The sequence below is a fragment of the Barbus barbus genome (assembly GCF_936440315.1).
Source record: "Barbus barbus genome assembly, chromosome: 20".
Classification (NCBI taxonomy): domain Eukaryota; kingdom Metazoa; phylum Chordata; class Actinopteri; order Cypriniformes; family Cyprinidae; genus Barbus; species Barbus barbus.
Window position 1 is genome coordinate 3,519,748 of NC_136748.1, and position 72,089 is coordinate 3,591,836.

Sequence of the window (72,089 nt, forward strand, 5' to 3'; positions counted from 1 at the left end):
AGGAGACCACCCTTTAAACAAAAATGCATGCCTGGTTGTCATTGGTTTGCTCAGTTTGTGTCTTTTGTTAATGCACCATTAATGATGACAATCAGCTTGTTAGTGAGATGACAGACCCCTGAAATAGTGTTTATATGATTTTTTTGTCACCAAATTCCTTATTTCGCATGAGCAAAGAAAAATCTATTGACATTTGATGTTAACGTTGAGATATAGAAATCATTTAAATAGATTTTGCATTACGCTAACCAGCATGGCACAGTAACTCTTTGTTTGGATAGTCAATTATAGACATTCGACTACAATAAGTACTTCCATGTCAACAAGCAGTCATTAGAGTATTAGAAGACTGTCTGCTGAATATCTGCTAACAATTATTTTGATGTTCCCCAACAGACATGACTATAAGTAACTTTGCAGCTACATGTCAACATATTCTACTAACCCTAACCACAATACTCTAATTACTGCTAGTTGACATGGAGTTGCAAAGTTACTCAAAGTTAGTAGAATGTCTAAAGTGGACTATTCAAATAAAGTCTAACCCACTTCCCCAACAAATACGAGCTATGACAGGCTGTCAGGATGTTATATGTCAAATGCTAAATGCATAAATGGAACCAAAAGGGAAAAAGAAATAAAGACATTACATTATATATTAGAGTGGAGGGTACGTTTTTATTTCTCCAGAGAGATTGTAAGAGACAGTTGATAGGTCATTATGCGGCAGCCGAGCTTGTAACAGGAGGTGGGTTGTAACAGCTCACACAGTGGTCTCTCGGGAGCCCGAAGTCTGTTGCTCTACCCAATTAGACTCTAAAATATTGCTGTTTCTGAAAGGCCTCTGGTCCAGGAGTGCACAGGGAGATGCTTTTACACCTCCTTATTGTAAACCTTGCAGTTTGATCAGGTGCTGACTGGCCCGGCTCTCCCCAGCATACCGTCCAGGATCTGGCCCCGGCTGCACGCTGAAGGGGACTCTGCGGATCAGCGCCTTTTACTGTGGACATCTGTTCTGGGTTAGAAGGCCACTGGAAGTCCAAGTGCATATGGAAATCCCTTTTCACAGCAGAGGGAATCGTTCCTCCAAGGCTGTTCTTGGGTAAGAGAGGGCATCTCTGCCACCGCTATGTCAAACACATGCTCGCACACGTCGAGAGGACAATGGTTTATCAGTGCGGCATTAACGCACTCCCGGCTGGCTGTTTCCCATCCCATTGCGGTGCTCCTCACCACATGCTCTGTTTTTCTTACTGCACATTCCTGTTAGTTTAGTTTACTGCAGCAGCATGACTGGTGAGGTCATTTATGGCACAACATGGTGGGAATGCATTTATAATGGTAAAACCTCAGCGCTTCAGATGAGATCACCAGCGTCTACATTTTCTCATCTCCTTCTGTGGACTCTGCCACTTCTTCTCGCGGGTGTTCGGCAGATAATGAAACAACTTGTTTGCGTGTATATTTGTGTGAGGATACGAGGGAGCAGGGAGTTGTGCAGTGGCTCTTTAGGGAGTGTGAGGTCAAAGGTCATTGCACAGACTCCCCTGGCACAGACATATATATCCACAAAGACAGGTTAAACGAATTAGCTGCAGAGAAATTTTGTGTGAAAGATCAGTAAGCGCGACTCCAGGCCAATTGAGACATCTGTCTAACAATAATAATAAGTCTGTATTTACAATGGATTATATAGGTTTTCTTATACTGTAAATATTTTTCAAAGTTGTTATTAAAAATTATTGGAGTATGCCTTAAAATACTATTTCAGAATTTCTAATAAAAAAATCACATTTATTCAACAGTTACTTGCAATTTCTTTATAACTATTTTTGAAATGTACTTGTAATTTATGAGTGGAAATGTTTTCAAATCATACAACCAATTTATTTCAGTGTATGGCATTATATTGCATGCATAATGCCTTATAAAAACTGATCAGAACAGTTGTAATAAATTATAATGCTTACCTATTTTTACAGTAGTTATGATTTTTAAGGATAATTTATAAAACGTTTAACAAATTGTTTAACTTCCACTTAAATTATAATGGATTAAAGTTACCATAGTACTGTGTTATAAGGCTCATATCTTGACTTTGTCTAAGATCTGCACCGTATCTTACTACATCTTATGAGTGGTTGTTTATATCTGAGCATTTCCCGTTTACCGCAATATCAAGATATGAGACATATAATGACTATGGAAATTATTGTAAGTTAAGTAAATATAATGTTTTCAATAGGACAATAGGTTTGTTTGTATAAACATATGTTTGTATAAAACATAGTACTTTTAAAAGATATAACCACAAGTAGGTATAAGTAACTATTTTTGTGATAATTCATGAGACAGTACAACAATCATTCATTCATTAATTTGGCATTATGTATGTATTATAATGCACTATAAATACAGGCTGTGTTGAAACCTAGCATCTTACTGTTTGCCCTGATAACAGTATGCTTTGTTAATCTATTTTACTGCTGCTTTCAAAGATAACAGAGGCATAGACTGTCTTTCTGTCTTTGGCGGTGGGTATTTTGCAGGTTGCCCGGGCTTCTGTCTTGTCCATCCCCCTGCTGCTGTTGAACTTGTGACCTCATTTCCATGGAGACATGTCAAGACAAAGATGGAGGGCAGCAGAGAGAGTTGGACGTCAGACTGGAAACCTGTGTGGTCTTCAGAAATGTGTAGCCTAGTCCAACACACACATTCACTTCTGGCCCGAAACCTAGCTCTGATTCATAAGGAGGATTCATCTGCTTGGAAAACCAGCAGTGCCGTACGCATCCGCAGCCGTTGAAGGAGCGCAGAATCCCTGGATAACAAATTCCTTTTCAGTAATGTCAAATGGGAAAGCTGTCTAGATGTGGGGGGAAAGCGAGGAGGAGGAGGTTCATAACTCACATATATATTTTGAAAAGTCGTGTCTAGTTTATAAAGGTGTGTATATTTAAGCTTTTCAAGATGAGTAATGGTAGCGTAGGTCATGGTGCATGCAGGGTTGGACACCTCTCAAATAAAACAAAAACAAACACCAGCGCTCTCAATTTTTTTCCCTCAAAAAAAATAAAAAACCCCAAAAACACGCACAATAATAATAATAAAAAAAAAGATTATGAGATGTTTTTAATGGCCTAACCTTAGCTAACTAGATGATGCCACTATGCCTAATCAATCTTGCTCACAACTAATAAATTTTAACACGTCACACTGTAAAATATCACATCATGTGTGTGTGGGCTGATATACTAAAACATAATTTCCTTTAAAAATGCTCTGATTCATTGGCGTTCCCCTGCGTGTGTGGCACGCCGGGTAAGGAAATGTTACTAATCACAATAGAAGAGCCATCACACTTTGACTCACAGCAGATCTTCATGCGTTATGAAAAACAGTTCCAGTGCTATGGCAGTTGATTTTGAGTCTTTGGTATATGTTACAATGGGAGTTGAAGCAGCTGAGATGCATTAGAGGAAATGGCCTTGGAGAGAAAGACCAACCACAAGAGGAAAAAAATCACTACAGATCTCCTGCCACTCAGTGTATGACAGAGGAAATGCATGCCCCACTCTTCCATACTCAATCACAGATAACTGCATTTTTCTTGCAGGCTAATGTTCACGTATTACATTATTCACAATAAAAGCTAGTGCGCAATTTGGGGTAAAAGAAAATCCCAGGATGTGTTTTCTATTGAAACACGATGTAGAGTTGAAATCCATGAAATCTTCCGTCACTTTCCATTTCCCATTCGATGGCGTCCTCCCTGCATGCATCGTGTCTTTTCTACATCATCAGCCTCATGAGCACAAGAGCTGAGGTCAGGTAAAACGGCCCGTCCAAACTCCCGCGAGGCATCTGCTGGAAGCGGACACTTTCCATTATGGCAGGACGTGCTGCAGGGGTCATTTGTTGCGAATAGGCTGCCTATTGTGCCGTCTCCAACAGAGAGAAGTTCAGGTCAACAAACAGGTACAACTCAACGAGGAAGTCAAACGCTGACTAACCATATTTCATCATATGTATAAATATACTGCACACTACATCAATATACTCAAAAGTACATTTGCCAAATCAAGTAAATCACAGAGCTGAATGAATCAGAATCCAGCAGGGAGTTGTTGCGCTCAAGGGGGGTTAGTCATCCAATGGTCTACAACTTTTCAGAGATGGAGAGATCAGAACAGAAGTCCCCCAAAAAAGCCTTGCTTAGAACATTCACACTTCATCAGACTACTGACCATACTGTTTATGGTCAAATTAATTCAGTAAAATATATAATATTTGTGTAGACATAATTATTATCAGTAATTCATACTAAGAACACTACTTGAGTTTTAATATATCATTTTATTTTCCTTTATTTTAAGGTCCATCTAACTATTAACTTTGACTTTTGCCACAATAAACTCATAATTTGCTGCTTATTGATAGTTAGTAAAACAGTTGTTAAATTTAGGTATTGAGTAGGATTAAGTGAACTAAAATAAAGCCTTAATATGTTCTTTATACGTACTAATAAATAGCCAATGTGCTAGTAATATGTATGCCTGCTAATAGTGAGAATTGATAAAGTGTTACCATTACTTTATATCCTGACAAAAAGGAAGTCATTTATTCTCTTCCATTTTAACTGCAATTAATCTCTTCTTTTTCTATAAGGTTGTCCAGTTTCAGTTAAACAGGTGAAACGTGTGAAAGCTTATCCTCACTCTCTCCGAAGGAATGACTAGTGATGTGTTAATCCCTGGAATCTCAGGGTAAATAGCAGTGAGCTAGAATATCAAGAGGGTCTCTCTCAATATTTGGATAAAGGATTCAGGTAGGAAGCTTTTAGGGTTGTCTCAGCTTTGAGAAAAAAACAAGCTTTGTGCCAGCAGGTCGCATTTTTCACTCAGAGGATTAGAAAAATGGACCTGCTCAGTCCTCAGTAGGAATTTTCAACATCCATTATACACTGAAAAAAAAAATATATATAATTTTTTTTAAGGTACTGTGAATGGTTGCAAAAACATTATTTTACCTACATTTAATTATATATATATATACATAGTCAACTAAATTTGTTTATTTAAATGTAGCTAAAATAAATTGATTGCAACCACTTACCTTAAAAAATTTAGTAAATTCAATGACTTTTTTTCAGTGTATTAGGTACAACATTACAGCAATACTTATTCATTGTCGAAAATGTGTTTCAATTGATGATAATAAAAGAAGAAAAAACAAATTAAATATATTTACGACCTTCTTGTCTATTTTCTTCATTTACAGTGGAAAAATTATTATTATTATTATTTAGTCATTTAGCAGATGCTTTTATCCACAGCGACTTACAAATGAGGACATTAGAAGCAATCAAAACCAACAAAAGAGCAACAACATGCAAGCGCTATTACAAGTCTTGGTTAGCCTAACCCAGTACACATAAAAAGTTGTTTTTTTAAGAAAACGAATAGATAAAATATAGAAAAATTAAACCTAGTGTTTTTGTTTTGTTTTGTTTTGTTTGTTTTTTAATAAGAAACAAGTAGATAGAATAGAAAAAAATAACGCAAATGTTAGTTTTACAAGAAAAGCTAGCAGTTAGAGAATAAATATGCAATTGATAGAAGGTCAAATCTGTGTTTTTTTTGTTTTTATAAAAAGAAGACAGATAGATAAAATAAAATTAGAATAGAGAGTGCTAGAGTTAGAGGGTCAAATAAAGATTAGATGCATTTTTGCATGAAACTTTTCAATATTGACAAAAACAGGTCAGAAATGAACCAAGGCTCATTTTTAAAATAAGAAGGGGGAAAACATGTGAATATTTAAATTCCTTAAATGTGGTTAATAAAACTACATTTAACAAATTTGAAATAGTATATTCTAAGCCAAGTAAAATATTGTGCATTGTGTATAATTATGTTTGTATTTATTTGTTTAGTTAGTAGTTATAGTTAGTTAGATAGTTAGTGTGTGGTTTTTGTAATTCCCTTTCAGTTCCAGGAGGGAAATATTGGCCATTTGTGACACTTGTTCAACTACAGCTACAAGGCTGAATGTAACGGTAAAAGATATTCCACTGATGTATATGACACTGTACGTATTATTTTGACATTATAATTTCACTATAAGTGACACCTATTGCAGTATCAATCAACCAATCATATTGTGACAGCAAAAGACTGTGACTGGTTGTGGCAGCCTCTGTCAAAGTAATAGAGACGATCACAGGGATTTGTCAAAATGTGACAGGAGTAATTATGCATTTGTGTACCCTTGAGGGCAAATCAAGCCATAAGTAGAAATTCCCTTTTAAAGTTCTGTTTGGGTGAATCACAAGTTAAGTTGACATAATAATTAGATCCATGACACACCCTGATATAACAGCAGCCATCATGTTATGGATTGCGGTTCGGCATTTTGACATTTTACATCAATTACTGACTTAGTCACCACAAAAACTCTTAACAGTCTCAAGAGCTATTAAACATCATTTGCCATATCAGCACAGAACACTGCTAATTACCCCTCGTCTCTGGCCATGTTCACGATAAGCTTTCCTCTTAAACACAGACTTTTGGGCAAAGGCCAGTTTTGACCTTATAGATACAAAAATAGATTTTTCTAGCACCAGTAGCTCTCATGCACACAAGCATGAGCACGTCAACACTTACCCTATATACATACAGTACACCATACATTCACAAACAACAAATATCACAATCCAAACACACACTCTGTGTTCTATCTCCACATCGCATCAGAACACAACACACACAATGAGCAGCACATACGCTCCTGATATGGACCACCTCACACGCAGAGCAACAGGGACACGGCCAAGAATGCTTGGGTGGTGCCAAGTTTGATTTTGGTGTAGGTCCATTACAAGCACAATCAGTGAGTGTGTGGCATTATGGAAGACATCCAGATAGTTAAGATGGAATGCTGTGATTTGTTTCTGAGACCTGAACTCTACCCTCCTTGACATGATCGCTATCATTCAGCCACACACAGCTATTCATTAGAGATGATTATCAGAGCGAGGGAGGAGAGAGGCGTTTCGAGGGTGACAGACTGAAAGATCAGCCGCCTCCACCTGTGGTGTACTAGTCTAGTGTTCTTGTCCAGTCATGTGGCTTGAAATGAGCACAGAGGTGAAGTCACATCGCTGACGCGAGCTGGAGAAACTGAGGAACATATACGGATCAAAATAAGCTTTTGATTTTTAATCATGGCATTTAATATTACATTATGATAAAAGCAATCAGAAAAGCAAATCTCTTTCAGTTCTAGATATTATTATAGTTTTTGTTAATATTCATATGAAAAAAAAAAGTGATTTCATTAAACATTTGCTTTATTATAGTTTTTGTTACTAATTTGAGTCCAAATGAAAAACTATATATATATTTTATGTGAGTTCATTTAACATTTATTTAATTTAAAGAAATTATACAGTTTAATAGTTAAATATAATAACCCTGCCAGGTAAATATTGCCCTTAATAAACTTTTTACATCAATCAATCAACCAATCAACCAATGGATCTTACTTAAACCTCGGTCGTGGTATTGAGGGTGGAGAGAGCGCTGGACATTCACTCCCCCCACATACAATTCCTGCCGGCCGGAGACTCGAACCCGCAACCTTCGGATTACAAGTCCGACTCTCTAACCATTAGGCCACGACTTCCCCACTTAATAAACTTTACATAACAAGAAATGCAGTCATTTTATTTTTCATGCTTCAGGACGTATTCTGCTATTCTCTTTGATTGTCTCCATAGGGCTGCAAAGCCCTGAATATCCAGTCACTGGTTCATCACTGTCACTATCTGTCAGCTGTTATCAGAGAACGAACACACACACACACACACACAGACATCATTAGTGGCCATTCAACCTGGGAATTTCTGAACACAGACCAGAGCAGGTGTAATCCTCATGATTTTGACTAGTAGCGTACTATGTTTCCTGCCTCTATAGAAAAATAATAGTATAGTATTTCAATTTATTTTCAATTTATCACATTTATTATTATTACTATTATTAAATGGAGAGCAAATTAAGACTAATCTCACATCTCTTTCTGTAACAGATCTCAACAATGTCTTAAGCCAAAACTGAACTTTGTAAATATTTGTTGCAAACAATATTTTCAATATAAACATTTTCTGTGCCATTTTAACACTTACACATGTATATGTGAGCTTTTTAAAATGTAAACTGATTTTATTAGACCTTTATTTATATTATAGCATAATGCACTGCTAGTGCATTCATGTGCTGTGCTTTTAAAAATATATAATGTGCAGGTAAAAAAAATAAAAAATGTAACAATGTACTACAAGAAGAATTGTTTACTGTAAAGTAAAGTAAAGTCGTGACGTATTGTCAAGTATGGTGACCCATACTCGAAATTGGTGCTCTGCGTTTAACCCATCCAAGTGCGCGCACACACACACACACACGCACACACACGCGCGCACACACACGCACACACACGCACACACACACACACCCGGAGCAGTGGGCAGCCATTTATGCTGCGGCGCCCGGGGAGCAGTTGGGGGTTCGGTGCTTGCTCAAGGGCACCTCAGTCGTGGTATTGAGGGTGGAGAGAGCGCTGGACATTCACTCCCCCCACCTACAATCCCTGCCGGCCGGGGACTCGAACCCGCAACCTTTGGATTACGAGTCCGACTCTCTAACCATTAGGCCACGACTTCCCACGTAGGCGAGTGATCTTTGTTTTTATTTAGCTTGTAAATATTTGTTTTGGTGTGCATAGACCTTTTCGTTTGCCAGTATTTTTATTTATTTTTTGATCTGAATAGTGTAGCCAAGATATCAAAGTATACCTAACTGTAACTACCGAATTCACTTACTACTGTTGATATATATATATAGACATTTTTATTATAATTTCAATTTATATTGAATTCACCTCATCTTTTCCCCCCACACAATATGGCTTTAGTAACATCACATCTTCAAAGTTTGGGTCAATAGCTTTTATCTCCTTGAAGTACTTACTTCTTGTGTTATAATTTCCAAACAGGGAGTTACTGAAGTGAGCTCTTTTAGTGAAGTGGAAAGATTTGCAGAACACAAAAAAGGCTTGGTCTGAAGTCTGACCACAGTGGTGAATCTCCATTTGACATAGATATATGACACAACAGAACTTGCATGTACTATTATATTATGTATTATGTTAATTATTTAAACCTTTAATTAATGGTCAGCAGCAGTTGACTGACCACCGCACTGGGATGATGCAGAACATCAAAGTGAAAGACTGAACATCCTTGTTAGTCCATCCTTATTTTTTCTTGACCTCAGAGCCAAGGTTTTCCATTTTAATTTTAATAGTAAGGCCGTAATTCTTTACAGATGTTTTGAAAGGAACAGTGTATCAACCCAGACTGAGAACCTGGAGAGAAAACCCTTGCCCTTTGAGGCTGTTCAGAAGTTAAATGTGCTGTCTTTATTAGGCTGGCTGATGTAAGATGAACCACTGTGTAATAACCAATTCCACAAGCAGACCAGAAGACAATTCTGTAACAACTCATGACATTCCATGCTATTCACTGTTTCACCTATGTATGTATGTTTAGCTAAAGGTTTAAGGTTTAAAAGATTAAGTTGATGCTTTGAAGAACAAAATGCTGTTGTCTCTAATGGCTACGTCTTCTTTGACCGATTGAAATGTTCTGTAGAATTCACCTCATCAGATATAGCAGTACAAGATTATAAGATACATTATGTGAATGCTTGGCTAAAGAGATGTGTCTTTAATCTAGATTTAAACAGAGAAAGTGTATCTGAACCCCGAACGTTATCAGGAAGGCTATTCCAGAGTTTGGGAGCCAAATGTGAAAAAGCTCTACCTCCTTTAGTGGACTTTGCTATCCTAGGTACTACCAAAAGTCCAGAGTTTTGCGACCTTAGAGAGCGGGTTGGATTGTAGCGTGGTAGAAGACGAGTTAGGTACGCAGGAGCTAAACCATTTAGGGCCTTATAGGCAAGTAATAATATTTAGTAAATGATACAGAACTGAATAGGTAGCCAGTGCAGAGACTGTAAAATTGGGGTAATATGATCCTATTTTCTTGACCTGGTAAGAACTCTAGCCGCTGCATTTTGGACTATCTGTAGCTTGTTTATTGAAGATGCAGGACAACCAGCTAGCAGTGCATTACAATAGTCCAGTCTAGAGGTCATGAATGTAAGAACTAGCTTTTCTGCATCAGAGACAGGTAGCATGTTTCGAAGTTTGGCAATGTTTCTAAGATGGAAGAATGCTGTTTTTGTAACATGGGAAATATGATTTTCAAAGGACAAGTTGCTGTCTAATATAACACTCAGATTTTTTACTTTAGAGGACGTCTAGTTGCAAATTGTAATCCAAGAGATTCTGTGTACTGTTTTTTGGTCCAATAAGTAATATCTCTGTCTTATCTGAATTTAATAGGAGGAAATTATTGGTCATTCAATCTTTTATATTTTTTACACAATCTATTATCTTAGATAGTTTAGAAGTTTCATCTGGTCTTGTTGAGATATATAGTTGAGTATCATCAGCATAACAATGAAAATGTATTTTATCTCTTTGAAGTACTTACTTCTTGTGTTATAATTTCCAAACAGGGAGTTACTGAAGTGAGCTCTTTTAGTGAAGTGGAAAGATTTGCAGAACACAAAAAAAGACAGAGTACTAGGTTCGGTCTGAAGTCTGACCACAGTGGTGCATCTCCATTTGACATAGATCTGCTTTGAATAAAATCAGATTTGCTTCCCCCTAAAATTAGTCTCTTAAATTACACAGTCCAAAGAACTGTATGAACGGAGGAGTCTTGAAGGCTGTGCTGCTCTCCAGATTTGTAATGAGAAACTGCTTGCAGACTATGCTTGGTCATAAAAGCAAACACCTGCGATGTTGACACCAGGGACATCCATCTTCCTTTATCCCCACCATCAACACCCACGAGGAGGGGTATTTGCTTGACCTCCTTATTATTTACATGTGATGAAAGTGGAGACCACTGTCAGTAAGAAGAGAGGAAGGTGCGGACAGAGAGAGAAGTACAAATGCATGCTGAAAACTAATCATCAAAAAATATTCCAGTGCTTTTATTTGCGATGAATTTCTTAGATCACTCGGGAACACTTTACTGTGTTTATAATGCATTATAAAATGGTTTCTAATGCATTAATTATGTCTTCTATAATGTATTACATGATCTCATGAGTAAATGTAATTATAGTTGTAATATATTACAATACTTAATTTTTAAACCTTTAGAAATGCATAAAAACCCATGATGAACAAGTAGTTTCAGACAAGGAATCTGAAAATATCATACTGCATTTTAACGTTTTTTATGATTATTTATGATATATAATGCATCGCAATGTACATTATGAATACCTTTATAATATGTGATACATACTGATGACTAAATAAGATGGTAACACTTTATTTCAATAGTCCACTTTAAGTAACTTTGTGACAATATATGTAGTATATTAATAAGACAGGGTTAGGGTTAGTTGACACATGCATGCAAAGTTAATTATGGTCAGTAGAATGTCTGTCGGAAAATCATCAGTATAATGTGTAAGCAGATATTAAGCAGACAGTCTACTAATACTCTAACGACTGCTAGTTGACATGTAGTTGCAAATTTACTTAAAGTTAGTAGAATGTCTAAAGTGAACTGCCACCAATAACATTTTACACATGACAAATGTTCAATTGAACCAGACTCCTTTTCAGCACAACATTTAGGGAGAGCTGTGTATTCTAAAAACACAAACTATTGAAAGCGCCCAATAATAATAGTGTGTTTCTCTCAAACACAGCCCATTTGCACACAAGAATAAAATGCCCCAGTGGGTGTGTGGACCCACTATAGACTAGTCACCTGCTGACACCATAGACTAACTAACAGGGCCTGCTCAACTGTGTTTGTTTGCTTTGCATTTCAGGGGTGACAAAAAGGTGCAAAGTAGACTGAAAGGCGGGCTTAGAATTTACTCAGAGGATCCCAAACTTTTCTTCAGGAAATTACCCTTCAAGACCAAAGCAGATACCTGAGTCACAGACTACAAGATGAGGCTAAAAGCACTTCCTCAAATCTGCTGACACAAAGCTTTTGTTCCCACCTACAAAAGAATGAGGAGACGCTGGGAGTCACAGATAACGAGTGACTGGAGTGACGGCTAAACACTTGTGCTCCCGTTTCCCACAAAGCTGAATTCTTTTGACTGTGTATTATGATACCTCAGTCACAATTAATATGAAACATTTTCAGGATAAACAACCAGAGACCAGAATATATTGTAGACGATTATGCTTAATAAATCAAGAGAAGCAGAGATCACCATTAGGATTATGTATATAAAAAATACATTTATTTTAGGTTATGTTTGCTTCATTATTTTATTCCCAGTGCAGACCCTCACTCTATGAAACTTACTCAAGAAAGCAAATTAGCCTTCACAGGTGATCCGGTGTGTCATGTAATTACATTCAAGAAAGCTTGATCAACCCAACAAACATCTAAGATCCTCCAAAGTCCAGAGGAGACCTGCACTTCTACAGAAAGATTGGGCAGAAGGGATGTTCTGGGCTCTGTTTGCATAGTGTGATCAGTTGATTGTTAGTACAAAGGCATGGTTTGGCCTCTGCAATGATGCGACTCTGCTCAAATAAAACTATTTGCTCTTGGATCATGTTGCGTTCCCCATTACTGCCAAGAAGCAACTGAAACTCAGCAAATAACCTACTTTGAAGAAAATGCTTATAATGACACTGTCAACGCTCTACTGGGAATTTATTGTTCAGTTAATTAGGGAACAACTGAAAAAGAACAACTAATATAGAAATATAAAGTAAACTGTATTAAAACGAAAAAGGGTGTAAGCTAAATTTAGCTATATATAGCGAAATCAACCTAATCACATTTCCAATGATTACTTAGAAAAATCTCCTGAACATTTTGATTGATTATATGTATTTTTTTATTTTTGTATTATGTTTTTTATTATTTTTATTTTTTTGTGTAGTGTAGATCATATAATTGAGGGTCTGGTATGGAATTGTTAAATATCAACTCAAAAAATAATCGCATTATCACATCACCAGCAGACATGATAAAACCATTTCTGGTAACAATTAATAAGGTTCCATTTGTTAACATTAGCTAAATTATTACTACATTATTATATATTTTAACTACATTATTAAAATCAAAAGTTGTATTTATTAATGTTATGTAATGGACATAACCTGACATGGACTAACGATATGTATTGTTAATTAAGGCATTAAATATAGTTAAAAAATGAAACCTTATTGTAAAGTGTTACCCCATTTTTATGCTCACACATCAAATATTTTAGATTCCTGTCAAAATTGATAAAGAACTCCTGCTACGACTAGCATCTGGCATACTACATTTCTCATGAAGTGTGCGAGTATCTTTTCTATCTGAACTTATCTTTGATAGCATTCGACTGAATTAGTCAGTCTACAGGCTGGACATGTTGAAATGGAGATTGAACTGGAGTAGCTGCACTAATAAGAGGACATGACCACTTCTCCACGGCTGGCCACGCTCCATGCTCTTCAAAGACCCACGGAACCATCTGTGTGGAACTGCTAGGGGCTGTTCAGAGGACTACCGCATGTACTCATCTGTGTAAAACACCATGTCTATTGCAAGTGAGCTATGCAATGCATCAAAACCACAACAGTGCCATAAAAATTAATTTGGGGTGAGAGGGGGATCATATTATGAAATCACACTGGAAATCATACCAATATTCATTTATCACAATTTCATGACTAACTCATTTAATATTTTTTATTTTTTTTTCACAGCTAAGTGAACACATGTATCTGCATGGATAGCCTAATGAAACAAACATTTTGACATTTGATGTCATACCCATGTCATTATACAAATTTGTGTCCTCGTATGTCACAAAACACGCGCGCACACACACACACTTTAATTTAATTTTAATTTTAATTTTAATTTTAATTTTAATTTTAATTTTAATTTTAATTTTAATTTTAATTTTAATTTTAACAAAGAGATTGAAAAAAGGATGCTATGCAAAACTGACATTTTATTAATAATAATATAAAATAATATGAAGTAAGCCAGTATCATATACAATAATTAAGGTTTGCAACACTTGGTAAAACCAGCATATTGTCTTGTAATGTTACTATCATGGTAATATCAAGCCATGATAATGTCAAATTCTTTTTGAGAAAATGGACTCCGCTCATGCAAGTGTTAATAAAAAAAAAAAGTTTAATAAAAAACTTAATAAAGCCCAGTCATGGCAATGTTATGGCAAATTTGTATGAAGTCTTATTTGAACATTTTAATGCAATCTGCTCATGCCCCACTGAGGGTTAAACTTGGGTTTTATCAAGGTTGTAAAGATTTTTGTCATTTTCAAAACAATTGACCAAGTTTTTGACTCAAAAGAGTGATTCACTAATGAAGAGGACATCAGTTTGCTAAATCAGATCTGATAGAAAATTATTCTGCATGCTTAAGAGAGTTTAACCTTTCAAAAAAGTTTTATTTGGTATGTAATATTTACAATAAATATCCTATTTATGTGTCTGCCCTTTTAGCACTAATTACTTTTTTTTTTCTCGTAACCTTTGTTGCCGTATGCTCTATAGGCTTAGTTAGATGACCACAAAAATTTGAACTGAGAGCGCTAAAAATGAAAACAACTACACTACAAGCCACAGTTATGACATGATGTAACTTTATTGCCTGTACAAAATCGTTCAGCAAACTTTTTGTATATGCATAGATTCGTTTTCTAATTTTTGCTCAGAGATCAAAGGGTACTGCATAAAAAGTACAATCCTTTCATAATCAATTTTCTTTCTTTGACTTGAGCACTGCATGGACACCAAGTTGTAGCTAATCAAGATATGCATGACAGAAAAGTAATGAAGAAGTCGTCTGAGGAAATCAGGTAAAAGTTTCTAGGAGTGGCATGCTGTCAAAAATGATTAATGTGTCCCATTCTTTGTTGTTGTCTGTTGCAGACAGGATGGTGGCAGCGTTCATTCCGAGCTTCATTGTGTACATGGTGTATCGTGGCTGCTTGTCAGGTCCCGTTGGAAACTTTTCCGCATGCCTCACTTCAGTCAGACACTGCCTCCCCACTAGCACAGCAAAAATGTTTCATTTGTCTATGTGCAAGTCTTGTATTTACATCGCACATTAATCTCTTGCTAGCTTACCTACTTTATCTGTCGTCACTAGTGCTGAGTTACGCACCATTACAGTAAGCATTGTCTCACCATCTCTCACAAAACCAGACACTCCAGCTGAAAAACATTTACCTCTGAATTCAGTTCATGCATTTGTACATGTTGAGTGCCTCTGATGTAAATATACCATCGAGGTCACACATTTTAAGTAAAACTGGGTTTACTGAATTCTGCAGTGATCTCAGGACAAGGCTTGAACTCTCCTAAAAAATAATGGTTGTTTATTGGTATCAATGGTTCCATGAAGAACCTTTAACATTCATGAAACATTTCCATTTGGCAAAATGTTTTAGTTTTTTTCTTAGTAGAAAAAGGCACTTCAGTTTATAAAAAATGTTTTTCCAATGGTTCTTTGAAGAACTGTTACTTGAAAAGTTATTTGGGGAACCAAAGAACCCCCTCTTGAAACCTTTAATTTTCATTTTTCGGGCCAATTATAAAAGTTGCATTTTCACACAACAAAATTGCTACAGAGGTCAATGTCCTGCTTTATTACCATAATTTAAATGACATCTATTTGCACGTCCAAAAAAAAAAAAAAAACTACTGGGGTAAAATGACAACATTTTTATTCCTGTTTTACCCATTAAAGTACTCCTCATGTTGTTCACATTTGAATAAACCAAGACAGAACAGTGGCTAACCGCAAAAAAATATATTTTTCTGAGGGAAGTCACCATCTTATTTTCACCTCATAAGAACTGGTGCCAAAAATTAGTTCAGGAGACAGTGAAATCCGTTGCCACACAGCTTGATGGTAATTGCAGAAATACATGAGATGGCAGGAAGCACACATAATATATTTCAGTTCCTTAAATAAATCACAGATGGGCATTTTAGCAGATGATTAATTCTCTAGTCCCTGAAAATTAGGGGGAATCATACTCATCTTCTTCCATTCCCAGAGATCTGTTCACCACACATACAGAGTTGTTGCATCAGAAGCCACGGACGCAAAAGCATTTTTCCAGAGCACATATTTTCTACCAAAAATCTCATCTTAATGCGTGAAACATGACGATTTGTAGCTACTGTATTTACATAACCACAGTTAAAGGGATGGTTCACCCAAAAATGCACATTCTGTCACCATTTACTCACCCTCAACTTGCTCCAAACCTGTATGCATTTCTTTCTTCTGCTGAGCACAAAAGAAGATATTCTGAAGAGTGTGGGTAACCAAACAGTTATCGATGGCCATTGACTTCCATAGCACTAGTTTTCTTTTTTTTTTTTTTTTTTTCATATTATGGAAGTCAGTAACTATTTGGTTACCAAAAGTATTAAAAATATCTTAATTTATGCTCAGTGGAATAAAGAAACTGTTGTTTGGAGCAACTTGAGGGTGAATAAATGATGACAGAATGTGCATTTTGGGTGAAATATCATTCTAACCCAATGCAGAAGCTGACAATATAAATGTATTGCTGCTGTAGGCCTATTTTATTGCAATCAACGTTCATCAAGTATTTAGGTACTATGATCAAAGAGAAGCTGTGGATTTTGCACATTTAAGGCTGCACAGCCTTTGTCTCCAAAGCAGGGAGGGGGAAGTCAGACAGGACATAAACATGTTATATATTAATTAGAGAAGATGAATCTCATTGTCCTATCTGTTTGTCTCAACTTTCAAAGTGACCGGTTGATGTGGTGAGTGATTACAACAACTTGAAAACTAGTAGTGAATCATCTGTTATATTAATCACTCTGTATATTATATTATATGTGGTGGTGATGGCGCAGTGGATAAGACGCATGCCTTTGGTGTGAGAGACCCGGGTTCGAATCCACTGTGAGACACCAATGTGTCCCTGAGCAAGACACTTAACCCCTAGTTGCTCCAGAGGCGTGCGACCTCTGACATATATAGCAATTGTAAGTCGCTTTGGATAAAAAGCGTCAGCTAAATGAATAAATGTAAATGTAAAGGACAACAAGCAGCATTTAGGATATGACTTACTATTTAGATCCTGTTTGAGATGCTTTTCAGAAAACTGACATGGTTACAATACATGAACAAATCCTTGACTTCAGACAGCGCAAAATTCATCTAAATGCAGAGGCGCTGAGTCACACAGACAGACATTAACATTAAATAACATTGTTTTGTGAAGCGGCTGCATCACTTCCAATGGCTGATGATGAGCACTTGTTTCTACAAAGCCAGTCCTATCTTTCCTTTACACAACAGAGACAATGACAAATCACTCACTCTCAGGATAGGAGTACTGATCTGACTCGGTAAAAGCATACCTCTTACTTTTGTTTGGCTTACGGATGAGATTTGTTTCACCACTGAGTATCTGTTTAAGCTTGTTACTCCAATGCTACCTATAGGAGAACAACATTTTTCACTTTAGAGATTTAACCATAGTGTCATTTCTGAGATCCTCAATGCATGACTGTCAGATATAGTCCTGATCTTATATTTGATAAGTATATCCAACAGATACCCTGGTGATCATTTTAAGAGCAATGACTTATGGGACAATTCATAGGGACAATGCGTACAGTTTCTAAAGGTAAAAGAATAATTTACAGTATTAAAAAATAAATAAAACAAAATCCCAAGGTGACACTTCAGATTTGATGGCATTTCATTTAAATGATGTTTGTAATTTGTTTGTTATGAAATCTCATAAAGTGCAAGCAACTACTTAACAACTAAATAAATTGTAAACGGTGCTTAAAAACTGTAATACCATGAATGCATCCTATAACAGCACCAATGTAACAACATTTTTATCAGTTCATGTATTCCCTGAGAAAAGAACCAATGACCTTGCTATAATAACAATACTAACAAATGGGTGACATCACTTTCGAAGTTTACAGCAGCATCTCAATTGTTTGCTCAAAGTCCGTGTGATTATTGATGTGACCCTTTAATTTGCAGACAAGTACATCAAATGACAGAAGGTATTGGACTACTGTTATAGCAGGTTAAAGCTGTTCAGCGTGGGAACATGTCTTTATACATTTAAGGAAGTAAAACTAATTTAAAGCGAGGAAGTAAATCTTGCAGAAGTTTTGCATTACATCATTAAATCAGAGCTCAACCAAGTGCTGTTAAATGGTTTTGTCTAAACAGACATCACTGGTCACATCATTATATGTCTTATAATTTACCATTTTAATAAAGTATTTTACTTCTTCTCCACCTGTCTATGCATGTGAAACAAGTAGGGTTTCTATTAAGGTCCTGAATTTGCAGAGGTTATTGTAAAGTACAATGTGTAGCCTACGAATAACTCACAGTTCATATAACACATGGATTGCATCATAATTTGTATCATTAAATATAGGTCTATATATATTTGTTTGACTGTATAACCCTATAATATCTATTTCGGAAATGTCATCTTGTGAAATGTCCATATCATTTCCATATCAATCCCGAAGATATGTTCTGCTGATGTATATATTGGTATAGAATCATGTTAACCTACAATATATTCATTCATAAAAAGTGAGTTTTACCTTTTTGTTTTATTTTGTCCGTTATTTATTTTGTTTTATTATATATATATATATATCTTTTTTTCCCAATAATATAATACAACTTTTTTATAATTATTACTATTATTTTGTTTTGTTACAGTAATCGTAATAACCAAAGAATATAAATAAATAAATTGGTTTAATAAAAAAAATTTAAAAGCGGGGGGGTGGGGGGGGGGGGGTGAAAGTCGTATTAGAGGCATGGTGAAAGAACTGAAAGCCTGAACTGGGAAAAGCGCTGCATTTATTACTTATTACCATACACTGAGCTATGTTGCTCACTAACAGTCTTATGGTGTCATTGAAATATTTATATGCCTAATACGGCAGGAAAATACAGTACATGCATTCATAGAGTGTCAGCAATGGCTGGGAAACAGAGATCTTTCCGTCGTGAAATCATCAGGCTGAGTCTCTAGTACATTACTGCTACAGAAAGCCCTTAAATGAACATAACAGAACTTGAACTAATTACAATTTTAACTGTTAATTTGGCTGTGAAAAACATCACCTTTTACGAAAATGAAATGGACTGAAAAAAATCCATCAGTGACACCGATCTACTTTCATCCTCATTCAGCGAACATTTGTAACTTCTTTTTTTTCTGTTTTCCACTAACAACTAGAAAAAACACATGTTACACGCGTGCATGAGTGTATGTTCTTTCACCAATATGCCATAAAAGATTAATTATAGAAATATTTGCATCGCATGCTTAAATCCTTGATTGGACTTTAAATTAAGCTTTTGACATTTAGATCGATCATTCGTTAATTAAATCAATCAATATATGTATGCATGCATTTATTTATTTCAGTAGTTGTTGTTGTTGGGTTAATGTTATTAATAGTGCGCATAATGGAGTCGTGTGCTACTGTCGTTTAATGACATTTTGTTGTGATTACGGTGTCGTTTGCACAATAATATTCGGAATTAGGAAAAGGAATTAATTGACACTGTCAGTTAATATCGATGGTATATTATAGGCGCTTTGTGTCAGTTTTACTTCGCCTATGATTGCTCAACAAGACGGGTTCCATCGATCAAATTTTCTTTTCTTTTCTTTTCTTTTCTTTTCTTTTCTCACTAATGTTTTGGCTCCGATAAGTGCAAATCGTTTTATCACACTACTTGTCTTTCATATTGGTGTTATTTTTTTTTTTTTTTTTTTTTTAAGATCACGTGATAGAAGTTTAGGTCACAATTCATTTTGGCATAATAGCTGGCATATATAAAACGTATTGCTTTATCAATTAATAACAGCTTTGAACAAATATCACACCGGTATTGATGTACGGTAATGATGTAGGCCTATCTTCTCTTTCTGTTCTCTTGGTGCCGAGGTACCATCGTTTCTTTTCTTTTAATTTTCACACAACTGAAATGAGAGTTGTTTGTCATTGTAACATTATGGCCTACAACTGTTTGTTTAAAATATTTGCAATTTATCTTCCCCCGGAAATATTTAAAGTTATTTTCTCAGTAATTCATTAAAAACTAGTTCATTAAAATTCATTTTGAGATTAGCCTATATGCATTTTTATATGTAGTCTCCGTTTTCCGTGTGCACGTTTCTAGTCGAGTTAATTCCAGTGTCCAGGAACCGAGAGGTGCTCTTTTCTCCTCCAGGGTGATGGGGATATCAGTGCACAACACCCCAGAGCAGGCGTGTCAGAGAAAGAGAGGAAGAGGAGGAAAAATGGCGACGCCATGACAAACTAAGACTTTTTTGTAACTTCGTCTAAATCAGGTACAATGCTTTATTTAGTCAGTATATATATTATTTATTTAGGCTATTTATTATGTTTTTATGCATTTGTTTGAAACATTTTTTTTTAGGCTATAAAATAAAGAGTTATGATATTAAAGCCATAATATTTAGGCTACATGAAGTGGAACACTAGTTGTATTACAATTATCTGTAATTTCACAGGTGATTGCAAACGGCTTATTATGCACCTAAAACTCTAGGATTGCTACAGAGAGCGCTCGAAGATCTACGACGATTTTCAAGTAGGATACTGCTTACAGTTTAGCCATGATTTCGGGAAAAATTGTATAAGGTGATTGCACTTATTGTTTCTACTATCTGCTTTGGCTTATGATGCTTTTGAGACATGCGACCCAGATCCTTTATGAAGAGAGAAAAAACACACACACACACACACACACACACAAACACATATAACTCTCTTGTAGCCATCAGAACAGTTTTACAATTTTTTTAACTAATAGTATAAAACGTAGTATAGGCCTGGTAATAATAATAATAATAATCGCGTTGAATAAAATGCAGTCGGTTTTTGATTGTGCATAGGCCTATTACCCGACGATCTGTATCTGTATGCCGGGCCAGCATCTTCCACAAGGTTGCAAACAAACACCAACCATGTCATCACAAATGCTTTAAGCAAAATGACTGTAGAACCGTTTTAAGAAACTTGCCAAATGGAGGATTATCTATATTTATAGATAGTTATATAATCCTAATATATATCGTAATACATTTTGCACCGTGTGGCTATGATCCAGCATCAACACAGATAGCATCACTAGAGGCGCCAAATGCGGACAAGCACCATTACGCTCAGCAGCGCACGAGAAAACAGCGAAATGGCCTTATCTCTCCATGCAGAGCATGTTGCGTGATACACTCTCTTACTGAAAATTCAGCTGAATTCAGATGTTATTGCACTTTTTGCTGCTAATTTAGAATGGACACAAATGTACTGAAAACACTATAGGCAGAATAAGCAGAAAAGCAATTTGTTATATCAATTTCCATATGAGAATTTGAAGTGAAATTAAGCGCTCATAAAAAGACAATAACGATACTGAGATGTTTTTATGCAATACCTTTATTTAGCATATTTACACATGAATTTATAAAAATATATAACTAAAGCTTTCTTCATATTTACATTAACAATTTATTACTTTGTTCAAATAGGGTTTATTTATTGTACACGTCTATGTAATGTATTGCCATTCTTTCAAAATGATTTTGTACTGATGCGTGATTTAGTTTTAAGACAAATCGCATTTTTGCATCCGCTATGCTGTCGCTGTCATAAATAGTATAGGCAACCCCAGTATGACAGTATAATGGTTAAACAGCCAACCACCAAACAACGCAGCCTGGAGACAGCTATAGTTACATTAAAGAACAAAGTCGGATACATTCATTCATTCGGCTTTACAAAGATCTTATTCTCCGACAGCGCTGGCCACGGGCTCGAACAGCACAACACCGTCGAAACATGTGCGTTGGTTGAACTTACGGTTTGCTTTCTTGAAATACAATCATTTCTAAACTGATGCATCTGTGCTGTTACGAGGATGAGGTAGAAAGGCTGAGTCCGTGTATATTGCTCAATGCTCCGTGCTGCTTGCTTAGGGGACTCGGTGGTTTTCTGTCTCCTGCGGAGGACAAACAGGAGAACATATTTAGAGAGAAAACAAATCGTACCTCTCCTCACATCCAATTACGCATTTTCTGTGTCATGTAAATCTATGGGATCGGGGCATGTTCAAAAAGACCACTTCCTCTAAACTACATTTAATAAAAATATTCTAAAATAGGCTAAACGTTTTTGAAATATTCTTATAATGTTCATATTTACGTATTACAAATACTGACCGTCTATTCAATAATGTATATTTATTTTGAATGTGTGATTCTGTTAAAGTAAGCTAATGCATAACGCCTACAATAGTTATTCATAGAAATGCATAGTAGTTAATCATGTAAATGCATTTCACACAGGCTTATTAATGAGGCCAGTCATTCTGGTGAGCATATAGGCCGCAACTGAGATCATACAAAACACTCTTTAAAAATAAATAAAGGTTCTTTAGCATCAATGGTTCTATGAAGAACCTTGAACATCCACGGGACCTTTCAAATGCAGAAAACGTTCTTGGTAGTCGGAAAAAGTTTCTTGAGATTTTAAAAATGTTCTTCAAAATGCGAACTGTTCACTGAAAGATTCTCAGGGGAACAACAATGGTTCTTCTATGGCATCACTGCAAAAACACCCTTTTGGAATCTTTATTTTTAAGAGTGTACTTACACCCTCACTGCACCCTGCATGACCTCATTCTCTTAAGAAATTGCATGTGCATGCCTAATGGTTTGGTTGAAAACACTAGCCTATCAGGCTCCTATAAAAGTTGGAACCTTATTTGTTTATTTATTTCCCCAGGTGTTGTTTCTAGCAATTAGAAAGTAAACTGAATGATAATATAATAACTAATTATGAGTGTTTAAGAAGTGTATAAATGTATTAAAATTAAGCAATTAAAAACAACAACAACTATAAAGTCAGTTAAGATGTCCGTGAAAAAAAATCGCTCTATAAGCAATTATACTCAAATCTCATTGATAATGGACAGCAGTTGAAGTGTGACCGATATCAAAGTATGATTGTGCATACCATCTCGCACTGCATGTTTGAACGCCATAGAAGAATGGATGTCACTCGGGTGCATCGCTACGCCACCGCCAGGGTGGGAGAGGCTGGTACCCTGGGCTTGCCAGTGATGCCCTGTGCTCACATAACTGCCTGCCGGGCCACTGTACACGCCATACTGGTTGGAGGGAGAGTACGCGCATGCTGGGACATAACTAGACAAAGTCGACGAAGGCTGAAGAAACAGGAGGAAAAACAATCAAATTAACACAGAGCAAGCTGAAAAAAAATACAGTTTACAAATAATCCATGATAACACTTTGTATTTCCTTTTTGTGGCTACATTGCAAATAAATAGGCGTGCAATAGAATTTTTAAGTGTATAAGCAGCTATATAAAAACAATGATATTTTAGGTACTTCATTTTTATTACACAGTACTTATGTAATTACAAAATAACATGAAAGATAACTGTTACATCCAAAGTCATCCAAATGATTTATGAACAGAGTTTGTATCAGTAACAATAAAATAATTGCTACGATACCTGAGGGTATTTAATGTCTGCATCGATAGCTGATTTGTCTATTCCATTGACTCCATGAGCAGAGGGAAATGTCACTCTATTCACACTACCCCAGTCCTCCATTTTTGGTGCGTATCCTTCAGCGCTAGCAATAGCTAGAAAATAAAAATGATTTTTTTTTTTTTTTTGCTTTACTTTGCAACCAACTAATTATTCCAAGCAGAATTAACCAATGTCAGCGATTGTCTCCCTTGTAGCTGAATTATTTAAACGATATATTTTAAAACATTCAATGCAGCACATTTAAAATGCATAAATATTAAGCGAAAATTCATGCATGCATATTTGCTTAAATGGATTTGAAATAAATATATTATCATCAGTTACTCCAAGTGACAATTTATGGCACATATTCTCATATATAAGAATTTATAACATATTCTAAAAGAGTATTTTCAACGACACGTTTTATTATAAATATGCACATTATAATGAGATGTTATTATACTATATATTGGGTCGCTTAATCCGTGCATTTATTCGTTATAACTTAAATAAAGGAATAAAAATACAGTTTTTATAACATTTTTTATATCTAAAGGAATAAAATTTGCTCAGTTTAGACTGAAAAATCATCTGAAAATGTTTTGGTCTAAAATATTATTTTACATGATTCAGTCAACATTAATACAGAATACATTTTCAAAATCGTTGTATGGGTTTAATCAGGTAGAAACAACTATGTAAGGTAACAATTGCAGGTTACCACTTTTTACAGGACCGAGAACCCGAAGGCCTCCTCGGTTATAGCCTAGGCTACATCTTAATATTGTTTTCTAAATTTCATGTCAAATTTTTAATCTGAAAATGTATCCAACTTTACATAGTTTCAATGTTTGTAATATAGGCTACACATTAGGTGATTGCATTGGCCTCTTCGGTTTGCTTTGTGTATGCATCCCAAAGCAAGCTATAGTGAGGCTGAGGCCTAGATGTGACCGTTTGATGTGCACTAAAGATTTGTTGTCAAAAACTGTTACTGTACAATGAGTCTCACCTGAAGGATCCATGAAAGCCCGAATACCCAGTATATTGCTGACCGTGTGCGCTGAAGGCCAGCCGCGGGGAATGCTTACATGCCCACCCGTGACAGGAATACCGGAAGGATTGTTCATTTTGGTCCCGGAAGGAGACATTGCATTGGGGTATGAATACGGGTATATATGGTTATACGAGATGCCGGACTGCGGAGGTGCTTGTTTGACATTTTCATATTGGTCAGGCTGGGAGAGGTTTCCAATCTTGTTCCTTAATATCCGGCTGATAGAGCTGACCGAGGGGACATTGTACTTGTCACATACTCCGTCCGCGAGAAGACGGTCCCGGATTTCCCATGCAAAAATTCCCGGGTCTCCTTGTTTGTAGTCCCGTATGTTTTTTACTACATTCGGCGTCGTAACTCGTGGTTTGCTGCCACCGATTGCGCCTGGCAAAATGGACCCAGTTTCGTTGTATCTCGCAAGGATTTTACTCACACAGCCATGGGAGACCCGAAGCTGTCTGCTTATGTCACAAGGTCTGATGCCAAGCTGGGCTAACTCCACGATTCGTAATCTTATTGCATTGGGCAAAGGACGTCCATTGACAAAAACTCCCCCCAGCTGGTTCACTTCCCCGTAGGTTTGCTCTGTAAGAAACAAAAGGCATTAAACCAATGCTGTGGAAAATGAATGTCGTAAAACAGCATGGCACATTATGTACATATTGAGTGACTTTCGCAAATCCAAGATTTTTCCATGAACATGGAGATCTTTTCTGCACTCTCCAACATTTTTAACACTTGAAATTGTCAGTAGAAATAATTAATACTATTGGCCTAATACGACAATCGTTGTACGGTAGGCATCGGTCACAGTGACTTTATTTGAATTATTTGAATAACCTACTCATAACCAAAGCAAACATTTCACAATTCAGTTTGAGGCTCAGAGTTACGGTTATTTCTGGTCTAAATAAAACATCTCTGCAAAATAAGCGTGCAGATGTGAACGAGATCTCACCCATTTGCTCTTGCGATGCGTGTCTTTCAAAGTTTTCCCTCAATGGCTGAACGCTGCAGCATGCAGTCGATTTGTGATGTTCAGAAGACTTCGACACACTTTTGTCTACTCCGGCTGCAAAACTACATGCCAAACTTGTCTATGGTAGAATGGGATACGAGTTATCCTCTCCAGTTAAAGAGGGATTTGTCTGATCCCGCAGGGTGAAGTTTGCTGGAGTTAATTTGACGCGTCCTCCACGTCAATCTAACTGGTTACGCGGAGAGCGACGGGTTGATTTCATTGGTCCAGGATTCCTGGGGTAGGCTGCAAGTGTGCGCGTATCCAGTATGCACAGTTTAACCTTTTCAAAAAATTCATTCAGATTAGAAGGAAAAAGCAAAGCTTCCTTTAAACTTGACGCATTTCTAACAATAATGAGTCATTAAGCAATAGGCTGTATGCAACTTTGGAATATGGAAAGGGGTGGTTTGGGGAACAGTAGAGTTGTTTGGGCATCTAGGTTCCGGAAAGTGTATGCTATGAGAATGAGATTTATGTTATGAGAGTATCACGTGTATTTTGCACATATTCTAAACGCTAAATCTGCGTTCTGCTTTTCTGAATCAAGTGCGCCTTTGTACGTGCATATGATACGCATGTACCCCACAACCTTAATCCTACCCATCGCGTAGCATATACAAGCCAAAGTCCATTTTTGCTTATCAATACCACGAGTTTTTGTTTTTATTTGGCGTATCATCAATACACACTTTTATGGAGATCGGGTTATGATTTAGCCATGCGCCGCTACCATATAAGAATAACATTGAATCCCTGCAATAACAAGCCCTTCATTTGTGTATTTCATACTTCTGGTGTCTAAACCATCACTAGAAATTAAACATACACAATTTATAAAAACAAAAAACACTTGTAATGCACATTACAAAGAAATGTAGCCAACCTAATTTATCATCACACATGTTCCAAATAAGATCCAATGCAAGAATCTTTGCCACATGAAAACTATATAGAGTATATAGGGTATTGACTGAATTCCAAAGGCCAACACTATCACAGCATGCTCACAGAGTTTCCTGTGGAAGTAAAGAAGGTATAGTTTATTAGCTCACAAAATGTCACTTGTAAAAGTTTACAGACGACCCAATAGAACAAGAAGCGGTGTCACTATCCGTACATGTGTGTAGATCACAAGTCTCCACTTCAACACATGGAGAACATCTTTCGAGGTCATCACACAACATTTGGGGGAAATGCTTAGGTTAATGTAACGAAATCAGTGAGTAAAAAGTCTTTAGTCTGCTTTGAGAACACAAGACAGATTGTGCGGAGAGGAGAGCCTATAGCGTCACAAAAAAGCTATTGATAGACATCAGTATCATATAGCCTACGTGTTGTAACTATGCCCACGACGTGTAAAAGAGGGTATCCATGCCATGCCAAGGTGAGCGTTGTGCGTCAAAAATTAACACTTCAAAAAACTCCCACAGGTTTAAGTCGTGGTCAAAACTAGTTAACAAGGGACCTATTGAGTCTCCCTCCTCTGGATAAATTAGGCAATTACACTTTGTAGTCAGATTTTGTGGATACACAATGAGGTTAGCAGGGGAACACGGCTATCGAAATTTGCTTCAAAAGAACATTTGTGAAACATGCAGTCGACGAGCTCACTTCATTGGTCTTGCACAGGATTCTCAGGTATGCAGCAGGTTCATCGCACAGAGCTTTACCGACTTTAGGCGAAATGGAAAGATATTGTAAAGAAGATAAGTGCAAAAGATTGTAGCCCATTGCTATATGAGTGCTGCTGTAATCCCACCTTCTTGAATAGTTTTACGGATCTGAAAGGAAATGGTGTTTCCAAACAAAGGCATGAGATAGGCTATTTAAAACAGCTCCATTTAAGACTCGGTAACTTAGAGAGAGAGGGGAAAAAATAAAACTTCTAAATAATTCAAATCGCACAGTTGTTTCCCGTTTTTTCTTTCTTTCTTTCTTTCTTTCTTTCTTTCTTTCTTTCTTACTGTGTGACTTGGGACTCATTTAGGGGCAGATATTACAGTGATATTAGAGTTGATTTTTTATCCTTACAGTTAAAATGCAGCATACGCACAATATGGCAATTCAACATAATGAAAGTGCATGTTTATAATATATAATTTGACATCCTTCTTTGCTATGAGGCTTTATTCATTTGTGTAAAATAAAATGAATTATTTTGAAAGATTAATGCCTTGAATTTGATCAGGCTACTTCTCTAAAAAATAAGTCTGTACAGGCCGCTGCAATGCTTTTAAATCTCTTTTATGAGCATAATGTGTCAAATTGAAATATTAGTTTAGTTAAATATTATATACAATATTTGAATTTTCAAACATGAAAAGAAACCCATCTTTGTGGCGTTATTGTCCAGTGTCTAATTCAGTGGATCGTGTCGTTTTAAATAAGAAAGTAAACAGGACAGCCAACTTGTTTTCCTCAGTAGTAACCCCACAGGTGAGTTAACCCTGACACCTGTATACGCACAGCTTCACGCATTCATTTAGAAATATAATGGACCACAAAGTACTGTCAGGTCTGTTGGTGGTATTCAGAGTCATGTTTAAAATATAGCTAATACTGTGACAATACAGTTTAATTCTTTATGCCGCATCATATAAATAATCACAAATGATTAAATAAACGTGTTAAACGTGTTTTCAAACGGAATATGCCTAGTGTGTGTTTGTATTGTTGACTATAATTTCACAGCACACCTACTCTCGTCAAATAAATTAAATATACTAACTATCATTCTGTGTCGGTCATTTTCACTCATCCATTTCACAGATAAAGACCGATGCTTTAAGATAATACAGCCCATGATAGGAGAACAGGACGATACAAAGTGTGCTCTCTCTCCCATTATCTGGACTCTGCCAAACTGAAAATAGAGCTTATGTCTGGTTTGGTAAAAACATTTAAATACATATACATCATACATAACAGGTCTTTGACGTAGTCTTTCATCGCTTATATAACCTAATATAAACTATACATTTAGTATGAAAATCTGTCAAAAGTCGAATTAACGCTTGTTTTATTTTTGTGATAGCTCTAACTCTTCTTATAATAATAATAATAATAATAATACATTGTTGAAAATATTAAAGAACACGATTCAATCTACCAGCAAAACAAAGGGTTAAATCAGGTAGCACTTGCAGATTAACACTTTTTTTTCTTCAGTGAATTGCAGGTAGTTTTTCAGTGTCACATGTCTATAGCGTCAATTACGTATTCCCAGTTATGATTACCAAAGCTATAAAATGTGTAGCTATAGCAATGATAAATGTGACTGTGGTATTAAAACGTTTAAATCACGGATGTGCACGAAATATATTCTGATATTATATGGACTCAGTTTTCTTTTATGCCTGTATGGACTGCCTATGGACGGTTTTATTAAAGACCCGTTGTGGCTCAGGTTTTGATTTAGTGTTTGTGAGTTTTGTGATCTCGTTGCTATGTATGGAAATTATTAGACTAGGCCTGGACTGCGTGCTGTCAACAGATGAGAATCAACATGGGGTGAAGAACACAAAGCCTACGATATATAATCTATAATTCATACTGTAAGATCCACAGGGTCACTCTGGGAGCTTTTAAAATCAGGTACACTCTCAAAACAGACAGCTTAGTAACAAACAATAAAAAAGACTTTGTACATATTCATATAGCATGAAACAAAATGTGTCTTACGCTTCCTTAAATTATCTTATTGATTCGTTGACGTGCCTCTGTAACACAAAATCAAGAAATCTGTTTATTTAAATCCCATTTCTTTTAGTTTTTGTCAAAGCAAAACGATCGTGCAAGTACAGAATTTATTCTAGAAAAGTTAACTGAATATGAAAAAAAGAAGAAGAAAAAGTTGGACATAACTTGGTACTAGCATCCATTCATGACCTCTTCGATGAAAGACAAAAGGTTTCCATTAAGGGTTTATTGAAATTGTGAACTGAGAAACTATGGAGAGCAGACGCAGCTGGTTTTATGGTTTGAAGGCTCCACCTCAAGTTCAGCGTAAAGCCTGGGTAATTGTTTATGACCTTTACAAAAATGTTTCTCATGTGGAAAAAGGGCGACTTCAGTGGGTGAGGCAGTATCACATGGATGAACATATAGCAAATATCAAAATTATTAGCTAATATATGTATGTATATATATATAGCATATATATATATATATAGCCTATATATAATTCCAAGTGCACCTTTACTAATACTACTTTATTCACTTTGCTTTGGATTGTGAATTGGATTCAAAGCAAGTTTTGGACAAGTTTTGACCATAAAATAGTTAGAACGGACTGTTTGTGCTTGGGACCCTACCAGACTTTAAATAAATAATGAGTTTGCTACTATGTGTGTGTGCATGAAAGTGGGGCGAACTAAAGGAGCGCTCCAAAAACGAGAGATGCAGAATCTTAATCATTGACATCATTCAGTTTTCCGTCAAAGTAATTAAGAACACTATCAGACTCTACAACAGGCACGTGCAGAAGGGGGGTGGGGGGGGGGGGCCTTTGGGCGCTCAGGCCCCTGCCCTTTTTCAAAATTATTCAAAAGTGCCCCTCTCAGAAAAATAGCAATGGTATTGTAGTCAATAAAATAAAATGCATTTGAATTATAATTAACATGACAATGTGCACAAAACGGTAACTAATCGCTCAAAAGTAGGAACATTCCTGATTATTTTTATATCTGTCAATTTGAAATTTAAATGCCCCCCCGACGGAGGTGACCTGGCGCCGGCTCTGCTTATTTGTGGAGTGATCTGGATCTGCGGTTTGTCTCATTTTATAAATCAAATTACATCGCTGAGAAAATGGATGCTAAAATGAAATGAAAAAGCACTGCACAAAACCGCGCAGAAATAATGGTAATCCGTATTCAGTTCACTTACGTTTATGTATGACGCACCGTTTACTATTTGATGAAACTATTATAGTTAATGAAGCCCAAGTGCCACCTACAGGCCTATTATGTGAAGTGTAGGCTGGCGAAATGGTGACTTGAAAGGATTTTATATTATATTACCATTTTGATAATTATGCAGCATTATGAAAATGTATTATGCTCATCAAACCTGCATTTATTTGATCAAACATACAGAAAAAAATGTGATATTGTGAAATATTATTACAATTTAAAAGAATATTTATCTATTTTAATATACTTTAAAATATCATTTATTTCTGTGATCAAAGCTGTATTTTGAGCATCATTACTCCAGTCTTCAGTGTCACATGATCCCTCAGAAATCATTCTGATATGCTGATTTATTATCAATATTGGAAACAGTTGTGCTGCTTATTTTTTTATATTTATTTATTTATTTATTTATTTTTTTGGGAACCCATGATGCTTCTTTGGGGTTCACTGATAAATAAAAACTAAAAACAACAGCATTTATTCAAAATAGAGATTTTCAACGTTTATTGTTACAAAAGTTATATTTTAAATAAATGCTGTGCTTTTTTAACTTTTTATTAATCAACGAATCCTGAAAAAAGGTATCACAGGTTTCCAAAATTGATAATAAATCAGAATTGCATAAAATGTATTTTAATTTGATTAAATAAATGCAAGCTTGATGACCATAAATTACTTATTGCAAAACTATAAAATAATAATGTATCCAATGTACACACACATATATATATATATATATATATATATATATATATATATATGTGTGTGTGTACATTGGATACATTATTATTATTTTATATATATATATATATATATATATATATATATATATATATATATATATATATATATATATATATATATATATATATAATTTTTTTATTTTATTTTTTACAGTGCCCCTAATTTACATTTGAGCCCCTGCCCCTGAGGAACTCTCTGCACGTCCCTGCTCTATAAAGACGACAAAAGACAAAACCTGGACTGACGACATCAGCTTGTGAAAGGCCTTTTCAATGGAAAAGTTTGGTGATACTGTATAAAGAGGAAAATGTGAGTTTTTGTAGTTTTATGAAATGCTTTGTATATTTAGGTGTGGGTGAAAATCATAATAATTTCAACACTGTCTCTTGGTTTGTAAAAATGAATAATTACTATAATATAGGTTACTTATAACGGAAGACGATAGATCGCAAGATCGGATTGGATTAATTTGGACTGACGAAAATGACCAAACTTTATTTGGATAGTCCACTTTATTCTGCTACTACAAGTAGAACTTTGCAACTACATGTAATGGCCCTTCACAATTAATCGACATTAAACTGCAGTTGCTATTAGGCAAACGATTTTTTCATGTGCAGCTTGTCAGTGGAGCACGTTCTGTAATCAGTAGTAAATGCTACTGCTGAAACTCCAAATTGCAGAGAAATATAGAGCTGGATATCATCAGCATAACAGTGAAAGCTAACAACATGTTTCCTAATGATATCTCCCAAGGGTAACATGTAAAGCGTGAAAAGTAAGGGGCCAAGTACTGAGCCTTGAGGTACTCCATACTGCACTTGTGATTGGTATGATACCTCTTCATTTACTGCCACAAATTGATGGCGGTCAGATAAGTACGATTTGAACCATCCCAGTGCACTTCCTTCCTGCAAGAAAAGATAAGGCCTATGGCTGTAGCTGAATAAACAGAAGATTGAACTGCTTTAATCGAGTTCTTCTTAGTGTAATTTTCATTATAATAAAGCATATTTATAATGCAATGCTAATAGACAGCCTTTATCACTGCTTAGAATACTATAAAATGTGTTGTGTGCCTTATTCTGTGTAAGAAGCCACATCATCTCACAGAATGATTTTATTTCAAACACTCGACTGACGTTATGAAGTGAGTTTAGAGTAAAACATGTTATAAAATGTTGTCTTTTGTTGGAAAAGAGGTTCATAAATGCTTCTTATGTTTGGAAAGAAGTGTGATGCATGCTGCTTTTTCAGATGCACTTAAAGGACTCAAACTCTGCGCTTTCAGAAGGAGCAGCATTTAATACTGATCACAGAGCCATACTTCACTGACAAGCTGCACATATCAGCCTTCACGATTTCATAATCGCACCAACCAGACAATTTTGATTCAATTTTGATTAATTAGTGCTGCCCTAACATGTCAACTAACACTTATTAGAGTATTAGTAGACTGTTAGGTTAGGGTTAGGGTAAGTAGAAGAAGTTGACATGTAGCCTACTTGCAAAGATACTTGTAGTCAGCAGCCTATTGGCCACCATAAAAAAAACAAAAAAAACAACCGTTAACTAGCAGATATTAAACAGACAGTCTACAAATCGTCTAATGACTAGTAGCCTAGTTGACATGAGTTGCAAAGTTACATATAGATAGCCTAGAAGAATGTCTTTATGTGACTCAAACCGTGTTAGTGCATGTAGCAAACATACCTAATGACAATACTTAACCTACTACCATTCTCTATTTGGCCAGAATATCCTGCAATTATTTGCTTGACCTTATTAACAATTATGTCAAATGCCAGCAACTTGTAAACTTTGTAACAACAATTTTAAACACCAATGTCACCAATTAGGCCTGCTGAAAATGACAGCATACGATTTGGCATTTACCTGCTCAGATGACATCTTTTATAGATTTACATGTGTGTGTACATTGGTGCTCAGATGACAAACCACATGCATCCAAGCAGAGCCTAAACACAAAAAAAAAAGCGGTGTTGGACTCTTTTCCTTAATCTTCCTTAAGCAAAGGAGCAACCGTATCTAAAGTGCTAGCAAACCTCTTCTGCAAAATACATGCAATTGGTATTTATTAACCGCTAGAGGGCCAAAAGTTAAATACTGTAGCCTTTTTAAGTCACAAAGGTGGTGGAATAAAAACTTTTGCTAATTCAGAATCCAGATTAAATTGGTATTCGATTATTGCTTTTAGGATTATTTCACTGTATTTTGATTCAGTTGAGGATTCTGGCATACAACGACACTGCTTAACCACGAGAGAAATTAATGATTGTTTCCCGAAGCTGAAGTATCTTTGTTGCACATTCGTTGTTTGCAACACCTTTGTTCAACAATTGCATAACGGTTGTTAATAACTTAAAATTGTGGTAGGCTATTTTTGTTAGGCTAATTAATTGGTTTAAGATTGAGTGTCGGATTATTTTAGCTCGTTTACATGGACAAAAGAAAGTTGGTGCTTTTATTCTCTTGATACTGAAATATTTAGAATGGAATTTGACAAGAAACCTGTAATCCCAGGTTGTGTGGTGTGCAATGCTTTTTTTGCAAATAGGGGAGACTGGGAATGGTTGTAACATTTTGGACATTTCAGTGCATTAAAAATGTGATTCAAGTTATAAGTGCATGCTCTTAAATGGCGTAGCTCTTTGCAGAAAATGAAAAATGGTTTACATTTTTCAGAATGAAATATATTTCAAAGAGAAAATACATGGCTTAGTTTCATACACGAGGAGTGAATTGTTACAATTCACCTCATAGTCCGGGTTAGTTGTAAAAACCCTGGGGTGAGATGTAACATTACAATATCCACCGGGGTGAGATGTAACATCGTGCAACAAGGATTATGGCAAAAAATGTTTTTTTGATTTTGAAAGCTTTTTATTCAACACTGTCTTGTCACCTCTCTCTCTCTCTCTCTCTCTCTCTCTCTCTTTGTGTGTGTGTGTTACAATAGCATCATGATAATAAAACTGAATAACTTGCATGTGTTTGTGTTTAAGCATGTTTTTTTTAATGTCAGACATATCAATTGGTCATAATAAAATTTAACTTTAACTCATGCTGTTACATTTAACCCAGAGTCTTGTAGCCGTGAACAAGTTCACCTTACATTTAACAGCCAAAACATTAGCACTAACAAGCTGCATGAAAATTAGGACACACGATAAACATAATTTAACTTTGACGAGTTTAACTACAAAAGCAGGGAATGCCATCACAAATATAAATTCATTATGAAAAGTTACATATTTACCTTAAAATTACTTTTTCTGCTTTAAAATCTGCTGTCTGCCACAGGGCTCTACTTCCTCACATGTGAAATAAGGACTAAATTAAGGATGTGTGAATTGAATTAGGTGATTTGTAACTTGTTCCTTATTTGAAAAATTGGAGGTGTTACAACTGACCCATGTTACAACCATCCCTGATCTCCCCTATCTCTTCCACTGACCAGTTCGTAAGAACATATAAGCAGAAGTATTTAAACAAATTACCTTATAAAGGCTTTGGAAAACATACATGGCACTGTACACAGGGGCATGTATATTTTTAATCTGATTAAGAAGATAGTCGTATTTAGTTGTATTGGTTGATTAAGTAGGTAGTTACACCGATCAAATTACGTAGTTATACATGAAACACATCCAGGTTTCTTTTGCGTTGTAACCATGTAGGAATACGAGAATAGAACATGAAAAGAATGTGATATAATTATAGTTTGCAGAGTAAACAGGAACTGCATTAGTAAAGATATTTCTTTAAGTAGTTCCACCTCATAACAATGATTTAGATAGCTTCAATGCTCAAGTTACAAGCATTTTAATTAAACAATTAAAAAAAACAAATACAAGATTCACTTTCACATTGAGAAAATGTTGCTTAAACCTACTTAAATTTGGGACAACAGCAACACAAACACACAGATACACACACCTGTTTTAACTGTTCAAGCTCTGGTTGATTCTTATTAGCTGTCAATGTTTTTGTTATTCATCAGCTGGTGAAAAAAAAAACTCATTCCAATAGTGATTCCAAGAATATGGTGCCTGTCTTTCCTTATATTTGTTATGCAGAACTATTCAAACTTTATAGACTTGGTGTAAATGGGCTTTAACCCAGTTATTCTCTGACTTAAAGGGATAGTTTACCCAAAAATGAGCATTCTGTCACACTGCTACACTCTTTGGTCTGTTGGATTACTTCTGTCTGTCCCTGTCTGTCGTGCTGCTGAGAGGTTTGCGATTGTAGCTCCGTGTAGCTTCACTTTTCTGTTGAATCTCTGTCTTACTTTCACTCTCTGTTGTTTAAAGTGATAATATATAACTTATATAATCTAGTAATATTATATTATTAGATTATTATAATGTATAAATAATCTTCCTTATTTATCTCAATTCCTCAGCATATCCAACAGCTCAGAACAACTTGATGATGTAACAGAAACTATTGACTCTCACGTTTTTAGCACTTTAGATACGGTTGCTCCTTTGCTTAAGGAAGATTAAGGAAAAGAGTCCAACAGCATGGTATAATAAGCACACTCGGGCCCTAAAGAGAGCAGCCCGGAAAATGGAGTGCAGCTAGAGAAAAACTAAATTAGAGGTATTTCGTATTGCTTGGTGGGAAAGTACCCTATCCTACAGAAAAGCATTCAAAACTGCTAGATCTGCTTACTTTACGTCTCTTTTAGAAGAAAACAAACACAACCCCAAGTATGTATTTAATACAGTGGCTAAATTAACAAAACATATAACATCAGCAGGTGCAGACATTACCCAGTAGCACAGTAGTAATGACTTCATTAACTACTTTACTTCCAAGATCGAAACTATTCGAGATAAAATTCCACTCATTCTCTTCTATTGGAAATTAAGAATTGTATAAACTTGTTAAATCATCTAAACCAACAACCTGTATTTTAGACCATGTTCCATCTAAGCTCCTAAAAGAGGTGCTTCCAGAAGTCATAGATCCTCTTCTGAATATTATTAACTCATCATTGTCATTAGGATATGTCCCAAAAACCTTCAAACTGGCTGTTATTAAGCCTCTCATTAAAAAAACACAAATTGACCCCAAATAATTAATCAATTATAGACCGATCTCAAATCTCCCTTTTCTGTCAAAGATATTAGAAAAGGTGGTATCATCACAACCATGTTCCTTCGTAGAGAAAAATTATATATGTGAGGATTTCCAGTCAGGTTTTAGACCATATCATAGTACTGAGACTGCTCTCATTAGAGCTACAAACGACCTGCTTTTATCATCTGATCGTGGTTGTATCTCTCTATTAGTGCTACTGGATCTTAGCGCCATGTTTGACACTATCGACCACAACATTCTTTTAAATAGACTAGAAAATTATGTTAGCATTAGAGGAAGGAAGTGCACTGGCATGGTTCAAATCGTACTTATCTGACCGCCATCAATTTGTGGCAGTAAATGAAGAGGTATCATACCAATCACAAGTGCAGTATGGAGTACCTCAAGGCTCAGTACTTGGCCCCTTACTTTTCACGCTTTACATGTTAACCTTGGGAGATATCATTAGGAAACATGGTGTTAGCTTTCACTGTTATGCTGATGATATCCAGCTCTATATTTCTTTGCAACCTGATGAAACTTGCCAATTTGCAAAACTAACGGAATGTATAGTTGATATCAAAAACTGGATGACTAGCAATTTCTTACTGCTAAATTCTGAAACAGAAGTGTTAATTATTGGACCAAAAACTTTTGCATGTAATAACCTAGATCACTGTCTAATATTTGATGGCTGCTCTGTAGATTCTTCGTCATCAGCTAGGAACCTATGCGTACTTTTTGATAGCAATCTTTCTTTCGAAAAATATGTTTCTAGCATTTGTAAAACAGCATTTTTCCATCTTAAAAATATATCTAAATTACGATCTATGCTCTCATTGTCAAATGCAGAAACAATAATTCATGCATTCATGACCTTGAGGCTAGATTATTGTAATGCTTTATTGGGTGGTTGTTCTGCACGTTTAATAAACAAACTCCAGTTGGTTCAAAATGCAGCAGCTAGAGTTCTTACTAGAACCAGAAAGTATGACCACATTAGCCTGGTTCTGTCAACACTGCACTGGCTCCCTATTAAACATCGTATACATTTTAAGATCTTGCTAATTACCTATAAAGCCCTGAATGGTTTGGCACCTCAGTATTTGAGTGAGCTCTTATCGCATTATAGTCCTTCACGTCCGCTGTGATCTCAAAACTCTGTCCGTTTGATAATATCTAGAATATCAAAATCAACTGCGGGCGGGAGATCGTTTTCCTATTTAGCTCCCAAACTCTGGAACAATCTACCTAACACTGTTTGGGAAGCAGACACACTCTGTCAGTTTAAATCTAGATTAAAGACCCATCTCTTAAACCTGGATTACACATAATACACTATTGAATTTCTGTAATTCAAATCCGTTAAAGGATTGTTAGGCTGCATTAATTAGGTCAACCGGAACCGGGAACACTTCCCAAAACACCTGATGCACTTGTTACATTGTTAGAATAATGGCATCTAGGCTAATATTAGTCTGTTTCTTTCTTATTCCGAGGTCACCGTAGCCACCCAGATCCAGACTGTATCCAGATTAGATGGTGGATCAGCACCTAGAGATGACCTCTACAGCCAGAACACCTAGATGAGCCCCAGAGACTGATCCCCAGTGAAGACCCTGTCTCCAAGACGGCCATCGGGACAAGACCACAGGAACCAGATGAGTCCTTTGCACAATCTGATTCTGCTTTAGACTAGATTTAAACAGCTGATTTTGTCTGGCCAGAGGAGAATGACACTATTTCAACAAACTATTTCCCCGTCTAAATACTGTCTAAAGCCACCCAGCTTTATATCAAGCCGATGTAAAGCTGCTTTGACACAATTTGCATTGTTAAAAGTGACTTGACTTGACTTGACTGCAAAAAAAAAAGAAAAGAAAAAAAAAGTTGACCCAACTCAAAGGAAAAGGAAAAAATCAAAACAAACAACAACAATATATACCTAGTTGCCTAGACATATGCAAACTGAGACTGTACAAGAACTTTACATATATACTGTACATGAAATTGTGCAAAAAAATAAAAATGAATTTTTTTTATATATATTTCGTACATTAAATTGTTGTGCAGATTAAAGAGAGATTTTGTGGGAAGCAGCGCATAGTGCAAAAAGATTTGTAGTGCAATGCTCAAGTAAACATTATTTTGTAGTACAATGCTCAAGTAAACATTTTCTTATTGAGTCTTTGTAGCAGGGAGTGTTCATAGAAAGTGTCTAGTGTGCATATAGTGGGATGAGTGCGTTACTTCAGGTGGTTTGTATAGCCCACTCACCTGTGTGTAGCACACTCAGAATTGCTCTTAGCAAAAGTTGTCAGCTGTATTAATGAGTTGGGTGGGTGGGGGGTCAGAGGGGGACAGGGAGATTGGAGTTAAGAGCTCTCACAGCCTGGGGAAAAAAGCTGTTGAGCAATCTGACAGAGCGAGCTTCGGTACCCTCTACGTGATGGTAGGAGCTGAAAGAGGTTGTGGGAGGGGTGGGTGGGGTCTTTCACGATGCTGGAGGCCTTGCTGGAGCATCGTGCAAGGAAAATGTCCAGGATGGAGGGGAGAGGGGCATCGATGATCTTTGTGGCTGTGTTCACTGTCCGTTGTAGGGTCTTGCGGTCAGCAGCACTGCAGTTCCCGTACCAGACAGTGATGCAGCTGGTCAGCACACTCTCAATGGTGCCCCTGTAGAATGTGGTGAGGATGGGTGGCGAGAGACTTGCCCTTTTCAGCCGGAGGAGAAAGTGGAGGCGCTGTTGTCCCTTCTTGTTGAGTGACGTGATGTTGGTGGTCCAGGTGAGATCCTCTGAGATGTGTACCCCCAGGAATTTAGTGCTGCCGACTCTCTCCACGGTTGAGCCGTCGATGGTCAGTGGGGGGTGGTCAACAGGCAAAGAAAAAACAAGGCAACCTATCACATTCAACTTCAGATAACTTAACTAGCAACAGACAACTTAAAAACTTTAGTTCATCTAATGAATAAAAGTCAGTCTATTGAGTGTTAAATGATCTGTCAGAGCAACCAAAGATTTGTTTAGCATTTAGCAATGTTAATCTTTTTTTTTAGATTTATGTTTATTTTCATAGCCTACATGATATGGATAGTATTTACCTCTTAAGACTAAAGGCAAACATTATGTCTAACAGTATGCTGTTAGACATATGTATTAAACAAGTTGAAATGAGATGCACATATACAGTACCTAAGCACACGATTCTCAATGGTGAGGATCAACAAATTTTAAATCAGTAAAAATATAAACTCTGATCCACATGACAGCTAAGTGACAGTGACAGCAGCAGCAGCATAAATTAAGCCAGTACAATTTAAAACAATTATATATTTTAATAATAATTAACGTAAAATATTTCAAGCTGCAATGCATGCTGGGAACTTGTGCAATATTGTTCAATGTAAAATTGTTTGTTCAGATGACTCAATTTGAAAAGTTGGGAGAACATTTGGATATGTTGTGAACAAATACTTGAGTGTCTAAGTAACGTAAACAAAACAACTTTTGCTAGCGACATGTTTAGAGTATTTTTGTTCGGCTCACAAAAACAAAAATTGACTTCTACTAAAAATTCTTTGTTCAGGCTACTTTTTTACATTACTTTTCGAAAGTTGGATTTTTACAGTGCATTCATTACACTCAAAAAAAGGAAATTAGCTGGTTATTACATTAAAACAAGCGTAACGTGAAATTTTAACAAAATTATTTCATGTTTCAAAGGTGAACGTGATAAAATAATGTAGGATAAGCATGAAATTCAACAAATTAACATTTGTTAAATTCAGTCATGTTGAGATAACGTGATTCAATATAGTCAGACTGATCTTGCACCGAAAATGGATTAGCGAGATCACGCGAGATGACAAACCGCGTGCTTCGGAAAATAACGAGATTATCACATGAAGAACTTGCCTGGCGTGCCTGGAGTTCATTTGGAAAAGGTAAGATAAAATCTGTTTTCATCCATCTACAAAACGATGTGTATAAGACTGTCCATCATTTTCAGCAATATTTGGTCATGCTTGTTTGTTATTTTTGTACTCAGGCCGTTAATGTCATGCTGGCACGTTCATGCTTACATACGTGACGATAGTTGGCTCGCAGTTAAAGGATAATTCCGGTATTTAGCACTTTGAGTCTCTTTTCTGGTTTATGGATGAACTAGAGTAGTGGACACAGAAATGTTCACGATGGGTCCTGTCTCGACTATTTCACTCGTTTAGATTCGCCTTTGACCGCTTCAGAGTGGCTGGCTACGAGCATTCACAAACATGTCCTTAAAACAACCCTTAACGTTCGTGTTCAAAACTGTGCAACTCACCGAGTGGTTAGTGGTGTTCGTTGATGATTAAAAACAAATATATCGGCGCAATGTATGATTTCAATCCGTGTTATTTGCTATAGTGGAACTATTTTTTCAGATACCTCACAACTGCGTATAAACTTCCGCTCGAAATTTGAGTCTGAAGCGCAGTAATATCAACGAGCACTGAGTCCTCCAACAGAAATCAATGGGATTTTACAAAATGCCAAATAAAACACGACAGAAACTGCATTTCGCTACGCTATTTGTTTTTAATCATCAACGAACACCACTAACCACTCGGTGAGTTGCACAGTTTTGAACACGAACGTTAAGGGTTGTTTTAAGGACATGTTTGTGAATGCCGGTAGCCAGCCACTCTGAAGCGGTCAAAGGCGAATCTAAACGAGTCAAATAGTCGAGACAGGACCCATCGTCAACATTTCTGTGTCCACTACTCTAGTTCATCCATAAACCAGAAAAGAGACTCAAAGTGCTAAATACCAGAATTATCCTTTAAATAAAAACTCACTACCACATACAAATTATTTGGCCTGTTTTTTTTCATCATGTAATTCTTCTATACATGAACAAAAACAGTGTATCAAATGTCTGTTTGCGGTAAAGTAACTTATTACTGATCTTTTTGGAAATAACCGGGCCGGTTTGGGAGCCTCTCTCCTTGTCTTTCTCTCAGACAATAACACACACACACACACCCCATACTTTTTTTTCCCTTTAATAAGACAATATACCTTTATTCGAATGGAATAACTAACACTGAACTCATGATTACAAATGACAGGCCCTTGGTATGGCTTAGTTGAAGTATTTCACCGACTCAGCTAAACAATTTTAATGTCAATTGGTTATTTGATTACATTTGCATTATTATGAATATGGATCAAGTTAGTGATAGCTGTTTTACAGTAATACTGTAAAGATTGTGTGTTATAAATATGCATGTAATGCACATCAGTAAAAAAATCTTTGTCCTTGTTCATTTTATTTTTTGTCACAGGATGTCGATGAAAGCACTCAAATGGCCATAGCGGAGACAGTATTTGGAATCTTTGTCATTCGACAAGAAGGCGCAGAGCCTGGCGATGACCCCGCGGATGTTGGTATTGTCCTGGAGGGGGTGGAAGTGATGAGTGAGTTGGGCAATGTAGCTTTTGCTGTGGTGATGTTGCTGGGGCTTGTCTACGCGCTAAACCTGAGCTACCCCCAGGAGCTCAAGTACACTTTTGAGGTTCTGCAGAAGATCATTATAGGAATTGGATGGAAACAAACTATCCAACAAAGGACAAGTTCTCAAAACACTGCTTTCCCGTTAAGAAACATCGCCATAGCAAAAGCTACACCAGAAAACTTGTACCTTCTGTTTTGTTGTTTAGGTACTCCAGCACATTAAACTACAGGTGTAAGTGCAAATCTTGAAGGGGAATGTGAGTATAAAGGCAGGGCCCCATTTCCCAGTACAGGTCCTTTTCAAAAAATTAGCATATTGTGATAAAGTTCATTATTTTCTGTAATGTACTGATAAACATTAGACTTTCATATATTTTAGATTCATTACAACACAACTGAAGTAGTTCAAGCCTTTTATTGTTTTAATATTGATGATTTTGGCATACAGCTCATGAAAACCCCAAATTCCTATCTCAAAAAATTAGCATATCATGAAAAGGTTCTCTAAACGAGCTATTAACCTAATCATCTGAATCAACTAATTAACTCTAAACACCTGCAAAAGATTCCTGAGGCTTTTAAAAACTCCCAGCCTGGTTCATTACTCAAAACCGCAATCATGGGTAAGACTGCCGACCTGACTGCTGTCCAGAAGGCCATCATTGACACCCTCAAGCAAGAGGGTAAGACACACAAAGACATTTCTGAACGAATAGGCTGTTCCCAGAGTGCTGTATCAAGGCACCTCAGTGGGAAGTCTGTGGGAAGGAAAAAGTGTGGCAGAAAACGCAGCACAACGAGAAGAGGTGACCGGACCCTGAGGAAGATTGTGGAGAAGGACCGATTCCAGACCTTGGGGGACCTGCGGAAGCAGTGGACTGAGTCTGGAGTAGAAACATCCAGAGCCACCGTGTACAGGCGTGTGCAGGAAATGGGCTACAGGTGCCGCATTCCCCAGGTCAAGCCACTTTTGAACCAGAAACAGCAGCAGAAGCGCCTGACCTGGGCTACAGAGAAGCAGCACTGGACTGTTGCTCAGTGGTCCAAAGTACTTTTTTCGGATGAAAGCAAATTTTGCATGTCATTCGGAAATCAAGGTGCCAGAGTCTGGAGGAAGACTGGGGAGAGGGAAATGCCAAAATGCCTGAAGTCCAGTGTCAAGTACCCACAGTCAGTGATGCTGGTGTTGGTCCACTGTGTTTTATCAAGGGCAGGGTCAATGCAGCTAGCTATCAGGAGATTTTGGAGCACTTCATGCTTCCATCTGCTGAAAAGCTTTATGGAGATGAAGATTTCATTTTTCAGCACGACCTGGCACCTGCTCACAGTGCCAAAACCACTGGTAAATGGTTTACTGACCATGGTATTACTGTGCTCAATTGGCCTGCCAACTCTCCTGACCTGAACCCCATAGAGAATCTGTGGGATATTGTGAAGAGAAAGTTGAGAGACGCAAGACCCAACACTCTGGATGAGCTTAAGGCCGCTATCGAAGCATCCTGGGCCTCCATAACACCTCAGCAGTGCCACAGGCTGATTGCCTCCATGCCACGCCGCATTGAAGCAGTCATTTCTGCAAAAGGATTCCCGACCAAGTATTGAGTGCATAACTGAACATAATTATTTGAAGGTTGACTTTTTTTGTATTAAAAACACTTTTCTTTTATTGGTCGGATGAAATATGCTAATTTTTTGAGATAGGAATTTTGGGTTTTCATGAGCTGTATGCCAAAATCATCAATATTAAAACAATAAAAGGCTTGAACTACTTCAGTTGTGTTGTAATGAATCTAAAATATATGAAAGTCTAATGCTTATCAGTACATTACAGAAAATAATGAACTTTATCACAATATGCTAATTTTTTGAAAAGGACCTGTATATCAGTGTTCAGTTCATCTGGGGGTTTTTTGTGCTCTGTTTTTATTAAAAAATGTTCTCTCTGATGCAAGGTCCAGTCTATTGGCACTTAAGGAAAGCTGTATGCTGAATAATTTTTTCAGTTTCTCATAAAAAATTAAAGGGATAGTTCGGCCTATCCCTTTAAGACTAAGCTATGTTTAATTTTTTTTAAGTTTAAACATTTACAAATTTCGGGAGTTAAACTTTATTGTAAGATCTCCATTTGTCTTGTTTTTACCCTTGATGCCAACCATGCTGTAGACATTGTTGAAACTTGTTTAAAAAATGTCCCTACGTTTCAATGTAAAAAATTTAAATATATATTTATACAAAACATGTTCTAACTTTGGTAAATATTTTTTATTAACTTCTGTGTGAGTTCACCATCACATAAAACCACAGGTGCAAGGATTTCCATGTGATTAAATGGCTTTCTTTCAGCATTAAGCACTTTTGTTAGGCTAACTTAAATAAATTAGTTGGTCCAAAACATTGCTAATTAGTTGGGCTGACACTATTAAATTAAGCTGTGCCCAACCATAGTAAATAAGTTGAATCAAACTTAATAAATTAAGTTGACCCAACGTAAGTACATTAAATTGGAATAACAGAATTGCATAATGCTGAAATAAAGCAAGTTAATCATGTGGAAATCCTTTCCATGATTTTTTTATGTTCATTCAAAGAGTAATTTTTTTGAGTACTCACCTTCATGTCGTTCCAAACCCATATGACCTTCATTCATCTTCGGAAGATAAATTAAGATCACTGAACCTCCATAGACAGCAAACATTGCAAACATCACATGCGTCGTGATACTCTCCAAAACATTGCCAGGGTGTCATGAAGAAGTATTGTTGAATAAATTCATTTTCTTTGCACATAAAAAGTATTCTCGTAGCTTCATAAAATTACGGTTTAACCACTGATGTCACATGGACTATTTCACTGATGCCCTTACTACGTTTCTGTGATAGGACCCTTGCTGTCTATGGAGGGTCAGAGAGCTCTCGGATTTCATCAAATGATCTTAATTTGCATTCTGAAGATGAATGAAGGTCTTACATGTTTGGAACGACATGAGGGTGAGTGATTAATGAATTTTCATTTTTGGGTGAACTATCCCTTTAATAATTCAGTACTCAGAGTTACCTGTTATCAATTTTAGCTCAGTAAAGCTTTATCCAGAAGATGTATTGTTTTGTGTCCATTACAGAAAATCTATCCAACAATGTAAAAATCTCAAGATGTACTGTATAGACAGGCTGTGTGATATCTTTTTCCACCAAACCAAAATCAAGGCCACAAATATGCCTTCTTTATGTCAGGCATAGGGGTAGTGTATGGTTTTGACAGTTTTCCTTTCAAGATTAATGAGCTTATGAGAACCTTGTGTCTTCATCTGAAGGCCACACTGGATATCTGCCAGTGTGACCAGTACAATAACATTGCTGTGACATTGGAATTAAAAAAAAAAAAAAAAAGTGAGTATTGATGTCATAGTTGAACAAGATCAGATCTCCCTCTCCACCTCCCATTCTCTGTGTATGAGAGAATTACTGTAGTAGCTCAGTGGTGGAACATTCTAAACCTCTCATCAGTTGTGCTTCAGTTCCTGTCCTATAAACAACCTACTGTGTTGAGTTCACATGTAGACATCGCCTTGGTTTTAAATATCCACAACTTGGCTAATGGCACCAGATAGTTTTTAGGTTCTAACTACAATACTATAGTTGTAATGAACATCCCAATGTCTCTCAGAATATCGCTATACACATCAGCAAAAAAGAATTCACTCTCATGAAAAGATTAACTGAAAATGTTGTTAAAATTTTGGCAATTGCCATTAAATATTAGAATGATTGGCTTGACCAAATAACTAGCTACTACACATTTCTTGGGTATAAGGATCTGAAAATAGGCCTGATTTGGATACATTGTGCATTCAGAAATTCCCCCTCACCATTCTCAGGCTTCTGCCAGGCATATATAAATACCATCCCTTATTTCTGCCCTTGTGTGGGTGCTAGCTGGCCCAAGCCATGGGTTTGTTTTGGGTGTTCAGCATGGGTCTTGCTTCCACGTTTCACATAAAAGAGCTGCTGACTTCCTGAAATACCCACAAACCTGTGCCGCTAGTCGTCTGTCATTCGGACGATTTGTTGAAAGCTGCATATGTTGAGCCCCGTGTTCACATAATGGCAGCTTGTTTGTGCAGTCACACATGGATTCATCAAACTTCACTCTTGTGGAGGAAAATGCTGAATAAATGTAATATAAATTTTTGTAAAAATCCTATACCTAAATTGCCAAAAGTAATATACATTTGTGCTGCCTCTGTTTTAAGGCAAACACTCAGTTAAGACCAGACGTTTTAAATATGAATCATGTTTGAATGAAAGTGGTTTAACTGTATCTCAATGGTTGAATGCAGAAGCTGTTTACCAGTGTGTGTGTGTGTGTTAATTAAATATAGTACAATTGTATAGAATCACTTGCTTGTCTGTGAATGGATTGTTTCTTAGGACCAAGCCCTGTTAGGTATGTTTTGAAGCATGGCAGCTAGTTTAAGCTGGTCCTGAGCTGGTTATAAGCTTGTCACGAGCTCATAACCAGCTTATAACCAGCTCAGGACCAGCTTAAACCAGCTCATGACCAACTACAGACCAGCTTAAACCAGCTCAAACCAGCTGCCATGCTTCAAAACATACTTTATCAGCATATGTTGTTTTGTTTTTTGTTTTTCATCAAGGAAATCTCATTCCATAATACATTTTTTATGACAGTATTTACTAACAACTTCTCTTCTTTTGTTCACAGTTCTTGTATGCTTTGGGATGTAAAACAGCAACTGGCAGTTTAAGAGGATGTACGTGACAAGACGTTCCACAGTGGCAAAACCTGCTGCTTTTCGACATGTTTACTTTTGATATTCACTAGTGAATTCCTAATTCAAAGATCTTATTGAGCAAATAAATGATAAAAAATCAACTACACAAGGGGATTTCCACTATTTGCAAGGCAGATGACATGGAACTATTCTTCAGAGGGTGAGATGAGGGGAAAAACTGCAGGTAGAAAAACATGTTTCTTTTGAGTGAAGACAGAAAGAGCCAGAAGCCAGCCTGGGCTTGTCAGTGTGAACCCGATCTTTCGGTACAGTACCCCCTCTCATATATGCACGCATATGCACACACATGGAGTGATTTTGTTCTGCACCGAATTACATAAAATTAAGTGACAGGGATGACACAAGACTTGGCCAGCATCTACTCCTCCCACTCTACCATAGTCTTGTTTTAGTGAAAAAGGGATATTAGAATCTAAACTCTGGTAATCTCCAAAAGCTCATATAGACCATACATCATTCTTTCTCCTTAAGGGGAGTTGCAAGGCAAGCCTTGATGGAAGATGACAGCACACTGCTGGTAATATGGTATCTGCAGCTAAAGGCCAGTGACTTAACAGCAGCCTCCTGTCACAGTTCATAGAATCACTGTCTCATCCTTGATTGTCTGTTGTGGTGTGTGGCGTGAGTGGGTGTGTCCTAGCTCGTGATCACGGGCTGATCTGTCCCAGCTGTGGATCATTACTGGATCTATTTAAGATCAACTCACGCTCCTCTCATTTTCAGATCATCAGGTATTCTCTGTGTTCCTGTTTCTGCCACTCGATCTGCCTTCTGGTCTCTGCTCTCCACGCTGTGCACGAGATCCACCGTTCTAGTGACTTTGTTTGTTCTCTCAATAAACTGTTGTTTATCCGCAATTGAATCCTTCTCTTGATTATCATAACACCTCCAATTACTCAGCAGAGCTGTGTGCATTCTATGCCTGGTATCCAGACGCTTGTAAACATGCAAGTAGATGACAATGAATAACATAAGAATTCAAGACACTATTGTGGCTTTGGTCTTCATAATGGCAATATCATCAGTGTGTTGTAGCTTTTGGAGAAAATTCTACACTAAAATTTTAATTCTAACGTCATTATCATGCTCAGGCAGTCCATTATTACTAAAAAAGGATAATATTATAAATGAATAAATCATTCAAGTGTTTTTCTCCACCAAATTCTAAGCTATACACTGTATATAAATTTCTTATTCATTGTGAAATGATGATATACTGTATTGTTTGTAGATTTAGGTCACACCACTGTGAATAAAAACGATGCAGTAACATCTGCTGTTACTGTAGTAGGTTTAAACTACTTGAAATGGTATTGTCGGCAAAATGACAAATTACAAAACTAACATAACAATATTTTATTGTACTCTGTCAATAACGTTTTAAGACTTGTGAAATGTCAGCTATCAGGCAACTTTGAATTTACTTACTGATAAAACTGATTTGAAACAATAGAAACAAACATGTTGTAAAATACTGTAAAAAGACCTTATTTAAAGGGACAGTTCACCCCAAAAATTTAATTTATAATTGTCTCACCCTCATGTTGTTCCAAACCCATAAGACTTTTGTTCATCTTTGAAACAAATACAAAACCATAGATATTTATGTCCCTCCGATTAAAGTCCATTCCACTAAAACTTTCAAGCTTTAAAACGTTCCTAAAGACTTCCTAAGTAATTGAGCAGTTTCTTCCCAAGTCTTCTGAAGAGACATGATCACAACCTTATTGGTACTTGAGTGTCAAGCAAGCACTTTTCAGCTTCTGTTTACCATATTTGATGTGCTGTATGTGTGTTGATCATTGTCTGTATGTAAATAAAAGTTAAATCCGTTCATCATACAATGCAATCACGATTCTTCAGAAGACTTGGATAAAACCACTTGTCTTTATGAACTTACGCCCTCACCAGACAATGCCAGGAGATCAACGTAAAGGTGAAGTGTGTATTTTTGGAGCCACTGGGCAAACACACCATGCAAAAGAAAAGTACTGTTTACAAACAGATTTTCCTAAACACTTTTACACCATTGGTCAGTCAAACAGGAAGTCCCACCCCAAACCCCATGATTGATTGAGTTGATGTCAGGTCACCCCAAATAAACAGAGCAATGATGAAAGTTTCACAGAGCCCTTTACAGTGTTTACACCTTTTGGGGAATCAACTTACTCTATGAATGGCCTACTGTACAGAACTTACACTTGTTTCTTCACATAACACTGGGATATGAGGAAATATTTTATCATTTAGAAAAGTACACACATCCACCTTTAAGTTAAAATAAGATTGAAGTATTAATAAGATATTATAAAAAAAAAAAAAAAAACTGACAGTAATGTTACACTGTTTTCATGTTTGGGGAAACAAACATGCATTTGGCCTTCGTTTAGCCAGCCAGAGACAGTAAAAGAGGAAGGAAGACATCTGCAGTGCTTAAATGGCAGGGCTCAATATGGCAGCTGTTTGAAAGGAAGTCCTGCCTTCCAACTGTGTATTTACAAAAGTGCTGTCTGAAACATGCATGTGAATTAGCTGAATCAACCTGAAAGGTTCTTCTTCTTCTTCTTTTTAGCTGAATAAATACAAATGCTAAATGAATAAATGTAAATGCAAAAATGTTACCATTCATTTCAGATTTAATTTGGTGATATGAAATATATTAACAAAATGTATGAATGATTTTCAGTATTTCAAGTGAACTGATTTACCTTAAAAGGCTTCCGTTTATGAATCAAGGATTTGGCTTCTTAGTCATATCAGGAAGATAGCCTTAGTCAACTACTTAATGTCTAGTAGATTATACAGTTATACAGTATATTTATCCTGCCTATAGCTCTCTGAATCTGCTTAGGTTTAGCTTTTATCTGAATATAATTCACAACTATACCAGGAAAGCTGGACATTGTCTATAGTCTATAACAATATAATTACAGCTCCTCTTAAAATAATGAAAGTTTTGTATAATGTAACTTTGAGCTAGATTTTAGTCTTGTGCATGGCACTACTATTTACTAGTATAGCAGGCTACTAGTTCAGATTAAATTCTGCAGTCATATCAAGTTCTCAAGTGAGAATCTAGATAAGACAGTATGAGTGGTGACATGATAGCAATCAGGTTATAAAGGAGACAAGCATTTGGTGAAGTATGCTGCAACATTCGGAAAAGGTCATCACTGTAAAAAAAACACTTTCAACTTAAAAACTTCAGTTCAGTTGTTGCCTTAAATACCTTCCTAACTACCTTATTTGAAAGGCTAGTTTTAGTTTTTAGTTTGAAACCAAAACACCTTTGATGTAACTAACAATTTTATTATTAATTTCAATTATATTATGAAGTTGCTGTTTTTATGTAAGAGTTAATAGCTTTAGCTCATTGTTGAAGCTTTCTAGGAAGATAGATGTTCTCAATCTCAGTTGTGTTTACCCATAAACACCTTAAACCCACTGGTGGAAACATGAGCCTGTACGGGTGAATAAATAATAAAAAGAGAAACAATAATAGTGGAATGTTTGGGACAAGTTTAGACTTCAGTGGAACTGAGCAATCAATGTCAGATGTCTCTCACCACAGCAACAAGACATGTAACCAGTACTTTTGCATTAATGCTAAAAAAATAATAATACATTCTCATGAGATATAAAGACATATATTTCACTAATTGTCTTAGAAAGAGCACACTTTGCTACTTTTTTCTTTTTTTTCTTTTTTGTGGGAAAATGAATGTGCAGATTTGTCAACATCATTTGGTTTAAATGTGCTTCAATGAGTTGTTTCAGTTCCACTTCACCACACTGCTTTTAAGAATTAACAAAAACATTGTTAATGTGTAATGTGTAAGGCACATTATAAATAAGTGTATTATCATACAAGCAGCAAATTATTGTCATTATGTGTGAATTTTAATCTCACAAAAAACACTGATTAATGTTATACACGATAAAAAACAAACAAATAAATAAATAAATATTGGTTGTTTTCCATCCCTGGGTTTAACTGTGTTACACTTTTATTGTTGGGGTACATATATACGTACCAACAGTTAGGCTACCATTTTTATTATTTTTTTACAGTGTGCAGTAAACAATAAATGTGCAACACAGTGCACTTAATGGAAGAACACCATGCATATTGAAATTAAGTTTTGCATTGTCAAAAAAAAATTACTTTTATTTTGCTTGGTTACTCTTTTTTTCCCCGAGATGGTCCTCACTGCAGAACACAAGATCCAGGGGGTGTGGTTGGATCTAGATCCAACTCCTCTCATCTTACATATAACTAAACCTACCTGTCTCCACCCCTTGATCCCTAAACCCACACATCCCCACCCCTAAACCTACCCATCTCCACCCCCTAGATGTGGATCCAACCCCGCCCCCTGGATCTTTGTTCTGCAGTGAGGGGCTACTGTTTTTCCCCCAAAGGGAAAGTGTCAGGTTTTATTGATGAGAGGTGGAGAAGTCTTCATTTGAACGGCCAGCAGATGGCAGTAAAGGATAGCGAGTGGACCTAGGTTCTGTTAGACTGCCGCTTTGAGCCTGAGACAGAAATAAACCGGGGTGAAATATAAGTGGCTGACCCTCACATGCTGCTCTACACCTGTAATTGAGTTCTTCACTTTCAAGATGTAGGTGGCTGACCAAAGAAGCACGCTTTCTCTCACTGAGTGTTTACAAGGCCCAGGGTTTTCATATGCTTCTAGGCTAAACTCGCCTCTGTCCTCATTACAGAGCCATGAAAGAAGCTGCCTGAGTTAAGAGGACAGAAACGCATTTACTAAAGACCTTCTCAGATCTCTCTGCTAACGACAAATACTTGGCTTTGATTAGTGAATTAAAGAATAAAATAACATGAATAAATCAAATCTGAAATAAAACATCAGGCCAGAGGGTGGCAGTCTTCTCCCAATATAGTGACATTTACATCGTTTTTTGTCATGCAAGCAATGAAAATATGTAATGCGTAAATCTTTCTATCGTCTTTAACGGTAGTCCAGTGTGTTCCCTAAGTAACTGGAGATAATCAAGAAATGTAGCAATTGTCTTTTTTATGACAATATTCCTGACGGTGCTTAATTAAGAATAAGACTATCTATTATTCTCATACAAGTAGGTATGCAATGCAAGGTTTGGTTGCTCCATGTGATAACCTGAGGCTTGTTAGCAGTTATTTTATACAGTGTGTATTGCATTTCTTCCCCATCCCTTTATTCTGTTCGTTAACATCCCTACATCCCCACAGGCATTCATTCATTTTTCAGAAATGTTTGCTGCCTATACATGTTTTTCCCCATAACCTCGACATTTCACTCAAAAATGTATGCTGTTTTAGCTTCTGACGGCTGATTTTCCAACCGAACACCCATCAAACATGAATACTAATCTAAACAAACATAGACTATAAAGATTGAATTTTTATACTGTATACGCAAGACAGTATAAAAAATAAAAACAAAAAAAGGCTGAGTGAAATGTCGAGGTTATGGGGGTGACATCACTAAGGTGACATCTAAATATTCTAATTTAGAAATTTAGATTGTATTTTATTCATTTATCTTTATTCATCCATCCATTTTATGCTCAACATTAAAGCTTAAAAAAAACACTTTTCAAAAGCGTTGAAATGTAACTCTCTCACTAAAGAGTTACAGTGAAACTCTCCATGGTGCTTTTATATATGTCGTGCTGCACTTCATATCATGAATCAGTGTGGGTCAAATAAGTGCAACAACTCTTACCAACCACAATGTTTTTTTTTAACTGTACTGATAGATGTTGTTCAAAAAGTATCCAGCCAAAACTCTTTACCTTTACCTGATGTAGGTCAGTGCACTCTGGTTAACACAAGCAGGTTTAAAATCTGATTGAGTTGACAGAGGTCAGCCACTGTATGGTTCATACTTGCTATGTATCAGTGTGCGCCGCATTCTCAAACTATAGACAGCCCTTTGGACTGACTCCAGAGGAAAAAATCAAAGATTTCAATTTTTTAATTTGTTATGGAGTTCAGTGGAGTGTCATGGTGCTTCTCCCAATTTCATGTTCTGATTTCAGCCTAGCTCTTTCCAAACCCCCCCCCCCCCCATGACACTGATCCTACCTTGTTGCTCAGCCTAATTTCATTTCAACAGCAAATGCCCGGGAGAGCGAGGAACTCGCCACTATCTCAGCTCATCTTGACAGACAATTGTATTTACTATTTTCTTTTCACAGGCCAATAAAAGTGAGGCAGTTATTGCATCAGATTAAATGAAAAACTGTTTAATGATTCCAATTTATAACTCTACACCGAATAAAGCTGCGTTTAAGAGCTGACAGGCGATGATAAATGGGGCCTCATATAAAACATATTCAGAGTGAAGAATGGCTTTAGATGAATTGCACGCTGATACAAACCCCTGATAAAACACCCTAAGAGCCACTAGAAGACTTAATAATGTGCTATTCATTTTGAAGTGATAATTCCTGGTTAATAAAAGCACACAAATTAAAAAATATATAAATATATTTTAGAAAGGAAAGTTTTGTTTTCTTCTCACTTAAAGAGAAGGCTGTTACCTCATGTACATTCATTGTCTTAGTTTACGTGATTTAATGAGATGGTGATTTCCAACAGACCATCCATCAACTTCTTATCTTCGCTGGACTGATTGTCACAAACTGCCGCTGAGGGAATGAACCCGCTGTGACACACGTTACCAGCTCACTCCTAAATACGTGACGCATGACAGAAAAAAAAAAAAAAAAACTTCCAAGGGAACAGTATTGTTTTGAGGATGCATCATTTGTTTTATCACATTTCTGTCTTGTATTCATATGTACCTACTGGTGAATTTCATCTAAATCCTGTTATGATACAGCTAGATGAAGCACAGAATTTTAGATTATTTCTTTATTTATAAAAACATTATGTTACCTACAGAAAATAATATGGATTGCAATATTTGTCCTGTTTGCCATTCTTCATAAATACATTCATTTATAAATTTCACTAAAACTAGAACACTTGCCAGTTGACTATACCCAATGCAAGAACATGAATAATATCACAAACAAAATGAATATGCACTTCCACCATAACACTTTAACTCACAAGCTCACGTTAGTCGCTGAAACTCAGTCACACACATTCAAAGATCACACTATTGCTATTCTCACAATTGAATTACATTATAAACCTCTAGCTACATGAAGATACATTCTGACACATACTGTATATTACACTGCACATTGCTGTTATGCACAAAATGATTTCTGAAACCCTTTGTTCATTAGCATGACGTTAATCTTTGCATGTAGTCAGATCTGGTGCATTCTGAAGTGTTTTATTGTTGCAATAGGTAATTATATATATGCATATTATTATTACATTATGCCTACTATTAGTGTACATAAATGTTTATATGATTTAAGGGGAGAATTTTTCTTCCACTCTTTCTTATTAAAAAAACCCACTGCACCTAATAGAGGAGGTCCTCTTGCTGTCCAGAGAAGAAAAAAAAGCCAATGCACTCTTAAAAATCAAGGTTGCAAAGGCAGTTTTCACAGCAAACCGCCATAGAAGAAACATTTTATCCGAAGAACCTTTTTCCACGATAAAGAATCTTTTGCAGTGGATGTTGAATGTTGTTCATGAAACCAAAAAAGTACCTCTGAAACGGCAATGTTCATCATCAGTGTGTGCAATATTTCCTGTTTCTTAGTTAACCTGTATAATAAACTATATTGTGATCGTGGTGTGTCCAGAGCTGGTTAAACGGCTGTACCCTTCATCTGCCAGACAGCTTCTTAACACCACCTCCTTGCTGTTGTCAAGGGCAACCTGTGTTGCTATAGGACAAGTGATAATCTACAATTTGAATGATAAGAGTGTCTTGTTAATGAAAAAATGCTAATGTAGAACTGTTTGATGAAGAAACAAAGTGTGTGTGTGGGGGGGATCTGGTGTGACACCTGGGTGGCAGATGAAGCAGACAGCATTGTGAGTTTAAACCAGCGGTTTGGGACATGCAGTTCGATGTGTCATCAATTAACGATCCTTAACGGACTCTGTTCAGTTTTTTACACAAGTTGATGTTTGAATTAGATGCTTTCAAGGACTTTTTATATTTATTGTCTATCATTGAGAACATGAGCATGTTTTGTCATTGGTGAACCAATCCCTGGAGATGTGGAGATACTTGTTAACTCATTTATTCTTGATTAACTCTTCAATGTAGTGGATCAAATGTGAAGAATATTGTCTTTTTATGGAGTAAAAGTAATTTTTCACACTATGCACGATTTACAGTGTGTCCTTCAACTAATACAAATAGCTCACAATTAGCATTTTTCAATACATCCCAAGTTGGTTAACGTGTCCGTAATAAGAGCAAGTCTCTTGCCTACCCCCATCGGCCATCTTTTGAGATGTCATTCGGCATTATTGCCTGACACATCGATTTGCACAAACAACAAGAGTTGGGCCCTTCAGAGCCACTTTGCAACATCCTAGCAACACCCTCTGTCCACCTCCCTGGTCACACATTTACATCCCAACATAAACCATCCTCTTTTCATCCAAGGACCCCTCTCAAAAGCCCTTCTTGGTGCTTGGGTAGAACCCCAGGCCAGTGCTTGAGAAATGTGGGTCTGAATAGGGCTTGCCCTGGCCATTGTCCTGAGTCTCTCTCTATGTACACAACCTTTGCTCCGGGTGTTTTCATCCTCTTAATTGCATCGCCTCAGGCTGTCAATGCACCCTGCCAATGACATCACTTTCACAGGGGCCCGGGCCAGGTAAAGGAATGCTTACCGTGGGAGAGGTGGACATGACACCAAATATTCTATCGTGCCGACTTCTGAACCCTTTATGAATTCTGAACGTTCCATCTTTTCATTTTCACTATACTACATCATTTATTGATTTACTGCTTGGACGTAATGGCATATATTTTTGTCATGTAAATCTACTCATAGATATAGATAGCATATCATTCATTTTTTTTGTAACTGGTATTTAAATGTGTTTTTCTCATTTTTAATTCAATATTGGCTGCATAATTGGAGGTGTGGTCTTTGTCATTATCATCAGCTGTAAATACTTATACTGGGCTCTTTTTACATTTTGCTGATACTTTTGCTGATTTTTATTATTGGGTAACACTTTAACCCCCAGTTTCACAGACAAGGCTTAAACCTAGTCCTAGACTAAAATCTAAGTCTGAGATGTTTCTACTGAAAGAAACTTGCTCTGACTGATCTTAAAATATTACAGTGCCTTTGTTTTGCCTCAAGATGCACACCAGTAATGTTTTTTTGTTTTGTTTGTTTTTCTAAGTGCATTTATAAAATTTACTTAAATGTCCTAATTGAACTATGGCCCAGAAATCCTGGCTTAGTTTAAGCCCTGTCTTTGAAACCGGGCCTATGTGTTTTAACACTTTAAAACACTTTTTAAGGACCAATTCTCACTATTAACTAGCTGCTTATTAGCATGCATATTACTGCATTATTGCATTGGATTATTAGTACTTATAAAGCACATATTAATGCCTTATTCTGGATTATTTTTTAGAGCTTAAGAACTACCTTACTAACTATTAATAAGCAGCAAATTAGGAGTTTGTTGAGGCAAAAGTCATCGTTAATTGTGAGAATTGGAACTTAAAGTGTGACCATATTTTGTAACGATGCCCTTTTTTATATATACACTGTAAAAATATCTGTAGAAAATCTGAAAAGATACTGGTAATTTTCTGCCAGGACATTATCTGTTAAGTTTACAGACATTTCCCAAAATACAACACAATTCAAAACTCCAAATACGGTTAAAACACCTGTGAAAAATCAATACAGAAAATTTCTTCATATTAACATGTAACAATGGGCCCTGTTTTCTACAGACTTGTCATAGAGTGTAGTCTATAACTGCCACACATTTTACGCCTGCATAGACTGTCATTGCCCTCTCATTGTATGAGAATTAAAAAAAAGAAATAAGTCTTTGATGCTTTGAGTCACATCTCTTAAGTAGATTCTGAGTCAATTACATACAAATGTTAAAATATTCCAAATTGTTTATTTTTTCCCAATAATTTATTTTCCTATTCATTTTTTGTCTTTGGATGTTCTGTTTACTCACTCAGAAGATTCACTCTGTCTTAGTTGTGGGCAAAATGCACAGACCCTGTGTGGGTTGAGAAAGTTCGCTCTGGCTCAAACAGAGTCACTCTGAGTCACTTTTGTGGCAGATGTGATTGGTTATAATAAGTGCCATCAAAACATTTTCCTCACCCTTGACCTTTACACCACTGAAAGAGACAGCAACAGACACAGTGTATACTATAAGAGCCATTTCCTCTCCAGTTACCATTTCCACCGTGATTTTGTGAGCACCCGTCACACCATACCGTTTATCGAGGAGAACACATAATTATCTTTTTGTTTACTTTAATAAAGAGGCATCCGAGTGCTCCAGCCTCAAGCACACACATGTACACTCTCAAATCCTAGAAAAAAGCCCAAAACAGGAATAATGATATTGTCCCATTCACTTGGTATAATTAAAACATTAATAAGTATTTGGTTTTAACTAACCTAACTGCTATGCAAATGCGAGTTATTGTGTGAGTTGCAGAACACCGAGATTTTACCCCCTTTCAGCTTATGGGCCATTGAAAGTTCACCTCTGAAAATGCTATTTAGAATGTGATGTGATGGTACTGTTTAATTTCAAGAGGTACTTATCTCAAAGTCAACATCTTACCTCTGTTTTCCATGATGCCATGCTTCACCACCTTTATTAGTTGGTAGCCAGGCAACCAGAAGAGCGTGGCTTTAGCAAATGGATGATTTCGGGATGCGGTGAGCCCAGGCTGGACCTGGAGCCCTGACCTTGACAGCCACATTGGGTCTCTTTTCTCTTCCTGCTCTGGAAGGTGTCACCGATAAACGTTACCTTGTCTCGGCAGGTGTGCCAATATGGAGAGGCTCATGGCACTGACGAGGGTCACCAGACCCACCCTGTTACCCCCATTTATTCAAATAATGGCCCATTAGGTGCTGGCCAATGAGAATGTGGCAGCCTGTGACCTGTAGATAAAAGAAATAATTACCTCATGGTGAGACATGGTGCTGCATACAGCACTTCTGCTAGACTTTTGCAGAACAGCAGGCCTGGGGCATGGTTACGCTCTTGCCACTAGATGGCAGCAGTACGGCTCCTGCAGAGTGATGGTGGCATCACTCTAGTGTTTTCCAGTTTTAGCTTCCCAGCAGTATAGTTTCATACCAGCCTCCTGTATGTTGTGCATAGGACAGAGGCCTTGGTGTTGCAGCATATACTGCACATAACAAAGTCAAGAAGTTGTGCTCCGTCAGTACACAAGCTTACAGCCTCCACAGTCATTTTCTGTTATTTATTATAATGTTGCTTATTGCTTTAAAAAATGCCTGTGCAATAACTGACACTACTTTCATTGTCATTAATGTTATTTGCACATTTCAAACTTGCAATTGTCCATCATGACACTCCTTTTTGGCTAAAAACTATTCACCTGTTAGCTCATAGGCCTACAATATTTCATCAAACATTGCAAATGCCTGATTAGAGGCCCTGGAATATTTCATTCCATTCTCGGAAAATAAACAAAACTAAGCTTTTTACATGTAACATTTGGGAACCAGCATAAACTGGTTGGATTTTCCAGTACGGACATACTTACATTATAGAGATGGGAAAAAAAAGCCCTATTAAGGTTTGTATCACCATTGTTATCCATCGCACAAATCGAAGCTTAAGAGTGTTTTGCCTTATTGAGCACCAAATGTGGTTGGGACATCAGTGAGTACTCGTGTTTATATGCAACATCAAAAAAGAGATGGCCAATTAAGGTTTCTTAAGTTCTCCTTGTGCCCTTGACATTTTATTTTTCAATAGATATCATCTTATAAAAGATTCTTTTCAGTATTACAAAATGGGGACGCAAATCGTATTGCCTTTCTAAATGGATTTCCATCTTTCGCTCGAAATTGTCATCTTGACCGCTTTTGAGGAAAGCTTCACTTCCTCACAATAAATGATAATTGCACTCAAAGGCAGAGTATAAAGAGTATATTTACAGAATAATTATCCTGAAATTTGGCTGCCCATCTGTGGAGAGGACATTTAATTTTTTGCTCCTCTTTTCTTTTTTGGGATGTGTTAATTAAAGGCTTCAGAAAACACAGATGGGTAACATGTCTCTCTAGGGTGATGTATGGTTCAAGGAGAGCCTTACAACCTCCTTAAAACCATGGTCATCTGTTTTTGTGTTCGGCCGTTTTACCTGGAGAAGAGCAGGAGCGTAGCCTGGCCTCAAAAGAGACAAACCTTTAACTGCCTTACAAACAGATGCATGAGCAGAGGTAAGGAGTGTGAGAAAGAAAGAGAGAGTTAATAATGATTGCCATGTGCGCATGATGAGTGTGAGCGGTAGAAGCTTTGGGGATATGACCACCATTTATTACTGCAAGAAAATTACAGTCAAAGACTTCTACAAAAAAAATAAAATTAAGATCATGTCAGTATATCAGGGCTGAAATAGTGCAGCTGAAAAGTTGCAGAAAGTTAGCAAAATGTCACCTGTTTAATGGCGCAATTGTTTTGACTGTTTTCCGAATCGCACATCTCTTATAAGGTATATTGGAAAGCTCCATTTCTTGATACCTACTGCATCTTGTATGTTTAAGCACTGTTCATGCAGTGTATTTCTTTCAAATTATTATTTATGCTGTTTTATCAAGTATTTTTTTCCCTTGTCTTTTTTTTTTTCATCTTATGTTGAAATAATCAATAATATAAACTTGGAATGTCTTCATTTTTGAATTATTTGAAACTTTGAACTGCAGAACATTCTGGTGATTGAAACGTACTTTACGTGACCTTAGTAAATAAACCGTTTCTCAAAATTGAATCTTAAGTTATCTGCAGTAACATCAGTTTCTTAGACCTGCTATCCAAATAGCCTATTATTTATCCTTTACATCAGTGCTTTTCAACCCTGACACGTCCATTTCAAGTCTTGGAGTTACTAATGAGCTGAGGGAAGACATACAAAAGTTGCTGTGTTGGGGGCTGCAGAAACAGGGTTTCAGCAATCGATTCATCCAACAATTGTCCAATTTTGTTCGTGTAGATGCTAGTTTGAGGAATTCAGCTGGTATGAATAAAAGCTTTTCAATAGTAAGCAGCAGAACTATATTAGATGTCACTAGACATCTCTCTTTGTTTTGCCTAGCTACCTAAGTTTACTACACTTTCTCTTCTCCGCCAAGGAATGAAGGTCTCAGCATTGCACATATTGCACTGTTGCTTTGCTCAAAAGCTATATGATTTCTATTTCATTTCTACTCTCAGGTCTATAAGATGTTTATTGTTGCTGTAACTACAGTAACCACATAATTCTTCTTTTAACCACATACAAGACAATAGGACGTATTTTACAGAATTCTAACAGTCTGATTGTGAATCTGATCCTTTGAACACATTCTAAACTTGAGAGTGGATATAACCACTCATACCACGAAAAGCCAACCTCATGTAACAGTGTCTTGGAGAAGATAATGACAGAAAGAATTAACGTGTGTGTAATATGGCAACAATCATATATCAACAACAATACCAGACAATATCAGATGATGCATGTTGCAGCCAAAAACCTATTATGGCTAACTATGCTTCATACTTGACATAATGTTTTGATTTCCATTCTCATACTCTTTAATTCCAAACATCCTAAACATCCACGTGTCCTTTTTAAAAGCCAATGAAGACGCAAAAAAGCATTTGAACATCTGACCATTCTTACAATTTAAATATATTGTAAATACAAATTCACGAGTTGGTGAACAATTTTACATATGTATCGCATGCAATTCCTAAACCAAGAGATTTCCTCATAGCCGTGTTTTTTGGGAGTAACTACCACAAGCTGATGGAACAGATTTTGAACTGTACATATTATACATCCAGTATTAATTACTTTAACAGCACATGTCAGGAGCGATAGGAGCGACGGTTGGTAAGCAGCTCTAGCCGTTTTAAGAATCTGCTCTTGATCACACCTCTTGTTTCTCTAGCGCAATGCGTGGTTCTCGTGCTCATCTCATGCAGATGTACTCAAAAGCCCCAAGTGTCAGGCCTATCACTTAAAACACTTTCTTTTTGGACAATTACTCCCATAAATCTCTGCACCACAGAAACCCTATTCATGCGACCTGGAATCATCACGAACGATTAACTGGATGGCGTTTTAGAGACCCAAATAAAATGGCACCTTTTTAGTGAAGAGCACTGGCCATTACAACCAGCCAAAAGTAAAGAGTGGACAACTCCCAGGCAGAGGATCTTCGTTTGTAGTGAAAATGCACAGGGCTGCCCCGGTGTTAATTAAACATTTTTCCCAAAAGTGCACCCTTGGCTGAGAACGAATGAAGCTCTCAGTTGCATTTGTGTTTGGAGAAGCATTCTCTCAGTATGAGCGACCCTTCTCAAGTGGTTGATATATCAAAACTTGAACTGATAGATACAAGAATGGCATGCCATTGGTGTCTTTATGCGCCCATCCAGCTCATTTGAAGTGTTTCAGTCATCACGCTTTGGAAAGGGATATATCTTAATAGCTTGACCACAAGGGTCTATCATCTCCATTATTGCTCTGAAGGTCTTTGAGGGAGTCCTCTGAGCAGTCATAATAGGACTCCCACAGCACAACGATTCACAACAGGATGAGTGGAAAGGATTTTTGTATTGGCAAGGAGCTTCATGAGTACATTGCTAGTCAAACCAGGTACTTTAGATGAATATGGAATCTGAATGCAGTGATGAGTCCAATTTATTTATATGTATTCTTCACACTGTGGCATTGCTCTCAAGAGCAAGGATAACATGAGGATAATCTTAGTCTTTTACCCCTAAAGTGGTGCCCAACAAAAACCAGTGGTAATGAATTCCTCCACTGATTAATGGTTGCTCCCTCTGTATTTAACAAAACCATCATTGTGAGCTGGACACGATAAAATCTTTGAGACTCTTTGCAGTTGTCGATCAAAATACAGTTCGTTAGTTCTGGAAATGCTCTCCTTGTACAGAAAAAATATATATAAATAAATAAATAAAATACATTTTATTTGTGCAGGCCTACATATTGTGAGAGATAAATAACACAACAGGGTTATCTTTATCTTTAAATGGAAACTAAATCCTGTAATAAAATGTCTTCTTATAACAAAACCTTAATTGAAACAGCAACAAGTTATTAGAGATACTGTTAGATTCTATTTTCTTTGCTAAATTTAAGCTACCTTTTTCCAAAGCACAAAAAAAAATATATATACTCTAACCTATAAAGCTATTTCTTCATTGCAAGCAAATAAAATAGGCTACAGTTAAGCATTGCTGTATTATTTAGTAAATTATGACAAATATCGATGCATGCAATTTAAATAGACATTTTCTATTTAAGCACTAGATAAAGCATCACTCTTAGCATTAGCCATCTGTGGAATCTGTAATAGGCCTACTTCAATTACTACTGAGGCTTAACTTTACACATCTATATTTACTTTTTTCGTAAGTCTGCCAATTAATTATTAATTACCCATATTCGGAATTAATCAATTGTAGCACATTGCAATCAGACTGAAAGTGAAGCTTCATGAGAAACTTTAAGCTGTTTGAACTGAACGAAAATATAGGTACTTCCTGGCTTCACACCTTGAGTAAACCACGGATGAGACCTGAGTCCTCTGACCTCGGATATCAACAACTGCATAAGGGTATCTTAAGTAAACGGGGCTTTAACCAACACAACATGCCACATCTGCTCATTTGGCCGTGCAACATCATGGCAACCAAGCGATTTATTGTAGAGATTTCTGGCAGAGACTTTCTTAGCCGCAGGTTTACCAAAGCCACGTGAACAAACTTTTTTGTTGGCTATTTGATATAATAAACAGCTTTGGACAATTCACAGCCTAAGTGTATCAAAACGACACAGAAGGTAGTAATAGCACTTTGGTCAATAGTGTAGCATCAATACGCATCAGCTAAAAGCGCTCTTATGAGGCAACCATGTTTGCTCTCATGGCCAATTTATTGCCGACGAACATATGGCCAATATTTTGTCTCACGTCATTGCAGGGGGAAAACAAACATCATGCAATGTTAGTAGCAAATCTAAGGCTGAGCCACTTCGCCAGCTATGCAAACCTACTTGGACAATATCAGAAGAGGAGTGCTTGCTCCCCGGGTATATAAAGCGCATCAGGCTTATCGGTGCATGCGTCCTTACTTTCATTTGGAGATATTTCATTAACGGTGCGGTGTCTTAACGCAAGCTGCACCACTTACCCTCTTCCGTCAGCCGCCAGGTGAGCGTTTATTACTATCACTCGACCTCTCCTCGTACAGTGCGTTAGGTAGGTTGCGCAAAGATTAAACGCTTGCTCGCGTGAGTGTGAGTGTGTGTGTGTGTGTGTGTGTGTGCGTGTGTGTTCGCTCGTGCAGGCGCACGCGCACGCACTTGGGAGTTCTATTAAAAGTCTACAGGTACATTTGTAATGCTCCGTGCGGCTCCTCTTCCTTTTAACGCCTAATCATATTCGAAAATCATTTCAGAAATGATTCCCTTTATTATGAAATAGCAATCTCTGGATATGAAAAAATGCATAATTACATATGACATACTTTGAAACCTATGCGTCAATCTCACCATAATAAATAAAAGTATTCATATTTATATTATTATTATTATTATTATTATATGTTGCTGCCGTTTGTTTTCATCGTTTATCATCACGTTGTTAATTATAACTGTATTTTAGGTAAGTTAGGGTATACCCCCCCAAACTCCCCACCCGACCCAACCACACACTCAGACACACATATGTATATATAGGCTACAACGTAAAATAACACAAAAACTGTTTCTGTGTCGCAGAAAACGCCATTAGAACTATTGGTTTTAATTATTTTTTTTCAGGCTATACGCATTTGTACCGGCAGAGTTCGCCCGAGTATCAAAAATGTCTCTTCGCTGCTCCTCTCCACCATCACCCTCAGTGGAAATCATATGACTGGATGCAAGTATAATTCATTGGTGTAAAAGAAAGAAATCTCGCTCTGAAATATGTGCTATTTCTAACTTCACGTGTGCGTAAAGCAGGACCAGTTTATTTCAATTAATCTATAATTAATTTCAAACGGATTGCAAAAATAGAGACAAACGTCCCAGTGGACTTTAAGATACCGAGAAAAAAACGTGATTAAAATGATAATCCTTAAACCAATTTGTTTTGGGTACTCGGATAAAGGTGTCAGGACGAGAATTGAACACTTATGCGCCATGAAATTCACCGTTACAAATAAACTGGTAGTTAAACAAATGAAGGCATGTCCCTGGGCCATGGGCACCGTGTTAATCTGCTTCTGACATGTTTAATCATTAGAGGCTCTGAGACGAATAAAGGCGCAGCGTTTGCCCTGCAGTCAGGAGAATCAGACCAGCTCCAAACGATCTGTGCTGCAGGGCATTTTCTTTGGGCAGCGGCTAAGTCTCCCAAACCACCAGACTTACTTTTATACCAACATTTCCCTGTTATGGCCTTTTAATCGCAGGGGAAAAGCAGAAAATCGCTCTTGTCAGTTTATACATTTATCATGAGCACCTAGAGGGAAACAGGGTTACATTTATCAAAGCTTAACTGCTCGCCCAAGGCATCGGAATACGCTGAAATTCGTCGATTAAAGCAAGAAATGATCAACGTTATTATAGTCCCCTGGACCTCAGGCAGCATTAGGATTTTCTTTTTAACCAGGCGTATAAAGGTCTTTTTATTGTCCCCAGTTATTAACAATAGCTTCCATAAAATAACATTTTTGTTCGACAAGGAATTAATTAATGGATGTTTAGCGTCATTGTATCATCGTATTCACCAAACACTGTATTTTTAAATAAATCTAAACTATATACATTGCCAGATTGCAGAGAACTGTAGTCGCTTCCTCAAAAAAAAAATGAACAGTCTTTATGATGATGTGTTGGTTTTTATTTTAAACACGCGTTAGTAGGGGCTATAACCTACTCCTAAAAAAAATCATACATATATGCATATGTTTTGTGTGTATACATGCAACATCCGCTATATGTTTTTAAATATTGATGTGATGCTTTGCGCAAGATTTTATTTTCTGAACCTGAACATATGCCTATAATACAGACACCGAAATATAAATTTAAATTGCGCGCGTTTTACTCAGCGCACATTATTATTATTATTATTATTATTATTATTATTATTAATGTTGCTGCTAAAACGAGTGTTGCCTTTTTTGATACTGAAAATTCTGATTCTAAACATTTCTCCCTCTCTAGCCAATCTGACACTGAGTGCTCACAACTGATGAGGAAGTACTGAATATTTAGATAGCAAATGCGATGTAAACACCGTTGTGAATGCTCATTGGGAATTACGCTATTTTAACTCAAATCGGTGCGCTAAGATACTGTCGCTCCTCTTTCAGTATAAGCGCAAAGACAAACTGTCTGTTTGAGCTACCTGCAAAAGTAAACAGGTAAACAGAAGGAAATGGCTCTTGAAGTGAAGTATAGCCACTCAGCCTGTGCACATTTACTTCTCCTTACAGAACTCCTCGGTTCAATTGTTCAAACACATTCCCAAATCACTGGCCACAGACAAACCACGAGTCCTGCCATCGATCGCGGGCTGTGTCTTGTGACTGTGAGTAGACTGGGGCATTAATTAATTCCTTATTTACAAATTATATCACCATCCTATGCTATTCTGGAAATAAAATTCGAAACTGCATTGATGCCAAACAAAGAGTGTAACAGTAACAGTGTATCATGTGTTTAGTTTAGACCTGCGTATAGAGTGCGTTTGCAAGGTTCTCGTCATTTATCATTTCATGGTTACAGGGATGTGTTTAGTAACCTGTCTCTGCGGCATGGGAAGGCTGGGAGAATGACCTTGCGAAAAGCGCTCACAGTTCGACTTTGCTCCTGGATCCGTCCAGTTCAATGCTCCCATTGTCTGATTTTTCTGTCGCTGCATGATTAATTCTACGTAAAACTCTGGTTAAGTATTTACCTATCAGGTAACTGATTATGAAAGTGATCATAGGTTGAAATATATGCTTGGTTACTTGCGTTTACCATATCATGCGCAATTTTTAGATGAGATTGCTGCTATTGTAAATCTTGCTAAACCCAGAATCCTACAGGATATTTTTCATTGTTTATATCCTATCGAATATTCTCGCTTGCAGAAAGCGAACGTTAAAATCAGTATTCATTTAATCCCTGAATTGAATGTTAGTAACGTTTAATTCAGGGATTAAGTTATAACAACAACAGTAATAATATATATTTTCAACACATAATTAATAATGAAAAACGCAAAGAAATAGGTTTATCTAATTTGTACCATCACAAATCTTGAATGCTTGCATGCGTGCGAGAAAAAGAGAAAGTGCGCGTAGAATGTGTGTGTGTGTGTGTGTGTGAGAGAGAGAGAGAGAGAGAGAGAGAGAGAGAGAGGACTTTCCTTGATATTGTGAAGGGGTACAGAAATGAATGAAGAGATAGTCCATTGAAAGCAGTGAATGCCATGACAACTAGGAACAACCTCAGATTTATTCCAAACAGTTAGAACGTATTGTACAGGGGCGTCAATCATCTATTATTTTGGCCCTTAAATAAATGCAAAAACTACGGCCGGACAAAGGCTTCCAACAGGAGCCGGACATTTGTCTACATTTCCCCTATTGTCTGCAGCTTAGCAATCGGTTTGTATTTGTGTTTGCCCGGGTTCGACCACCCAGGATGAGCAGAGGACTGGCTAGAAACGTGCTACATTGTCACCCACATCACATACTAGATAGGAGGCAAAGAGGCAAAAAAGAAAAGATAGGACAGAGGGTTGAAAAGGAGAGGCAAAATACACTGCAGTAATGCTTCACTTTTTGTGCAGCGGATAACTGAAAGAAGCAATACAAATATAATGATCAGAAATTTGTTTTAAAAAAGGGGTTAGTATACTTTCGTTCATGTAATTTGAACATGGTTTACTGTTTACCCACATAAGGATCTCGATTAAATACTTCGCTTTTAACGTGCGCTAAATGATAATTAATAATAAATAAATTATAAAAAAATAAAAAATAAGAAAGCTAATAATCATCCAGAAAAAAATAAAAACAAGACCATTAATTGTTTCTTTCCCGTTTCATCTTTTTTGATGGCTTAATCATGTCCAGTGAACGACCCTTCTCCTTAATCCCGAAACAAAATATTGACCTACATAAATTAGTCTGTTACCACTAGAGGCGATTTCGTTGCCCTTTTTTAAAATAAACATTTTTGGGGATTACAAAGACACATCCTCCTAAATGCTGGATCCAAACAACACTTTCAGTGCATCATTTATTTATATGCATCTGCGTTATAAGTTACTACTGAGGAATATGCACAGGTTTTGTCCATTTCCAGTTGAAGAAGGCCTATGATGTGTATAAAGCTACTTGGAGGTTCTTTGTATGTAAATAGGGTGTAAAAAGGCCCTCCCCATCTTTGTAATTAATTGACACGTTATACCACTCATCATGTTCTGAAGCACCAATGGTATAGGCTAGGATCTCCCCAAAACCCACAATTTCACATCGGCAAACACTGTCTTCATCCACTTGACTCCCAAGACCCGCCCACACGTGGCCAACCTTTTTCGTTTTTAATGCTTTTTCACTGCAGGTTCATGTGTTGAGACCAACCTTATATGGACTGATCAGCCTGGTAATGGCTTATTTCCCCCTAACACCCAGCAGTAGCGCAATATCCATGAGCTAGACATACCACTTCAGTCACTTTGGCATTCTTCCTGGACTTACAGAACTGATTTCTCCGCTACTTTTTTTCCCAAGCAACGTTTACCGATCGAGCCTCATGCATCGACTTCAGTTTACTTCGCGCTGATACGGCACCGATCCTATATTCATTAAATCATCTGTGTTTTGTGTTTTGAAACAGAGGATTGCCAAACTGGTGCAGCAACTTCACTGCATCAAATGCCCCAGAACATGTCGTTGACCAACACAAAGACGGGCTTTTCAGTAAAGGACATTTTAGACCTCCCTGATACTAACGATGAAGAAGGATCTATCACCGGGACTGAGGAAGATACGGAGGGTTCTGAGGCGACTAAAACGCCTGGAGTGCGAGTGCAAAGTCCTTTAGAGAATGTTCAAAACCTGCCTTTAAAGAATCCGTTTTATGATAATAGCGACAATCCTTATACCAGATGGCTCGCAACTACGGACAGCATCCAATACTCATGTAAGTAGCAAGAATTCACACAAGTTATAACGCTCTTCGATTGTAAAAAAGCACTATTATTTACTCACAAATATTTGATTCTGCACAGCTGAAATCATTTTTCAAAATCACTGTTTTTGATAGCCTATACTGTCGTAGATCTGTAGGTTTCCACTGTTGCGCTTATCTAAAGGCGTAACCTATTATGTGCTTCTGGATTGTGGTCATAACTGCAATTAAATTAGTTACCAGCACTACATTTACTTTTTTTTTTCAGAAATCCTGTTTAAATTTCCCAGACAGCTTTACTGACTGATAGTTTTCGCTTAAATTTTCCTCTTTGTTAATCAGTAACTGTTGAATCGGCTATACGGCAAAATCATCGTTTCGTTGGGTCACACGCCCCGGGATAATAAGGGCCTATTAAAATGAAAAGCATCTTCATGTTATGAACAGATCTGCAATAACAGATGTTGTATTTATATGTCCGTCTGACCTAATTTATTGTTCTTTAGCAAATATTTTTTCGTTTGTATAATTGAAAATAAATACAAAGAAATGTCACATATACACATTTTCTTGCGATTTACAATTACATTTTATTTGATGTGGTATTAAATGTAGTTTTCTTCCCCCTTTCCCTTTTTTTTTTTTTTTTGAACCAGTACACGGCCTATCCGCAAACTCCCAAGACTCGTCTGCAAAATCTCCGGAACCTTCAGCGGACGAGTCGCCGGACAACGACAAGGAAACTTCGAGCAACGGCAGCGACTCCGGTAAGAAGCGCAAAAGGAGGGTGCTCTTTTCCAAGGCACAAACTTACGAACTCGAGCGCCGGTTTAGGCAACAGAGGTATCTGTCAGCCCCGGAGAGGGAGCATCTCGCCAGTTTGATCCGCCTGACTCCAACCCAAGTGAAAATCTGGTTCCAGAACCATCGATACAAAATGAAGAGAGCCAGGGCGGAGAAAGGTATGGAAGTGACCCATCTCCCTTCTCCTAGGCGGGTGGCCGTGCCTGTGTTAGTCAGAGATGGCAAGCCCTGCCATACGCTAAAAGCTCAGGACTTGGCAGCTACTTTTCAGGCTGGAATTCCGTTCTCCGCGTATAGCGCGCAGTCTCTCCAGCACATGCACTATAACGCGCATTACAGCGCCGCCACCACACCACAGTTCCCAACAGCACATCACTTGGTGCAAACGCAACAGTGGACTTGGTGAACAAATGCTGACTTGCAAATGCAGGGCTGCATTTTAAAGACCGTGGTAGGGAGCTTTCCAAACAAAAATACAAGACTTTTTATTTTTGCAGCTTGACCCTTTCTCACCAATTTATTTTGGGGATTGACGTGTGCGCCATGTTTACATGTTTTCGTTAAGAAAACCGGGTCAAGCCTCTCCCCAAATTTAAGAATGTTAAAGCTCTTGTGAAATTTTGTAAAGTATGTTTGTGTGTTGTAGAAATGTTTTCCTTTTGTCCTTCGTGTTATAAGCACGTGCAAAACCACTTTATGATTATAGAAAATTGTATTTCCTTCTTTTACAATGGACCGAATATATTTATGGCCATGAATAAACATTGGCAATCTTTAGCTTATTTCATTGGTTTGTTTTCTATGTAAATATTTTGTGATAACTGTTTGCAATATTATGTTTGACCGTTCAGTAAGCTATAGCCTAAATATATCCGATATTTAGGGACAATGGAACATCAGTTGTGGATAAATATCCCTCATGTTCATTTCAGTAACACCGCGCGCTGGCGAGGGAGGTCTACAATTCTTTTTATTAAGACTTTTAATAAAATGATGTGTTTCAGAAATTCCGATTTGTTTTGCGTTTGGTCTCAGTGATTTCGGACAACTTTAACAAAATATGCATCGTGTCTTCGCCATCTCCCATTAATACAAATACTTTATAATAAACTAATAGAACGAATAAAAACCAATAATATAAATATGCTATAAATCCTTTGTGTTTCGCTCTCCCTGTCACTTCATCAGCAGCACAATTGGCTTCATTTTCCCGAATTTATCTGTACGAACACTTCAGCAATAAGAAGGCTAAAGTCACTTGTGAAATGGGGGTAAACATCCACTCACTTAATATAAGAGGGCTTCTTCAGCTAAGCAGCTTTTCATTCAAACGCTCTCTGCTTTCAGGCTCCGCGGCTGACATCTCGGGTGTTAAAACGGCACATTTAAGAGAGAAAACACACGTGGCAAAGTTGTGTTAGCTTAATATTGTGCAATTTTACTATTAACAATGCAATTATAGAATAATTGATTGTCAGCTAAACGAATGTGTTGTTACGGTTTGCCACACTGTGTAGGCATCAAAGAAGAGATATGCACCGCGGCCGTCTACGAGTCTTTTACACATCGGATGTCGGCTAAGAAATAGCTACAAGTCAAAATTACTATATAATTACTATGTATAGCCTACTTTATTTTGTTTTGTTTTGGCAAGAACAACAGCTCTCTTTTAGGTTCGTTTCCCGGTGAGGATTATTAGTGTCGTTCAGTGCAAAATCCGACATGGTTTGTTTTTCAAAGATATAGGGCTATTACAGCAGATGCGAGGGTAAACTTGGCTTTCATTAAACAAACGATAGAAATTAAAAATAGAAACGCTGTGTTAATTATTTACAGAATTAATCTTAAGCGACTCTATCTTTTCCCCATGATTGTGACTTTTTGATATTGTGTTTATTTATTAATTTATGTTTTTAAAGAATCCTATATAATATTTGACTGATATTTTGAGTTTAGCTCATGCAAAACCGCTATAGTTTGGTAAGGAGAAGGGGACAGAATTGTACTTGCACCTGTTGTTATAGCTAATTTCTGACAGTGTATTTAACGTTTCTTCAGTGTGCCATTTCAGAGAAAGACAAAAAACGTTTTGCAAAGTTTTACCACTGATTTTTTCTTTCCGATTAGTTTTTCCGTCTGTGATTGTGTAGCAAAACTGCGCTCAGAAGAAGAAGAAAAAAAAAAATCTTGGCCACAGTTGCGTTGGACTGATGGTCAACAATGTGGAGAAGCACTTTTGAGCAGTCTATAGTAGCACAATATACAGTACATGACACAAAACCTAACAATGCTTAGGGTCGGTTGTTGTGAATGTTAGAGGCGTGCATATTAACAGGGGGAGGGAGAACGACAGTCCGCATTTCTTGGTGCTATTCAAGTCCTTTATCTGGACCAGTGCATCCCTGAGTCAGGGAGATATATCCTTTTTTTCTGTCAGTTGGTGCCATTGTGGTGCTTGTTGTACACGTTCTCTTCCATATGGACAGCTGGGCCCGCAAGAGGAGAAAGGGAGCCCTCACAAAACCCAAATTGTGTCCCGCTTTCAAACGCAGCATTGTTGTCTCTCAAAGAAAAACGAATTAAAAATTCGTGCTATATCTATTCTGGAAAAGAAGGCAAACCCATTCACAGATAACAGGGAGTCCTTCTTCCTTGATATAGCAGTGCTAACAACAGTTCTCTCATTCCTTTAACCCTCTCATAAACTCCCCTTTTCTTGACGTTGAAAGGGAATGATTATTGTCCTTTCTGTAAAGTCTGTAGCGTTACAACTTCAAAACTATTTAATAGATACTCTATTTGTTCCTGTCCCGCATAAGTGAAAGCCCCTGTTGATTCTTTCTATGCGAATGGAAATGTCCAATTATTATTTAAATGCTAAACATGCATTTAATAATGCATCTATCTATCTATCTATCTATCTATCTATCTATCTATCTATCTATCTATCTATCTATCTATCTATCT

The 72,089-nt window shown here is 36.9% G+C and overlaps 2 protein-coding genes and 1 long non-coding RNA gene across 4 annotated transcripts; 2 read left to right on the plus strand and 1 right to left on the minus strand.

Annotated features, from left to right (window-relative positions):
- Positions 1 to 19,899: 19,899 nt before the first annotated feature.
- On the minus strand, positions 19,900 to 26,630 carry LOC306886173 (paired box protein Pax-1-like). Its single transcript, XM_079443088.1, has 5 exons — positions 25,816 to 26,630; positions 24,813 to 25,442; positions 23,777 to 23,910; positions 23,254 to 23,464; positions 19,900 to 22,237 (listed from the first exon to the last, which is right to left on the minus strand). Exons 1-5 carry the CDS (start codon positions 25,817 to 25,819, stop codon positions 22,149 to 22,151), a joined length of 1,068 nt encoding a protein of 355 aa, XP_079299214.1. The 5' UTR covers positions 25,820 to 26,630; the 3' UTR covers positions 19,900 to 22,148.
- Positions 26,631 to 27,376: 746 nt separating this feature from the next.
- LOC306886208 lies at positions 27,377 to 47,817 on the plus strand. Its single transcript, XR_013785612.1, has 5 exons — positions 27,377 to 27,516; positions 31,692 to 31,847; positions 38,150 to 39,437; positions 45,029 to 45,136; positions 46,872 to 47,817. It is a non-coding gene; the product is annotated as an uncharacterized lncRNA (long non-coding RNA).
- Positions 47,818 to 68,062: 20,245 nt separating this feature from the next.
- On the plus strand, positions 68,063 to 69,724 carry LOC306886146 (homeobox protein Nkx-2.2a; the record flags this gene model as incomplete). Of its 2 annotated transcripts, none has more annotated exons than XM_079443047.1 (2): positions 68,063 to 68,330; positions 68,975 to 69,724. In XM_079443047.1, 2 exons carry the CDS (start codon positions 68,063 to 68,065, stop codon positions 69,526 to 69,528), a joined length of 822 nt encoding a protein of 273 aa, XP_079299173.1. In that variant the 3' UTR covers positions 69,529 to 69,724. The 2 variants fall into 2 exon arrangements, with proteins under 2 accessions (XP_079299173.1, XP_079299172.1); XM_079443046.1 differs by having other exon boundaries at positions 68,075 to 68,334; positions 68,934 to 69,724.
- Between the last annotated feature and the right edge of the window lie 2,365 nt (positions 69,725 to 72,089).

Excerpts from the sequence above, each read along its gene's own strand:
- LOC306886173 (XM_079443088.1), bottom strand. Across the intron at positions 23,911-24,812 it reads GGCTTTCATGGATCCTTCAG|CTATTGCTAGCGCTGAAGGA; the intron begins GTGAGACTCATT and ends TTTATTTTCTAG. Across the intron at positions 22,238-23,253 it reads CAAACATGCAGTGCGAGATG|GAGACAGAAAACCACCGAGT; the intron begins GTATGCACAATC and ends TGTCCTCCGCAG.